General features: G+C 31.7%; 4 protein-coding genes across 8 annotated transcripts; 2 read left to right on the top strand and 2 right to left on the bottom strand.

The window, feature by feature from the left end:
• Nucleotides 1–3,246: 3,246 nt before the first annotated feature.
• Nucleotides 3,247–10,287, top strand: LOC120090481 (uncharacterized protein At4g17910). 5 transcript variants are annotated; one of them, XM_039048180.1, is made up of 17 exons: nucleotides 3,247–3,407; nucleotides 3,579–3,636; nucleotides 3,715–3,778; nucleotides 3,874–3,943; nucleotides 4,748–4,881; nucleotides 5,254–5,327; nucleotides 5,487–5,565; nucleotides 5,670–5,759; nucleotides 6,865–6,938; nucleotides 7,720–7,807; nucleotides 8,227–8,353; nucleotides 8,537–8,641; nucleotides 8,751–8,880; nucleotides 8,981–9,032; nucleotides 9,113–9,157; nucleotides 9,848–9,946; nucleotides 10,033–10,287. In XM_039048180.1, the coding sequence occupies exons 2-17, from the start codon at nucleotides 3,581–3,583 to the stop codon at nucleotides 10,183–10,185; spliced, it is 1,440 nt and encodes a 479-aa protein (XP_038904108.1). In that variant the 5' UTR covers nucleotides 3,247–3,407; nucleotides 3,579–3,580; the 3' UTR covers nucleotides 10,186–10,287. The 5 variants fall into 5 exon arrangements, with proteins under 5 accessions (XP_038904108.1, XP_038904110.1, XP_038904113.1 ...); XM_039048182.1 differs by having other exon boundaries at nucleotides 3,874–3,919; XM_039048185.1 differs by lacking the exon at nucleotides 8,227–8,353 and having other exon boundaries at nucleotides 7,720–7,730.
• Nucleotides 10,288–10,301: 14 nt separating this feature from the next.
• Nucleotides 10,302–13,775, bottom strand: LOC120090482 (33 kDa ribonucleoprotein, chloroplastic). Its single transcript, XM_039048186.1, has 4 exons — nucleotides 13,344–13,775; nucleotides 12,752–12,850; nucleotides 11,609–11,899; nucleotides 10,302–10,619 (listed from the first exon to the last, which is right to left on the bottom strand). The coding sequence occupies exons 1-4, from the start codon at nucleotides 13,707–13,709 to the stop codon at nucleotides 10,515–10,517; spliced, it is 861 nt and encodes a 286-aa protein (XP_038904114.1). The 5' UTR covers nucleotides 13,710–13,775; the 3' UTR covers nucleotides 10,302–10,514.
• Nucleotides 13,776–15,358: 1,583 nt separating this feature from the next.
• LOC120091549 (protein TORNADO 2) lies at nucleotides 15,359–17,558 on the top strand. The gene is made up of 2 exons (XM_039049637.1): nucleotides 15,359–16,000; nucleotides 17,027–17,558. The coding sequence occupies exons 1-2, from the start codon at nucleotides 15,503–15,505 to the stop codon at nucleotides 17,336–17,338; spliced, it is 810 nt and encodes a 269-aa protein (XP_038905565.1). The 5' UTR covers nucleotides 15,359–15,502; the 3' UTR covers nucleotides 17,339–17,558.
• Nucleotides 17,559–36,455: 18,897 nt separating this feature from the next.
• LOC120091418 lies at nucleotides 36,456–39,116 on the bottom strand. The gene is made up of 4 exons (XM_039049437.1): nucleotides 38,847–39,116; nucleotides 37,899–38,087; nucleotides 37,596–37,811; nucleotides 36,456–37,141 (listed from the first exon to the last, which is right to left on the bottom strand). The coding sequence occupies exons 1-4, from the start codon at nucleotides 38,847–38,849 to the stop codon at nucleotides 36,893–36,895; spliced, it is 657 nt and encodes a 218-aa protein (XP_038905365.1). The 5' UTR covers nucleotides 38,850–39,116; the 3' UTR covers nucleotides 36,456–36,892.
• Between the last annotated feature and the right edge of the window lie 32,973 nt (nucleotides 39,117–72,089).

A 72,089-nucleotide genomic window follows, 5' to 3' on the forward strand; every position in this document is an offset into this window, starting at 1 on the left:
AAGTGTGAACCTTATGACCTTGATTAAACCTCTTTCAATCAACACCTAACTTAGGGGGTGAGTAACTTTTATGCCTCGACCATTCTTGTGAAGTGGATTGACTTTCAACTTTCCTCTTCTTCATATCTGGCTCGCCTGTCCTAGGCTCATCATGAAATATATGCCTCCTATCTCTCTATACTCTCGGACTCGACATATCTCAATAAATTTTCCCATAACACTCCTATATAGGATCTAAGATGGTAGAGAAGGAATCAAAAGAATCAAACAAATTAGATTTAGTTTAACTATGGATTTGAATTGAGACCACACACTTGAATAACAATATGGAATAATCAGGTATATAGTAGTGATTACACTATCATTTGGAAAAATAACAAAAGATGGAGTACTTTTTAATTATAGCAAAATGCATGGATATCATGTGAGTCAAACTTTTTGAAATTCTAAAATGTCCTTATCCTCTCATTTAATTGTAGTGTAATTAATTTGACATCTGTATTAATGAGACTGTAATTAATTGCTTAACTATATATCCCAACAGGCTTTCAACGCCAACTAACATCATTATTTTTCCATAAATCTTGTGATTGCGGATAATTTTCCATAAATCTCGTTATTTAACGGTTGTTTTGAATTTCTGTATCAAATTTAATAGTTAGTTTGAATATTCAATCTTCTACAACAACTAATTTTCAAATCTTGGTTTGAAATTTAAAATATCATGTTATCTTATTTTTAAATTGTTTTTATGATATCTTATTTTGGATTTTTAAATCTTATATTATATTAGTTTTCCTAACTAACTTTTTATATTTATAGTAGATTTTCTCTTAATCATAATTAAATCATACGTTCTTTAATTTTAAATTATTTTTATGATTATCTTTATCAAAAATTTGTTTTAAACGTGAGATATAAAAAAAATATTTCATCTTAATTAATTAGTCTTTTTTTAATCATATTATTTTTTTGTTTTAAAGATTCTATTGGGAAGAATAGCAAAACAAAATTTTCATCAAATATATAGCAAATACAGTCTCAAACGTGTTCCCATTTTTCTTTAACCCTACAATGTCTTCATCTGGATTTTAGTTACACTGCAACTAATTCTGCTATTGCAGATTTTTTTAAGCATAAATCTTAATTTTCTCTTACATTATCTCCCTACACTTTTTGAATTTTAAAGATCGAATGTAATCTTTTTAAAAATCAAATGTAATTTTTTTTTTTCCAATGATCATATTTGATTTAACTTCAATTTCAAAGTTTGTTTTATTTAATTTTCAATTTTCATCTTTTTCTTACTGATTTTATTTTTTGTTCTCAATCGACGACAAGTCTACTTTGGAGACTTGACTTAATTGATCAAATCCACTAGCATAGGATGAAAGGCTCGAATTAATCGACCATGACCAATAGTTCAAGTCGCAGTGTCTTTTCTTTCCAAAGTGATTCCTATCAAGTCATTGTGAAAAGTAGGTTAAACATATAAACGATGTTAGTATTAACTTGTTTGCCTTGGGGTCTTATACCCACCTTGATTGATTCAATAAGGAAGGATGTACCATCGTCGAAGATTGTTTGTTTCTCTTCTATTCATGAGATCTCCACAATTGTCATCAATGCCACATCATGAGTGGTTAGTAATTTCAATTGATGATTTTTAATTGGAATTTTCATACTCTAATCTAAATCAGTTTCTTTCTTCATGAATGCAATTGTTTTTATCAATACAGCCCTCACTTTTTAAACTAATATTTTGGTCTTGAACAAAGAAAAAGTATTGTTACAGAATTTTGGATAAGTTCAAAAACGATGTAGATGATTTGGTTAAGTGGTTTTCAATTGTAATATATTTGTTTTTAAGATTATTGTATTTATTGACCATAACTTGGAAACTAATTGTACTGTATTTGTATGTCACATAAAGTATTGCAAAAAACTTTCAAAAAATCTCTGATGACTACAAAACCTTACTAAGTGTAATTTTTTTCTTTAACCCTAAAATGCTCCATCTGGATTTTTAGTTACACTGCAACTAATTCTGCTAGCATAAATCCTAATTTTCTTCTAAATTATCTCTCTACATTTTCGAATTTTAAAAATTGAATTTTTTTATATATATATTTATTTATTTATTTTAAATATCATGTTTGATCTTATCTTTAATTTCAAATTTTTTATTTTATCTAATTTTTCAGTTTTCATTTGTTTCTTACAGATTTTATTTTTTGTTCTTAATTGACGACCAATCTAATTTAGAGACTTGACTTAACCAATCAAATTCATTGGTACATAGATGAAAAACTCGACTTAATCGACTGTCGACCAAGAGTTCAAGTCTATTCTTTCCAAAGTGATTCCTATTGAGCCATTGTGAAAAGGTATGCTAAGCATATGGAAGGTGTTGGCATTAAACGATTTGCCTTGGAGGATTCTATTCATGACCGCACCATTGTTGGCAGAGGAGTCGATTTCGGAGAGGAAAATGACGACAACTTGGTTGGAAAAGAGGTCGGTGCAGTGGTAGAATCTGGCCAACCGATAGTCTGTAGATGTTTGTTTTAATTACAATGTAATTACGAATATTTCTTTATAAGTCATTTACAATTTCATTTGTATGGTTGGGGATAGTTTAGACTTTTATAAATTCGTTTATATTTTATTTTTAATTTATTTTGCTATTTTTATGAATGAAATATTGATTTGCTATTTTTACAAACGAAAAGTTAAAACCTGCTATTCTTCTCGTTAACCCTAACAATATCTATTTCAAATTATATTATGGATCTAAAGGCATCAAAATTAGTGATGAAACAGAAGAACAAAGTCTACTTTAAGATTATTAGACTCAAATATGTTAGGCTACATTTACACCATGAAAAGGTAATAAATCAATAGTAATGTAAAAAGTGGATCTCATTTGATTACCTTTGGTGTTGTTTACTTGTGTTATGCATATGTACCGACACATGAGACTCAATTCCAAAACTATAAAAAAGAAAAAAAAAACTGATTGACAAACATAGCATGCTCAATCTAATTGTGTTTAAAAATTATTATCTCATCATTACCCTTACTAGTACGGTCCCATAGAAAAAATTATGAATTTTGATACTTCTGTTATTATTATTACTGTTATCGTTACTATTTGCGATAAAAAACAATTCAATTATATTTGCGATTTAGGCTTATTACAATTGATTAACCAATAAAATTCTATTACAATTTGGTAAAGGTGACATTAGTTATGTTTTTTCTTGTTCGGTTTAGGTGAACCGTACCGAAGAAGGGCGATACGATACCTGAAGCTGAAACCCAACCGAAGGGCCGGTGAGCCGAATTGAGATCTAACGCCGGAGAAACGCCACCGTCTGGCCGGAAGTAGACTGCGCCGATCAAAGGTCGTGGCTTCAGTTTCGAAAATGCTACGGCTAGGGTTTTTATTACAGGAAACTATGTGGAGTTTCTTGATTGATCGAATGAATATGGAATTTCTATTGGGAAAAAGGGGTTTAATGGATGGATAGAAAGAATTGGGAGAATTTAATATTTTGATTCTTTTCTCTCTTCAGCTATGGATACTACTACTCTGCGCAATTCTCTCAATCCCATTAAACGTCTCAAAGAAGAGTAATGCTGTTTTCCTTCATGTTTCTCACCTTCAATTTTGTTTTTCAATCTTGTTTTACTCATTCTTTTCATCTTCAGATTCGTCAGCAACTTGACTGGATCTTCCATGATCGAAATCGCAGCGCTTTCCACAATTATACCTGTAATTTCCTTCTATTTTCTTTCAATCTCATTTTTATGTGATGTTCTTCTCTCACTTTTCGGATTACTTTTGGCTTCTTCTCTCTGAGTTTGCAGATTCTGGTACTTCTTCGCCACTCATTCAACTCCAGCAATGTGATTGGTATGTCTCTCAGAGCTGTTCTTGGTAATGTTTTTCCCCCCCTATTCCAATTCACTTGAATTTTGAAGTGGCGTTTGGGGAGTTTAACTTTCTAACTCTGGACTCCTGAGCTAATTCGGGCTCATGCTTTTGCTCTAGTATCAAAATTTGATACGGAGTTCAAATTTTAGCTTTCATTTTTTTTTTCTTTTTTCAAGAATCAGCCATGAGTGTCTTCTACTTTGGGTCTTGTTACTTCGCTTTAGATTTTTGTTTCATTGGAACACTTACGATGGAAGACGGTTGAATTGACTCCCTCCACCCATTTCCAGGGTCGGTTTGTGATGCAAGTTTTGAAATGGCAACCAAAATTTTGAAACTCCTATTGTCAATCATTCGTCAGATTTATAGACTGGGACCATGAAATGGGTTGGGGAAGTAAGGGGATAACTGAGTTACTGATAGGAAAGGAAAGGAAGTAATTAGTGGCTATATAACCAGTTACTAAGATACAACCTCCTCTACAACGATAAGCCTTTAATTTTACAAAGGTAATATACGTGGAAGGAATATTCAACTATAGAAATACGACAAACTGGAAGTTGGTAAATCAGGTTTGATCCATTCTTATTCTTTGAACTATATAATTTTTATCTTTATGGTGACTCTGTGATCAAAACGTTGGGCCTGGCCTGAGTGCATCATCTGATATTGTTGCTTTCTTATCGCTCTTGTTTGTAAAGGCTCCAATAGGTTGATAGAGCCTCTAGTAATAGAATAAAATGAATGTATGGAACTTTTGTTTCCATTCTTCATCACGTGGTTAATCTTAAATCTCATTCTTTGCAGATCATACTGCTGCAAATGCTTCACTGAAGAAAAGTGATGGTCTAGTTATTCGCTCAAAGAGCTTGAAGCGATATTTAGCTGCAATTGCTGTAGATTTTCTTATTATTGTGATTCCCACTCTCTTGTTTTTCACTGTAAGTAACTTGAAATGGGAGATTAAATCTAGTATAATAGGGATTTTTTGTTTCGTTTATTGGTCATAACTTAAATGCTTTATGATTCATCATCATGATTACTATTTCTTCTTTTCTGCACTGGCCTGAGGATTTCTTTAGGCAGATGCGTTCTGCAACTTCATGTTTCCCGACTCTGAGTATTCTGCTTATAGACTCAAATGGGGTTTGAGGGATATGTTCATATGAGAGAGATGCTTTATTTCACTTTTATGATTTCCCATGAATGTCTCGTTTGGTTATTTATTTTCATTTGAGACCAACATAATTTGCTCATTTGGTATTCTGGACTTATTAATCGGTGGTTTTGTTTCCTAATTATTCATGTGACAGGTTCTAGCAGATTGGTCATGTTTATGTGCGATTTTATTGGTCTTGCTATTATTGTTATTGATTGCAGCCAAAGGGTAAGACATTTTCTGTTCATATTAAATTTTGTACTTTTTCCCGGGGAACAATCCTTATTGTACATTCATAGTATATAAAATGTTGCATGAGCTGCTGCTGGGCAAACAGGTATCTTCTGCATCACGCACTGACAAAAAGCCATTGTACTCCCAACACAGAATGCTCAATCATTCTCCAACACGGGAATCAGGAAACCAAAGTCTAAGGGCAAATATTTCATCTTTTAGGGTTGTTGTGGTATGCTTCTTAAATCATTTTTTATCTGTCACATCTTTTGTTCAAATGCTGTCTTTATCCTCATATCATCTAATGTATTCCTTTGGTTAACAATGTCACTGCAGATGATCACAACATGCTTGTGTATATTAGCTGTTGATTTCAGAATATTTCCTAGAAGATATGCTAAGACAGAGACTTACGGTACAAGTCTGGTAAGAACTTTAATGATATCTACAACGTACAACCTTTATTTTATTTTTATTATTTTTAAATATTCATATTTATTCAACTTTTTGTGTATGAAATCCTAATAATTATTTATCTTTCAAGTTTGTTAGACAGCCTTGTTAATACTTTTGTTATAATAATTATTTATCACCCAAGTATAGGCCTTAGTTCAATTAGTTTTGAGCTGGTGGTTCCCTCCATTTCTATCTTCTTCTTCTTCTTCTTATTCTTTTTTTCATGTTTAAAATAGGAAGTTCTATTTGACAATTTGGAGAATTTGATGAGAGACTCATTGTGGGAGGGGATGGGTGTGGGGGATGGCTTGCATTTGGTTAAACGGGGTTGATTTCTAGAGCTTGTGAAAGCGGGAAGTGGAATGAAAATTTAAGTTTAACCTTGAAGAATGAATCTCTTTTGGATAAGTGGTTGTGGCTTCTACTCTCTCCATATACAATTCTCTTAGAAGTTCTGAAAGATTTAGAATGCGGGAGACTTTTAGTCTTTTCCTTCATCAATGCCAGCTTGATGTGTCTCAAATGTCAATGGCGTTGGATGATGTCATATGCAGTTGGCATGATAGAGAAATCTCTAACAGGAAAAATATTGGAAATTTGGTTTTGATTTGTCGAGACACAATTGTGCATTCTGCTGGAACATGACTACCTTCTTTCTTTTGTTCCCTGATCTCTCGAGATATGGAATGCTAACCTGTGAGGATAAGTGAAGTAGCTGAAGACCTTAACATATACATGGGATCTCAAGTGGCCACTCCATGATGTTTTCTAGTTGTGTGGATTTGCTGATCTTTGCGGAGAGATTTTATATCACTGTTACAAACTAATTGCTAGAGCATTGAAGAGTATGGTTACTTGATCTAATCGCCACATTATTCTTTCACGCCCCTACCCAGTTAATCTTATTTTTGCTCTTGTTCTTGTTACTTTCACTCTTCCACTTATTATTTAATGTGTGTCTTCCTACCTCTTTCAGTAAAGAATACTTATTCTATTAAGTCATGGTAGTAGTAGTACTTATAATATATAGATATACTCATTTAATTGATGATATTCATAAACATGAGTATTACAGATGGATCTTGGTGTCGGTTCATTTGTGCTGGCAAATTCCTTAGTTTCTCGGCAGGCACGTAATGTCTCATCCACGTGAGTAATTAATTGCTTACCATCTTATATGTGTACATATGCATCTTCATTTCATGATGGGTATTTAGTTTTATTCATGGGGACATCACTCTCGAAAGAAAGAGCTTTATGAGTTCTCTATGCAGTTATATGCTTGAAACTTACCCCTGTATTCTTATTGATGAGAACGTAGACCTCTTACCTTAGAGTGACTGTACTAACTAAAAAGAAAACCATAAAAATATATTAGCAAAACTTTGAAATGTTTAGTATGAGCCGATCTCCAAAAAATTGACATGCAATGGATGGATATAATGAAATGCTGACTGTTGGCCTACGGATTTTAACAGGCAAAAAAATGCTCAATGTACTGGCAGTAAATATGGTTTCCTAGTTAAAAACACCGATAGGAAAAATATAAATTTCTCAAATATTAAACGTCAAACATGAATCCTTTTATAATGCTAAGACATGCATGTACAAAGAAAAGAAAGAATCCTCGATTACTTTTTGACTGAATCACTGGATTCAAGGTATTCATTATTGATTAATTTTGGATGCAAGACAAAGTGAATTAGAACTTGAAAGAACGGCCATACGAAGAAGCTTCCTAGTATTTTTCAATGTCCACTAAATATATTATCTAAGTTCCCATGTCTGACCGATTTAGATGTTCTTTATAACACGTATCATATTTTGCTTCTTTGATTCATATTAAATTATTGTGGTAAATTGTTTAGCAATATGCGGAATTCAGCTGCAAAACCATTTCACAATTTGTTGTTTTTCTTTCTTTTTTCAGAAATCGGAAAGGTGCATTAAAATCTGTTTTTCCTCTTCTCATTCTAGGATTTATTCGTCTGATAACTACTTCTGGTGTAGATTATCAAGTAAGTTTGTTTGTTGGTTTCTCGGTGACATTAATGTATAAATGCCAAATGTATCTGGAGTTTTTGAGATGTATTGAAGCTTATGCTTCTATATCTTGAAACGATGAAAACTTTCAAAATAATAACTAGAAAACCATGATATGCTCGATTCAACATCATTGGAGCACTGATATAGGCTAATATTGTGCAATTGGCCATCCTATTTGGCTAATTTATTCACTTTCACTATGACTTTTTCTTTCACGTTCACCATGCGATTGAAATAAAGGGGTCACAAAATATGTTAGCTATGAAATTTATTGCTCTGTAAACAAACTTTCTGTTGACATATGAGGCGCATAATCTTTAATTTATTCATATTTTATCTTTAAACTTGAATTGTTTGCACGTGAAACATATCTCTAGTTGTCTTCTTGTAGGTCCATGTGGGAGAATATGGAGTTCACTGGAATTTCTTTTTCACACTTTCTGCTGTATCAATTCTTAGCACTGTCATTAATATTCCTCCACAATATTCTGGAATTTTTGGTTCAACAATTCTAGTCGGTATAGTTCAATTAATTTATGGCGCTTGTTTGGATTGACTTTCGAATTGTTTTAAATGATATTCTTATGTGCAAATAAGATATTTTTAAACACTTAGTGAATCTAAACAGGCTCTATATATTCATGTTAGCACATAAAATCTCACAATCTGTGCTAAATTTCACGAGGCATTTTATTCTACAGGGTACCAGTATTGGTTGATATATGGTCTAAATACTTATCTTCTTTCAAATCAGAGGGGATCAGATATAATCAGCCAAAACAAGGAAGGACTTTTTAGCATATTTGGTGAGTACCGAGTAAATTTGAGTGTATCTTTTCTTCCTTCCCGGAATAGGACAAACTTTTAATCCTTTGCTGCCACACAATACTCAGTAATTGATCATTCCATTTGCAGGGTACTGGAGTATTTATCTTATTGGTGTGCAATTAGGGAACTCTCTATTCTTTGGAAAAAATTCATCTGCTACACTAGGGAGCAAGAGAAGAGCAAGGATAATAGTTTGGATTCTTGCTCTTTTCTTTTGGTATTACTCAATACCTTGAGCTCTGCCTGATTTTTCTTTTTGAGAAAGAATGCCTGATCAGAAGATAAACTTATAAAACTTATCTTAACGCGTCTGTCAGGATGACAACCTTGCTTCTGGATTCCTATGTTGAGCGAGTTTCTCGTAGAATGGTAATGATATTTCTCTGTTAAGCCATCCGTTTACATGCATGATGGTGTTTATAAACCTATAATCAAATTTCTTTTTGCAGTGCAACCTGGCATATGTCACTCTGGTATTGGCACAAAATTTACAGGTAACTGATTTTTATTTTTCTTACCCACAGAAAAACTTTATATTCTGAGACAAAGTTGGGACACGTTATCCCCTAATGAAGGACACTGCTGCTATATGTCATTCTGGTATTGATGTGGGACGATATATTAGATAATTAGTATAGCTGAGTTGTTAGTTTTGGTTTAATTAAGGTGTTATTGGTAGTTTGAATTTAATTAGTTATTTCATATTTTCTTGTTATTTGTAAGGGAGTCTTTTTTTTTAATCATTTTGAATATTGAATTTTGTTCTAGAGAGTTTTCTCTCAACTTAAGGATAAATTTCTCATGTTTGGCCATAGATTTCGCTAATCTCAAATCCGCTTTATTAGCTATGGTATAGGAAAGGATTCATTTGGTCTTGGCGCTACTTTAATTACCCAAAAGAGACAAATTTATTGTTGCATGTTCATTGATTTTCTTTACTAGCCAATTTTTGTTAGGCTAAATGACAGGTAGGCCCTCAAGTTACCTTTCCTCTTCTTCTTCATTACCTTTTAGCTTCTAGGCTATATAGAAACTTGTGTGTAAGAACCAAGGGAAAAAGAAACTTTCGAAAATTTATTGCAATAGGGTTGTCAGTTGTTACCCTCAAAATTTTTGTTTGTGATTGCAAAATGGACTCTTCGCACACATAGGAAAAGGATACTTATAGCAATATTATTTTACAGGTTTTGGCAATATTAATGCTTTCTGGTTATGTTGCTGGGAATGAAACTTCAGTTCTTGAAGAAGCATTAAACAGCAATTTACTGGCAGCATTTCTTTTGGTAACGTCACTTCTAGTATTTTCATCTTAGTCTTGCAAATACATCTCATTTCCTTCCAATTCTTATTGCTCCTTTTCTCCTTTCAGGCAAACTTGCTCACTGGACTAGTTAACTTATCAGTCGATACCCTGTCCACGTCATCCATCACGGCTTTACTTATTTTGCTTGTTTATGCATTTATTTTATCCATTGCAATGGGATTGGCCAATTTCAATGGCATTAGGTTGAAGTTTTGGTAGGTAAAACAAAATGAATTTGATTGTGATAATGACACGTTCCTTCTATGTAACTTTAAAACAACAAAATATCATCAGACAAATTTTGTTAACTACTTTATGCTACACCAAGAGAAGAATTTTTTTGAGATCAAAAGAGTCCATAAGGACTTGATTCAGAAATTTTAGATGACAGATAATGTTACGATACTACAAGTATACTACAAAAACAGCTGTAAGATGTACAGATCACACCAGCCAGCAAATCTCATAAGGGTAGTTGGAATCTCAAACAAAATCTTGGTTCTGAGTTTTCTACCAAGTGATGAATTTGATGTTGAATCTGAGTGGATCTATGATTCTTCAGGTTGGCTTTCAACATTGTCTTCTTTTGGGGTTTCTGATTCGTTGACATTTCTTTCACTGAATTTCAGGCGAAGGGGTCTCCCCATCAATTCCTGTGGAGGGAGAGAGTACAGCATTTCAAATATGCAAGGAAGGAATGAAATAGAACATTCCACTTGCATTAGAGGCTAAAATGTATCATGGTACTGAGTTATTTTTCAGGTTTTCAACAAATGATACCTAAAAAAAGCAGTAATTCAGGTTTTCGTTTTTCGTGAGTGTTGATTCAAACGTGAATAATTCGTGCATCTAACACTCAAGGTCTGCTTAGAATAACTTTTCAAGTACTTAAAAAAAGGCGCTTTTAAGCATTTGAAAATTCATTCCAAACAAGTTCTTAGTTGCACAAAACTTCGTCAATTAACAAGTTCTATAGAACCTGAATATATTAAAAGATAAACGATAACGAATTACAAGATTAATCAGGTGTTCAAAGCACTTATTGGAACATTCTAGGCGAAGGATTCATAATCTGAATTAAAACCAAATAGTCTCAATATTTCCTTGTATCCCCCACGATCTCACAACGTCATCCTTGGTTGTCTTGAACTGCTTCTAAGAGTAAAGACTATGCTCACAAATCAACAGAGATCCTTTCGACATGCTTTTTTCTCACTCACATGTTTCCTAAGAAAATTTTCAGGAGGTTACCTAACATAGGATTGCTTTAAGCTAAGCGTGTTTAACTTTGAAGTTCACATCATTGAACCACCAAAAAGGAAGATGCACATTATTGGTATACATAGTAACTTTCAATTCTTTTAAGTTTTTCTTAACCATACTTTCAAATCCCTAGGATCCTTCTCATTCAGATGTGATCTTGGTTAATTCATGTGTCCCTCCTAAATTCAGGTGTTACACTTCCACGCTCTCAATCTTGAGAATACTCTCATGCTGTGATTCATACTCTAAAATATTGCCTCCTTTACTCATTCTCCTAATCTCTATTTATAGCCAAATTCTATAACGAACTCTCCTAACTAATTACTAATATATTTATATTTCTAGTAACATTCTTGTCAGATCTCAGGAAATAAATTACCTTTCCCTCCAAGGAAGAAAGTGCAGTTTCTGCTTCCTCTCGAGTAGCAAAAGAAACAAAACCATATCCAGCAGATCTTCCAGAGGGGCTATCGAAGACAACCCTGGCTGCAACTGGATTAAAGTTTTCAGAAAAGAACTCTCTGAGATTGCTGGATCTCACTTTCCATGCAAGATTTGATACATAAAGTTTATTCACTGTCTCTACAGGAGGGGGACCTGGAGGCTTTGGAGGTGGAGGTTTCTTCAATCTCTTTGCAAACTCTACTTTTATAACTCTTCCTGATATTTCCTGCACAAATATATGTTTTCATGGAACATATTAGCATGTTATAGTTACCATGAACAAGACCTAGATATGTCTGTCACAATAGTCAACAGGCAGTAGTTATGTTACGTATGTTTAGAACCAATATAAAGCAAAATGACTGAAATGTATGTCATAGTAGGAAGTAGTTATAATACCTTGGGCTTTTAAGAAATAACCATATGAGTCTAGTTTTTTCTTCTCTCTCTTGGATGACCCAAATTTAGTTGCACTGCCACTAATGTCAAGTGACTCAGATTCTAATGATAATGAAAATTAATCATTTGCTTAGGTCATAAAACACCAATTGATATTAAATTCTCCTTAAAGCCCATTTGCGACCGCGAATTTGCATCCATCTCGAATTGATGAGATCCTAAGTGCGATTTCAAGTTACATTCGATTTTTGTAAAGATATAAATTCACGCCTATTATTAAAATTTTGCAATTTCATAACTTTTTCCGAACGTGGATTTGTGATAAGTGAGACCTATGCTCATGAATGGACATTTTAACAAATTGTGATGCACTTTCAACCACTCTAAGTTGGTCGAGTGGCATGCAAACATGTAAGAAAAAAAAAGTAAAAGGAATGAGTTCAAACTCTAGTTTCTTCAATCCCAACCCCGAAACTTAAAAATATCCAAAAAGGAAAAACTCTTGAGGATTCTCAAAGTGGTTATATACATACCAAAGTGATATTGAAATTGTGCATTTCAATTTCAGAACCAAACCAATCAAATAATTGGTAGAATAACAGTAAAAAAAAAGAATAAGAATTCATTGGGGCAAATAAGCAAACAGAAAGTGAACAGAAATAGGTTGAAGAAAACCTACTTGAGAGTCAAATTTCTGAATAGCAGCTTGAGCTTCATCTGGTGAAGCCATAGTCACAAAGGCAAATCCCCTGCTCCTTCCATTTTTCTGCTTTATAATCTAACACATTCCAACACAAATTCATCAGGTACATAAACATAAAAAATACCAATTTATATCCATAAATTTTAGGAGTTGTATCCATTTAAATTCTCAACCTTTGTTAATGTATCAATTTTTACCTTCCATTATGTTCTGTTGGGAAAAGTCTCATGTAAAATTTATATTTGTATTAATTAAACTCTTAAACTTTCGTAAATGAATTAATTTAGACTTTTAGATAAAAATTCTTTTTGAAAACCGTATGTGCATTTACTTTAATAAAGCATATATGATGTTTAAAGATAATCAGAATGAAGGGTCTCTTACTTAATACTTTGTTTGAACAAAATCTGAAAGAGGGTGTATACAATTAGTTTTAGATTTTTATCTTTTTGAGTATACAATTCGAAGAATGGACTTTGTGATTCCAACATATTTCTATGTCAATTGAGTTATCCTCGACCCTAAACATTATTAGGGAACAAAAAAGAAAGAAAAGAATAAGACGAACCTCAACATCAGTGACAGTTCCGCATTGTCCAAAGAGCTCCTTAATATCAACGACAGAGAAAGACCAAGGTAAATTGAAGATATATAACTTTTTCTTCTGATTCACATCCTCATTTTGCTCTGAAGCTTCCTCCAAACTTACCTCTTGCACTGCAGAACATAGTCGGCTGCCGCCGCCGCCGCCGTGATTTCGCGATAGATGGAGGGAGAGAGGGGAAATGGCGGTTGTGGGATTGAGGGGACGGAGAGGGGAGGAGAAGGAAATTCGAAGCTTAATGGCAGAGGGAAGTTTATTTAAGCGCAATTTCGAGGAAGAAGAAGAAATGTACTGAGAGATTATTGGAATTGCAGATTCGAGCGTCGCCATTGTTGCGATTTCGTAGGGCGGAAGAATGTGGATAAGGCGATGGATATTTTGTATTCCATTTTTCCTTTAATTCATATGTTCATTTTTGTGTCTTTTTTTTTTTTTTTTTTATTTACAAAAATAGTGCATAGCATAAATGCTATTCTTCGGATTTTAAAACTCATAGCATATTATGTCAATTGAGTTACGTTTATTTTAATTTAATAATTTTTTACATTGTTTTTAATTTCTACATTGACATAAAGTAAAAAAAAACATTTTCATTATGTCATAAAAAAAAATTAAAGAATATCACATGAAACAACAAAATCAGATAAAATAGAGCGGAAATCTTTGACGACGATTTCAATTTGTGCCTTTTACTTTAAAAAATATGTCTACTATCCGTCATTTTCTACCAACGTACTATTTTTGCCATTAACTTAAAATTTCAAAACATTTAAAAAGTAAAGAAAACAAAACAGGGAAATACATAGAACCGAACTTTTTTTCTTTTTTCTAATTCAAAAATTAGCTTAAATTTACAATTATCTTTGTATTTTATTCCACCTCCAATACCCCTAAGTTAATCTATGATGGTTTGTATTTTATTCCTAATTTCTTCACTATAGTTCATTATGCCTGTTATTTCATGCTTTGTAATCACAACACTTCAAATACTAAAGGGAAAATTACATTTTTAGTCCCCAAATTTTGAAGAATATGTACATTTAGTCCATGAATTTTAAAAATGTAACTTTTTATTCCTCAAGTCTATAAAAATAGGTCTATTTAGTCCCTGAATTTTTAAAATGTACATTTTTAGTCCCTAAATTTATAAAAATAGGTTTAAAAGGTCTTTGAAGTATTTTTTTGTTAGATTTTTTTAAAAATAATTAATTGATATTTAAAATTGGAAAAAAATAGTTTTAGAAAGGGTGTGGTTTTTAAAATTTATTCTTCTAATTTAAAATGTCATATAATTATTTAAAATAATAGTATAAAATCATTTGAGAGACTTTTTAAACCTATTTCTAAAAACTAAGGGACTAAAAAGATATATTTTAAAAACTCAGGGACCAAATGGGTCTACTCTCATATACCTAGAGAATAAAAAGGTACATTTTTAAAATTAAGGGACTAAACACACATATTCTTCAAAACTTGAGGACCAAAAGGGTAATTTTTCCAATATTAAAAGTATTAGTATTAAGTATCTTTTGTCATCATTGCCAAAATGTTGATTAATTGATTATTAAATATAGTTAATTTTTTGTGATATTTTTTTTAAAGAAAGAAACTACAAACAATTACTAAATGTATTTCATCTCTCAAAGCAACTACAACAAATTAAGAGATAAAAACATTGTTCTAACAAAGATGATTAAAGCAAAGAAAAAGGAAGAAGCTTGACACATTCAAACATGGAAATTAGATTCTAATGGGACAAGATGCAAACTTTATTACATAAAAGAGAAATTCAAGTGGAAGCATCAAGCTTCATTAACCCTTTTGCCAAAGCTTTTACACATGTTGTTTATTCTCTTTACAATTAACAAATGCTCCAATAACAACTTTTCCCATTCAATATTCTTTCCCCTTCCATATGGACAAGTTTCTCCTTTTCTTTTTTCTTTTAATAATAATAAATTAGTGCTTAGAAAATTGTGATTGCTTGCTTTCTTTGGCTTTCATTTCCACATGAAAACCCTAAAAAAAACTTCCTTCAAAACAAGGCAAATAAGACCCCACAAAACTTCCCATCACAAAACCTAGAAAAACTAATTCACCACCAACAAAACCACCTCTTAACAATGGCATTGAGCAACAATGTCATTGCAGCCATAAACTTCATTGCTTTGCTTCTCTCGATCCCCGTCATCGGTGCTGGGATCTGGCTCGCAACCGAAGCCGACAATGCCTGTGTGCAGGTTTTGCAATGGCCGGTCATCATTCTCGGCATCGTCATCTTTCTAGTGGCTTTGGCAGGTTTCATTGGAGCATTTTGGAGAATTTCATGGCTTCTAATGTTCTACCTCGTCGCCATGCTTGTTCTCATAATTCTACTCGGTAGCTTGGTTATCTTTGTCTTCTCCGTCACGATGAGAGGATCAGGCCACGCCGAACCGAGCCGAGCTTACTTGGAATATCACCTTGATGAATTCTCCCTTTGGCTCCAAAGAAGGGTCAGAAGCTCTCATAAATGGGAAAGAATTAGAAGTTGCCTTAGTTCCTCTACTACATGTGCTGAGTTGAACCAAAACTACAGATTTGCTCAAGATTTCTTCAATGCCCATATCACCCCTTTCCAGGTAAAATTCTTCTCACTTAATATATACATATATATAATTCCAAAACTTTGATTTATTAGGAAAAAGTAGAGAAAATTTCTGATTTGATCGCTAAATTTTGAAGTTTACATTGTTAACTTTCTATTGGAGTTTTCAAAATTAAAAGAAAAGTAATTTTTTCTTTCAAATTTTGACTAAAAATTTAAATGTTTCTTTGATTTTAGATTTTATTTGTTAACTAATTATTTTTTGAATTTTGGTTTTTGAAAATTAAACCTATAAAATACTTTTTTCATCGTTCTACTATTTTCAACGACAAAAATAAGTTTTTCAAAAAAAAAAAAAAAAAAAAAAAAAAAAAGTGGATTTTTTTAGAAAAGAAACTGAAAAAAAAAAAAGAGAGAGAGTAATTTTTGCTTTTAGATTTAAGTTTTTAAATGTTTCTTTAATAAAAATAAAAACCATTGCAAAAAAAAATTGAAAAAAAACAAACATAGATCTTAAAAAAATTGAAAATTAAAAACGGAAGAGTTACCAAAATGAGCATTTTAATTTCTTGTATTGAAATTTAAATCTATGACAAAAATTAGGTGTAATAGTTTCCTCTCTTCTATATCACTCAATAAAATATTTAAAGCATCTAGATATGATCAAAAGTTCCAAAGCATATTTAGGATTGAGTTTGAAATGATTAGAACCAATTTTTCTTTTTAATTTTCAAAATCATTCTAAAACATGTTTTTAATCGTTTAAAAATCAATTTTTTATGATATAAAAATTACATTTAAAAGTGTAAAATTAAACATCAAATTTACTTTGCGCATGATCACTAAAAGTATGATTTTGAATCTGAAAAAAAAAATGATTTTAACAATTTGAAAATCACTTTCATACATACACTTAAACTTTCAACTTTTTAACAACTTAAAAAGGATTTTTTTTTTTTTTTTTTTTACTTTATGAAGTATTTAAAGTCATTTCAAACGGGTTCTAAGTCGATAGAGATTCTAATATATATTTATCCTTTTATGCATATTCTTTCGCTAGTCGGGGTGTTGCAAGCCACCAACAGATTGTGGTTTCACGTTCGTAAACCCGACGTATTGGATTAGTCCAATTAGCAATGGGGCGAGTATGGATTGCTCGAAATGGAGCAACGAGCAAACCGAACTCTGCTATGGATGTGATTCATGTAAAGCAGGGCTACTAGCAAACATCAAAGAAGAATGGAGAAATGCAAACATAATTCTATTGATTGCACTTGTGGGACTAATTTTTGTGTATTTGATGGCTTTTTTTGCTTTGAGAAATGCCAAATCTGAGGACCTTTTCCGCAGGCACACGCAAGGCTATACCTAACACCAAAATATCAACATAAACATAACCTTTCATTTTATTTACTACTTTCATTGATTTTCTTTTTCATGAAGTAGTTTGGTTTCTTTCTCGGGTTCATCGAAAAATACTGATGTTGAACCCTTTGATTTTTAGAAATAGTGATAGGTTTTGCTAATATTGACTTATTGATGTTGAATCGTTTGATTTGTGGAAATTTGATAAACATTTTTATATGTGTTTATGGAGATGTATTATTTCTTGATTAAAATAGGTTTAATTTCATTTTTCTTAGTGTTAATAAGTGTGAGAATGAGAATCGAATCATTAATTTGAGATAGAGTAGTCAATGCCTTATCTGTTGAGTTAAGTTTGGACAGGGATTAATTTTGGAGTTATATGGATGTTTCTATATTGGATATGGATTTTTCTTTTTCTTTTTGAGGAACCAAACGACGAAAAAGACACTAAAGAATTGCATCAAACGATGCAAGAAAAACAAACCACCCAATATAGGGAAAGTAAAGAATAAATGATAAAATTTATTTTAGTCATTGTTATATAATGAATTAACTAAACTTTAAATTTGTTTTAGAATCATATCGGTACCAAATCTTTAACATCTAGAAAAATATTTAGGGGTGTTTGGAGTCAAATTTTATGTGGGTGGAGTGGGCTATAATAGCCCTAGCCCACCCATGTTTGTGACTCCATTTATAATAATTGTTTTCGTTTAACTTATGGTTAATTACAATATTACTATTTCAAATCTTTTTTGTTACTGTGTGTAATATTTCATACTCAACATCTCTTTCCCTCTCTGTTCCACACTAAAATACAGACTATTATAACTAACAGATAATAATAATTAATTCAATCCTTCCAACACTCCCTTACTCAAAAGAGGTAAGTGAAAAAAAAATATATGTTACCACGACAAGTTTTCATAAAATACTTAAAAAATTATGACAAATTACAAGTTTTTAGTCTCTATGTTTTGATGAAATCGTTCTCAAGGTCCCTATCATTGTTAAAGAGTAATAAGAATATATGATACAACGCATTATATTTGTGAATGTGACAAATGAACTATGTGATGCACCGTTAATAATTCAGATTTAATGATGCAAGGATCTAACTAATCACATTAATTGAGAAAGATAAATTTATTGAAATGTTTATTCTTTATTTTAATTGGAAAAGAAAGAAATGAAAACTCTAAAAATTAGAGTGTAACTATTTTATTTTATTTTTAAAATTAAACCTATATCATCCATATTTTTTACCATAATTTATATCTTTATTAAGTACAATAGTTGAATTCTCAACCAAATTCTAAAACAAAAACAATTTTTTGAAAGTTACTTTTTTAAATTCTTAAAATTTGACTTGCTTTTTTAAATCATTGGTGAATAGTAGATAACAAAAAACAAAAAAGAAGAAATTTAGAGATAGAAGTAGTGTCCATAAGCTTAATCTTCAAAAACAAAAACAAAAACAAAAAATAAAATGGTTACCTCTCAAGGCTTAGATATATTCAAAGTTATGGATTCCATTATTATAGGAAGTCACCACTCACTAAGTGCAAACTCACCTTCTAATAGGAGTGTTCACGGTTTGGATACTGTTCGACTCGATTTTTAAGTCCAAAACTGAACTAAATCGAAAATTTTAATTTCATTATATTTCTAAATTGAACCGAACCGAACTGAAACTTCGATTAGGTTTAGTTTTAATGTTGGTCGTATCTACTGATTTATGCAGTTTTTGTCTTTCTTTAGGAAAAGTGAGCCCAACTTAGTCCATAAACATGTAAGATTTGGGGTTAGGGATAACTAAGAATTTTGAATTGGGCTCAAATTCAGTCTTCAGAGTTCGGCCCAATTTTAGAATTACTAAAATTTCCAAAAATACCTTATCAATATCAATGTCGTCATATTATTTTTGTCATTTGTTTCAACATGTAGAGTTGAAGGTTTAAAATTTTAACCATTTGGCCGAAAATATAATGCCTTAATCAATTGACTTATACATAGGTTGACAAGGCATATTATTTAACTGAAATTTCCTATATTTGCTTTATAGATTTAATAAACAAATAAATATAAAGTAACAAATGCAAGTCAATTCGTAACCTATCAGAAAATAGCTTAGTGAAAAGGTATCTATTATCATCCTATGAATAGTTTGATCCTCCTTACCCACATTGGTTCACCTCAATAGAAGAAAAATGGTAGGTTAACTTAACGAGTTTGAAGTATAGTCTTGCCATTAGATGTATCGATAACTAATTTTCTTTTTAGCTGAGAATCGATTTTCCAATGTATGACATAAAGGGAGTAAAGAAAAGAATTTTATATTTTTGAAGGGCACATTTGAATTTGTGACATAGGTACTAAAATAGGGCATATATGCAAAAGAGAAAATTTATATGACTTATGAGGGAACTTTGTATGTAGGTTTCTGCTAAAAATTCTATTTAAAAAAAAAAAAAATTACACACATTAGAAATATTGAAAATAATGTAAAAAAAAAAAAAAGGAAAAAAGAATATTTATCCAAATCCATCATTATTGGGCCCCACAAAAAGTAGATTGTCGGACTGGGCCAAAGCCCATATGGCCCATGGAATGTGTCTCTTTTCTTGGATGTCCGACCACTTGTCAATGGGAATGTAAAAATCCAACATTTCATCACAACTTTTGAATTATGTTTTATTCTTTCACGCTAAAATGATAATAATTCACTTTTCCGGAGAATGTTAAGATGAACACAATTCAATTGATATAAAATTTATATATTGATTCGAGGTTAACGAAAAATTATATATGTAGTTCAAATCTCCTTATTCCTATTGTATTAAGGGTTGGTTTGGATCGATTTGGGAAAAATTGTTTTTCAAAACATTCATTTTTATTTATTTATTTAATAAAAATTGATTAAAATACACTTGAAAAGCTATTTTAAGTGATTACCAAATACTTGAATTTCTTTCAAATGACTTATTGTTTAAATTAAATACATGAACATATATTTCACACCCACCTTAAATTGCATTTAGTATCATTCTTCATCTCTCCATCAATTTTTCCGTTAATTAAGCTAATGTAACACCTATTTTTTTTATTTTAAAAAATTATTCATTTTAAAATTAATAAATAAAACATTTAGTTTCTCTCCTATCTTCTTTTTTCCATCTCAAATGGTTTTTTAATTTAATAATTAAAACTTTGAAGTATTTTTTAAAATAAAAAATAGCCGTCACATCAGAGCTCTCTCAATAGTTAATAGAAAAATTAACAAAGAGACCAAGAATACTATTAAATGCAAAACTCAGGGTTAAAATGATTGAGTTTTAAAGTTTAAAGATCCAAATTTAACCTATACTAAATTTTAGGGACTAAAAATATAATATTCCCAGTTTTTTATATCTAAAAAAACATTAAAAGGAAAACTATACTAAAAACACATCATAATTATTAAACGTGTTTTCAGAAAATTAATTTTGCAAAATTTATTCCGAACAAACCATTAATAAATTTAGAAGAAGGGCTTTTTAATCAAAATATTAAAATTGAGAAGAATTTAACAAATTTCACGAAAAAGATGCAAGTAATTCAAATAGAAATCAAGTACTCAATCGAAAAATTTTATTATTACCAACACGAGTGTAACTCAATTGGCACTGTACTTATACTATCAATCTCGAGGTCAGAGGTTCGATCTCGTACCTCTTGTTTAATATAGTATCTTTGCAAAAAAAATAATAATAATTATAAAAATATTATTATTTTTTAAATTACTTAGTTTAGTGAGAGATAAAACATCAAACCACTTAGTGAAAGATAAATTATAATTAATGGAAAAGACTTAAATCAATGTTTAAATTCATAACATCTTTATTTCAATCTTAAAAAGAAGATATATATAGAGGAAAATAAATATTAGTCTTTCATAAAAAGAAAAAAAAAATAGCAATGATTTATTAACTTTGGGCTCCTTTTGTTGCTTTTTCTTTTCTCTCCACCATACTTAATTACTTGAGTAATCTCATATCTTCACATTTCCTTTCCCTAAATCAAATAGATTAGGTGTATGTGTGTAGTGTAGCTTTTCAAATTATGGCAATGACACAAGAGAAAGATGTATTTTTTCTTGACTACATATAAAGAAAGAGGAATTTAAAATGGAATTATAGCTCAATCTTTAGCAAATTAAAGTAGTGATTTAACCCAATGTGCTAATCACCAAAAAATATAACTAAGCTAGCTATAGCTATAGGGATAATATTAAGTTGAGATTTATTTATTTATTTTTTTTTATTTGTGATGGCTGCAAAGTCCAGTTGGTTTGAAGTTTTCATCTAAAAGGTTCGAATCTCTTAATCTTCTTCATAAATGAAAAAAAATTACTATAAATATCATTTTGGTCTCTATATTTATCTGACTTTTGATTTATTTATTTGATCTCTATACTTTTAAAATGTTTATTTTGGTCTCTGTACTTTTAACTTTCGATTTTTTTTTTTTTTTTTTTTTTGTTAATTCTCTGTCTTTTTGAATGGTACATTTTAATTTTTATGCTTTTAAAATGGATCATTTTGGTTCCTTAAAAATGCAATAAACATAAAAATAAAGAGATGATAATAGCCTATTTAAGACTAACCTTTGATCATGTTATTCATCAATTAAGAAATAATATTTTTCACATTTGTTTTGACTATCTTATCTTAAGACAAACGCGTGGTCAATATGAGGAGAATTCAAGTACCATGAATTTGTAATATCAACTTCGAGATATGAAGTTCGATTTCACATCTCATATATTCTAAAAATAAAAAAAAAAGACAAAATACGTGTTTATATAGGTATATGGATTCAAAATCCTTCCTCAATATAAATAGATTTCTCAAGAAGGAAGAATAAAATTCATTTAATATCTCGAGTTCAATAACGACAAATGATGAGAACCAAATCATCGACTTTTAGAATGGTAATTTATGTTTTATGCACAATGCTATTCTGGATTTGACTTCCTTGAAACATTTATATGCACGATACTCGTCTTAATATCATAAAAAAGTATTATTATACTATTGTTCTTAGGAAACATTAATTAAATGATATACAATATGTTAAAATGTAAATATTATTTTATTGTTTATACTTTTAGCTTGGGTTCTTTTTAGCTTCTATATTCTCATTATATTTATTTTGGTTTTTATACTTCCAACCCTTATTTATTTAGTCGGACTTTCAAAACCCTTATTTTTTGTCTTTATACTTTTAAAAAGTGAACATTTTAAGCCCCGTTTGATAACTATTTCGTTTTTTTGTTTGTTTTTGAAAATTAACCGTATTTCTTTCTTGTTTCTTACAATGATTTACATCTTTGTTAAATACAATTGTTGAATCTTTAGCCAAATTTCAAAAATAAAAACAAGTTTTTAAAATCTATTTTTTTTAGTTTTCAAATTTTGGTTTGATTTTAATCATTAGTAAAAAATAGATAACAAAAGAAAAAAATTGGAGGTGAAAATAGTGTGTATAGACTTAATTTTTAAAAATAAAAACAAAATAAAAAATAAAATAGTTACTAAACAGAACCTAAGTTTCTTTATTTTCATTTTTTATCTCATATCTTTCAACCAAAATCATCACAGGCCATTTTTCTTTTTTTAAAAAAAAAGTAACATGATAATTTGTTCAATTTTTCTTTTAAATTGTAGTATAACTAAATTCGTTGACAAGAATTTCTATTATGCATAAATTTTGAAATTCTATCCGAATAAGGATCAATAAGGTCGTTTTTAATAATATAAAGACTCAAATAATGAATGTTTTGAAAGTACCGATACTAAAATTATCAATAAGTTGAAAATATAAAAAAACAAAGATGAACGTTTTAAAATATATAGACCAAAATAAACTAAACTAGATGGTACAAGGACACAAATAATATTTAAACCTACATTTAATCCAAACAAACATATTCTCATATATATATAATATATTTTATAAAATATATTATATATATTATGTAGAAAAGGAAAAGAAATAAAAGGCATATGCAATAAAATTGTTTCATCTTTCAAATTGGGGTTTGGAAACATAATTGGAAAGCAAATGGTCTTCCAGGCCCAAGATGGGACCCACATTCCATTTTAGAGTGACAACCCAATTTAGTGTTTTAATTATTAAATTTAGCCAAAAGTGCTTTTTAAATGAAGGGTTGGAACAAAATACATGTAAGAAAATGGGTTTGAAAAGAAAGGCCTTAGTAAGAATATAATATTTTTTTATTTTTTTTATTTTTTGGATAATTGGGGTTAGAGAGAGAAAAAAAACAACAAATTCAAGACCTTCTCAAAAAAAAAAACACTGGTAGTGGATCTCTCTCTCTCTCTCTCTCTAAAAGGTTTTTTTTTTGTGTGTGTGTGTTCCTACAAAGCTACCACCAAAAAAGAATATGCATAAAAAACTTAACTTCATTCTATTAGTTACAAAAATAAAGCAACTAATCTATCTTTGATAAAATTCATTCAACCACTTCAGTCATATAATAAAAATTATTAAAAGAATGTTTTTAGTTTTCATGTTCATCTATTGATCTAACTAATTTTTAGAATTTGTTTGATTGCTAAAAGATTAATAGAAAATATTAAAGATATAATAATCTTTTAGTATGTTTGAGTGTAATTTAAGTAATCATCTATCTAAGTAATATTTAATTAAGTATATAATTATATGAAATTAAAATAAAGAAAAAAGCATGACAAATCCATTTGTTTTTCTTGGCGTTTAAAATTATTTAATTTATTTATTGATAAAATGACATGCAATATATAAAGACAATGAAGTCTACATCAATATATAGATGACTTTGGGTAAATTAAACTAGTTGGGTACAAAGCTGAATGAAGTGTACAAGTATGTGGAATTATGTTATATGGTGGAAAATGACATTAAATATATATATATATATATATTTGATAATTTTAGGTCTTATTCTTCTTCCAAATGCAACCTACCTAACATCTTTTTTCTTTAAACATCTTATACGGAAAGTGCTTATTTTCATGCCACTCATCCCAAAAAACCATGCTTTTTATTATTTTAGGGAAGTTTTAAAGATTTACATGTAGCTTATCAGAACAATTTTTTAGGGTTTACTTTTCATTCTTATGTTATTAGCCTTGATTATTTATAGTTCAATGGACAAATATATATATATATATAGCGATTTTCAAAAATTATTATGGGATTGAGTTTTCAAAATTTTTAAAAATGGTTTTTTTTTTCATTAAGTCTTAAAAATTTGCTAAAGTGAATTTAACTCAACGGTAATTGACATGACCTTTAACCTTATAAGTTGGAGGTTTAATCATCTATCCCTACAATTATTGTACTACATAAAAGTCTTAATAACTAAGAAAAGCAAGAAAATAGTTTAAGCAATATTTTGATTATTAAAATTTGGTCATATAAATTTAAAAGAGATATTTACAATGTTAAAAGAAAGGGGATTTCTAAAAATAAAAAAACAAGGAAAATATTTATAAATAGTATATTTTAATTATAATTATGATAGATAATGCTATCAATGTCTATCAAAGATAAATGTTGATAGAAGTCTATCAGCGTCTATTAGTGATAGAAACCGATACAAGCCTATCAAAGATAAACGCTAATAAAAGTCTATCAACGTCTATCAGTGATAAAAATTAATACAAGTCTATCACTGATAGACATTGATATAAGTTTATTATTGTCTATCAGTGATGGAAACTGATAGAAGTCTTTCATTGATACTATCAGTGATAGAAACTGATACAAGTGTGTCATTGATAGAGTTTAATAAAAGTCTATCCGTGTCTATCAGTATTTTTTTTTTGCTATTTCTGTAAATAGTTTGACGTTTTTCTTATCTATGAAAATTTCTCTTAAAAAAATTGTGAGTATTAACAAACTTTTGTTCGGTTAACCAGAGAATTGTTGTGGACGACCAATTTTATGATAGATATTTGGTTAAAATACCATTTTAATGCATGTACTTTGAAGTTTATTCAATTTTAGTCTATGTACTTTTAGTAAATCTTTAGTTCTTCAAAATTATTTTTTTACGAAAAAATCGGTTAAAGTAAGAGTGAAAATTTGTATGCAAGAAAATACTATATATGAATATATTTAAAAAATTATGGTAAAAATGCAAATGAGTAACATTTTTTTTTTAGAAAAATCAATAATAAATTAGTAATGAAAACTAAATTTAGATTTATTGATAAATACATAGATTAAACTTGAACAACTGGAAGTATAGTATTTTAACCTAGATATTTTCAAATAGATTATAGTTTGGAAATTTTAAGAATGTAGTCCACTAATTGAAGATATTTTCTTTTGATCAGTTTGCACTTAAAATAAATCTGATGGTAGATTTTTTTTTTTCTTTTAAAAAAGTGAGATATTAGATTTAAAAGGAGAGCGAGAAATGTTAGACGCTATATTAATTTGTATTTATTTCTAAAAATGGTTGAATATTAAGATTATGTATAGAGATAACTAGATAGTTTGATAATTAATATTATTTTGTTTATATTAGGAGTTTTTTTTAATGATTATAAAAACTAAACAAAAATAATTTTGGAAACTAGATCTCTACCTCGTCTAGTGAATATTCCATACATTTCATACTCTTTATGAGTTAAGCCGACTTTGAGATTAGTAGTATCAACTGAGAAGATAAGACAAATTTTCTATTTTTCTTTTGGATGAAATATAACTAAAACATTTTAATTCAATTAAAATAGTATAAGTTATTTAATAATTATTATACACAAATGACTTTATTGTTATTATTATTTCTTTTTTTAGTAAACATGACCTTTTATGTAGAAATTGTAACATCAAATGTATATTCATATGGAAATTAATTAGAATTTTAAAAAGATATGGAAATTAATTAGGACCTTTGTGACACAGTATGGCCAGCCAACCAACCAATAATCGACTTTAAACTGTCACAAAAACAGTTTATATAATATATATATATATATTAATATAATATTAAAAAATGCTGCCAAGTGCAAATATTAGATGAATGAATATTGGCAAGAAACTTAGCAAATGTGCCAAATGCATGTACACACCAACTTAATTACAATAGGTTGGAAAAAAAATTTTAAAGCAAGCTTGATATAAGTTGGTGTTAGATAGAGAGTATTAGTTAGAGAATCCATTTAAATATATATGTTCGTGTTACCATTCTGTTTTAAAATCATTCCTACATATTTTTCACATTTCAAAATGAGAAATAGTTCATTTATTGAGATGTATGTAATTATTCTCTTAAAGTTTGATGTTCAAATCTTTCTACTTATTGTACCAAATCAATACGAGTCATTTCACGTGCATCCTAGAATAATTCTCAAGAGGTCACCTAACATAGGATTGTTTCATGCTAAGTATGTTTAACTTCGAAGTTTCTATGATTGAGCCACTGAAAATGAATGTGCACATTGTTGGTATATGTAATAACTTTATGTTCTTTTAAGTCTTTCTTACTCATACTTCCATATCCTCAAGATCCGTCTCATTTGAGATGTGATCTTGATTCACTCATGTCCCTTCCTAAACTCGGGGTGTTACATACTCACCGACTTTTGTTTGGTTCGTCCTCGAACCACATTTTGCTGGAAAATGTTCTGCTCTGATACCATTTGTAACTCCTCAGGTCTAGAATTCATAATCCAAATTCAACATCTAAACTCGGGAAGTTACATTATCAATATTAATTGAGAATGTTGGGACAATTAGGTATCAAATTATGGGCTTCGAGGCGTTACATCATCAATATTAATTGAATAATAAATAACATTTACAAATATTTTGATTTGAACACATAACTCACCGCTTTAAGGTCATGTTAAATATCATCTATAAATCTAAAATTTTAAATTACAGAGGTATGAAAAAAATATATAAAAAAGATATAAAGTGGAAGATTCAGTTTTCTTTTGGTGAAAATGTGATTTAATTAAGCCTAAAAAAAAAAAAAAAAAAAGATAATCATCATTATCTTTGTCATAAACTTCCAAGTTGTAGCTTGTGACACCCAAATCACGTGGATTTTTAAATATCTCGATGCAATAATTAAATTTTTTTCTCTCTCTCTTTGTGGGGATGCCGACCTGGAAATGACACGTGGCAAAAGACCACTGGTTGTTGCTTTATTTATAAATCTAGTCCACTAGAAGGGGCTTTTGAGTGGTCTCTATGATTTCATACTTATCAAAGCCAAGATGTGACATTTTTATTATTTTTCTTTCTTTCCTTATCTAATCTTGAATTCAAAATTATAAAAATAGAGTTTGAAGTTGGAAGGGCACCAATTTAAAATTAGAAGAAAAATATTTGATGCATTTACAGTTTGTATCTATTTTTTATGTAGATAACTTAAATATTCAGTAACACACACACACACATATATATATATATTTATTTATTTATTTATTGTTATGTGAAATTCTTTTCCTTTTAAATAGATGCTTTAATTTTTTTTCTTTATTATTAAAGAGGTTTATTAAGATAAAAATAATATGACTTGCATCTAAGTATTTTTAAGAGTGTGTATATATATAACAAACATATTAAAATATAAGAAAATTTCAACTCAAATTGTATCTTAGTATTATTATTATTATTATTATTATTATTTAAGTACAATATCTGTCCCATTATTCATAGACATTGAAATTTTCTTACGATTTTAATCCAACACAACATTAATTTTCATTTGGGTTTGAATTTAGAAGAGAGACAAAATCAAAACCTTTTAGTAAGGTGCAAGTGGGATAAAAGGTCTAATTTAAACTATATATTATTACTATATTATATATTAATAGAAAAAACCTAAAAATCTACGTGCACATTCATATTATGAAGATTTTCAAAAATAGAAAAATAAAGGAAACTATTTACATAAAATACCAAAATTTAATCTTCTTTGATAAAGGTTGATAGAAATCTATCGATGTCTATCAGTGATAGAAATTGGTAGAATTCTATCATTGATACTATGTGATAGGCGCTAATAGTTTATTCATGTTTTTTTTTTTGTTATTTCTATAAATAGTTTGGCATTTTTTCTTTTTGTGAAAATTTTCCCTCATATTATGTGTGTAAATTGATGCCAAATTTTGGATAAAAAAACACATGTGATCTTATGTGACAATAGTTGTAAATTTCTAATTTGGGGAAGAGAGGACTCGCAAAACCAAAAAAGTGGATTCTGATGTCAATATCAGAGATAGAGTGTTGTAGAGTAGAGAATAAATCATAAGTTCAAGTTCCAGATAAAGTAACCTTATATGGAGCTATAATAATGTATTTATAAGGAGAATTGTGAAACCTCGAACCTAATCTAAGTAACTTGGGCTAAAGCTTGATTAGTTAAGTAACTTATAGGAAAATCAAAGAAGAGGAAAATGCCTTAAGTATCAAAAGTAAACCTTAAGGACTAAACTTGAAGCTTGAGTTAAGTAAAAAGTGGTAAGTAATAAAATTTGATTAAGTGTTGGAGCTTATAAACACCTTGCGTGGTGTGAGGGATGCGATCAAAGGACAAGTATGGAGCATGCGGCCAACCATTGAGATTAACCAAAGCCAAGTGGGACGCATCAGAAATGGTTAGGCGGACATAAGGGTATGTTGGACGATTGATGTAGTTGGCCAAGCTTGTAAAGGTTATAAAGGGTTAAGTGTTGAAGCCAAGGACAACCATACGTTAAGCTTGTAAGGTAAGGACGCATGCGTTGAGATGGCAAAAGAGGCTGCGTGAGCAAGTAGCAAGGAAGGTCATCGAGAGACGAGGATGGGCCAGATGCAAGAAATAATGCGTTCGGTTGTGCGTGAGCGTGGGCGCTGTGCGTTGGACCATGCGCGCGGACGATCGCATAGTTTCTTACAATACTAAACGATGAACTAAGCAATACGCTAGACAATGGTGCTACATGATAAGTGTGAGCGCTAAACGATGGACGAAGCACTAGGCGATAGGCAAAGCGCTAGATGATAACGCTACACGATGGGCATTGCATTAGACGATGGACGTGGACGCTACATGATGAGCGACAACGAGATCACTAGACGATGAACTATGCGATAGGGCGATAGATGATCAGCTATGCGATGGTGTATACAATGAGCTTGGCCAAGGGACTTATGCGCCAATGGGGTATGCGACGAAGTGGGGTGTGTTATGGACTTGAAATTGTATGGGCATATAAGAGGGATGCGGTGGCCAGGCTATATGACCAAGGTAAGTGGTGTATGCGTAAGAGAACTTGGAGAGTAAGTTGGAAGTACCAGCTTGTCCAGACATGTGGCGAACTAGGGAAGTCTAGGATCTCATGAAGATTGAGGTGGACGGCCGAGGAGACATGCAAGGGAAGGCCTGTGCATTGGCTAAGGGAAAGGAAGACACATCAGTGTCAATGAAGCAAAGAGTTGTATTGGCAACATGAAAAGAGAACATCTGATCATACAACCAAGTAGGAAGTGTTAAGCTTGAAGGGGACTTTAAACGCCTATAAATAGGAGGCTTGAGACGAAGGACTCTCACAAATCACTCAGTTCATTTGAGTGAAATCGGAGTTAAAATACTTAGAAAAGAGGGTAGTAAGAGGTATCGGGCTACCATTGTGTTTAGAGTTCTGTAGAAGAAGGAATTTGCGTCGATAGCAAGGTGGTTCAATTGAACACATAGGTTATCGCCTAGCAGCCTTGTCGCGTGTTCTTGCCAGCCCAAGCGCGTGCACCTTACGCACGTCCGAATAGACGCACGCCAGCACTCGCGGATGCATCTCAGATACGCCTACTTGCACGTGATCAGCCAGGCGCACGCCCAGACGTCCAACACTGCTTGTGTGGGAGCTACCGCCCATCAGCATGTCCCCTTGCCCACCTGCCCATATAGACGCGTCCATCTGCTATCCAGCGCCTCCCAACTTGTCAAAATAACCTCCAAAAAGCTGTTTTAGAGAAGCTCAGCATATTTTTCGTTGTTTTAAAGAAGAATCCAAGGAAACGGGGCAATGAGCTACCTAAGAGAATTCCTAAGGAAAGAGCATGAGGAACTATGAGTGGTTATTCTACTGTTTGTATGATTGATTTCTATGTATATACGTGATTATATATATAGGTTATATTGAATTATTGGCATGATCAAGAAATGTATTTTGTCTGAACTTGATTGTTGTTGTGTTGTTATCATAATGCGTGTGTAATTGCATTTGGAATCTAGATTTATACCCGAGATTTTGTTAGCATGTTTTTTGGACGTTTGGCTGGGATTGTCAGGGTATCTGGCTGGGATTGTCAAGTTCAACTCCACGAAACGAGTTTCTTTGGAAGCCTCGTGTGAATACTAATCCTCCAAGAAGATCATCAAGCCCAAAGATCGATCATCTAAAAAGATCAACAAGCCCAAAGGTCGTTCATCCAATAAGATCATCAAGTCCAAAGGCTGATCATCCAAGAAGATCAACAAGCCCAAAGGCCGACCATCTAAGAAGATCAACAAACTCAAAAGTCGATCATCTAAGAAGGTCAACAAATCCAAAGGCCGATCATCCAAGAAAATTAACCTGTTTAAATGTTAAAGGTTATTGTGTTAGAGATCGTACTTGATATACTGAAATTGATACAAATGCAAAAGTTCAAATCCACGAAATAAATTTCTTAGGAAATCTCGTGCAAACAAATATACTTTCAATAAAGTTGAAATTTAGTCTCATTTGTTAGTTTATTGTTATTTTTTTTTTTTAAAAAAAGTTATCTATTAGCATTTTTACTATAAATTTTGAGAACACATTCACATATGGTAATTTTTTTGCATGAAAATTATCATTATATTTAATCAATTTTGAAAAGAATTAACTTTGAAGGACTAAATTTACGACTTATTGTAAGTATATAAGGACTAAAATTGGACAATGTTTATATATTACAATCTATTCTCATAAACATTTTTAAAATCTTGCATCTGAGTTGTATCTCATCTCTAAAGAACACCAATTTTAAAGAATTGACTTTTTTTTTTTTTTTTATAATTTTCAAAACTTAGCTATGGTTTTTTTTAATATAAGTAAAAAATGAATAAAAAACCATATAGAAAGATATGAGTAAAAGTAATATTTATAAATTCTACGTTTTAAAAAAAAATCAAAATGGTTATCAAACATAGTCTAAATTTTATATTAAAACATGGACGGAGTCAGTAGGGGTTGGGCACATGCCCCTCTAAATTTATCCATCTTTTATATTTTTAATATAATTAAGTAATATATATGAGTTCAAATTGAATAACAAGAACAACATTAGCTTGTTGGCATGTAGTGTTGTTTGATTGGCAATGGATAGGGATGTGGCTCCTATAGCTTGCAACATTTTATTTTAGATTTTGTATGAGTTTTTATCCATATTTTTCATCTCTAACGAGTTTTTAAAGCCCAACATATGTAAAGAATAATAAAGGAAAATAGGTCAAACAATGTGACATTTAGAATATAATAATGTGTCGTTTTTTAATAAATAATTAAATAATATTTTTTTTTATTAACAACAGGACTAGGTAGTTTATAAACTTTTTTCATTTATTTCGAAATTCACTTTTCAATTTCGAGAACATTCAATTAAAGACGTATTGTTCATTTTTTGCACATAATTTTTATATTCACATTACATTTGATATATTTTTGTTTGTTTACATGTTATTTTTACGTTCACATTACTTGTATAGATTTTTAAAGTTAATTTCAGATTTCAAGCAAGTGGATTATTTGACTCTCACTCGTTTGGATATAAGAACTCGACAATTAAGTTTTAAAATCTCTTAGACTTTAAGTTTTTATTCCTTTAAATCTATATAATAGAATGTAATATTATATTCTTATTATTAATACTTTTGTAGAGTTAATTCAAAATTAATATGGAGAAATCTTATAAAAGAAAAACAACAATAGAGACGATAGAGGTATCATTTTTAAAGAAAAAAAATGTTTTGGATTATGATTGAAGAAGAAAAATGTTTTTGATTCTGATCAATCTTATACAGAAATCAATCTAGAAAAACTACCTGCAGATCTTGGTTTAAGAACTAAAATTTAGATTATAATTATAATATCCGAGATCAAATTTGTATAGCATATTTACTAAAAGGTTTTTTCAGCTACGAAATCATACTTTTTCACTTAAGAATTTTGGTACAAAGTCAAGATGATTTAATACAGTTTGGTTAAGTAAATATTCTAATTAATTAGTTAGAATATAACATTTCAAAGGATGTTGAATTTTATTTATATTGCTATCTATTCAAACTAGAAATAAGTGAAGAGTCAGAATTGATTTCAAAACATAAAAACTCATAGAGGACAATTGTAATGTAATAAATTAGTTAATATATGAAGTTATGAATATTTTTTTTACATTTATGTATAGATTTTTTTTATATAGTGCCTTTATATAAAATTTATGGCTCCGACACTACATTAAAGTAGGTTTAATTTCAATAATTATTGGAAGTTAGAAAGTCTACAATTTAGTTCCAACAACTCTAAAGAAAAGATTGACAAATGTAGTATTTTTAAGTTCAAATCCTACAAAGTTATTAAGAGCCAACGTAAACATAGTTCTTAAAGGTAATAATTAACCTGTACTTTTTCTCTCAAAAGGTTTAAATCTCAAAACATTCTATTTATTCTACTAAATAAACATGAAGTAATTGTCGATATTGATGCATTTGTATAAAATTAAAATCTCAATATATCGATAACCACATTAATATTTTACACTTTTGGTGAGTTAAGTTTTTTCTTTTTGGGCCGACCATTTATTTTAAACAAACTATTTATTTACATTGTTGCTAACATCTCATTTCTTTCTTTAAATTAAATTAACTTTTAATATGAGAATTAATTTGAAATTAAAAACAGCAGCAACTTTAAAATTTAGGACCAAATTAATGAACTATTTTGTCTTATTAATGTTTCTCCTTGTCTAAAACGAATTCTCCTTCAAAGACAGAAGAAGAATTAGTTCCAACAACTATATATAAACTTCAATAAAGTTTCTATAAATGCTAGATGTCTATGGTCAACTTTTTAGTAACTTTGCAAGAAAAATAAGTAAATAAATATTAGTAGTTTAATTATAGTTCAACTAGTTAAGATATGTATTCTCACAAAAAAAAAAGTGAGACGTTCGAATCTCATATCTATAAATAGATTGTGTCAGTTTAATCATAGTTCAACTAGTTAAGATATGTATTCTCGGGAGAAAAAAAAAAGATGTTGGAATCTCTCATCTCTAAATATTGTATTAGAAATTTAAGACAAAAAAATTATACAACTTCGCTTATATAGCCATTGAATTTGAAGAACAATGCTCCTATTTTATGACATTATAAGTTAGGATCACCTTTAAAATCTAAGGTGAAGTTCACAAATATTATGAAAATATTTAAAAAGACAAAAATATAATTTAAGGGGGAGGGAAAAATTTTAAAAAATAGAAAAATAAGGAAAATTATTTATACAAAATAGTAAAATCTTATTATTGTTTTTTTTAATAAAGGATGATAGAGGCTGATAGAAGTCTATTGGTGTTTATCAATAATAGAAATTGATAGACGCTAATAAATCTATCCATACTCATTAGTATATATATATATATATATGTTATTTATGTAAATAATTTGACATTTTTTCTATCTGTGAAAATTTTCTAATTATATAATACTACAAAACAATAGTTATATAATTTTTTTTAATATAAAATATATTCATAAATAAATTAATAATAGTTTATTGTCAACTAATATTTAATTGATAATTACAACTAGTCTTATCATTTATATATATAGAATCAAACATATTTAAAATAATCAATAAATTAGAATAATTCGGAATATATTATCAAACACATTTATAAAAACATGAAACTCCTTAATATTTGTTTTTATAATTTAGTGAAAAGAAAAAGAAGAAAAAAAAAATTGCAAGTGGGGGAAATGGAAAAGAAAATAAAAAAGGGAATATGAAAGGAATGGAAGAAGTATGAATCCGATCATCATCCATCCGTAGGTTGAAAGCGGGGGAGGGACCCACGTGAGAAGCACACGGAAGCACTCAGAAATTGTGGGACCCACTTAAGAAAGAGCCCCGTTCCCCCGTGTCATCCAATGTGGACATAACACGTTTCAGTCAGACATTCACCACACGTGCGGACACCTCTCTCCCACTTGCCACTTGGGATGTTGGTAGTCAAAACCCTTCCATAAACGGAAATTAGTTTTCAATTTCAACCCTTCACTTTTCTCTTTTTACAAACTTCAAACCTTCATTTTTTTTCTTTCAATTTTTTCATTCCTCGTAAATTACAAGGGTATTTCCTTTTTTTTTTTTTTTTTTTACACATTTACATTTGAAATTTGTGTTTAACGAAAATTAAACTTTTGACTTTATATCTAATAGATTTACAAATAAGTAAAAGGACCTAAATACAAAATTCAAATTTTAAAAATCTATTAGTAAAAAAAATTACGACCCCGTTCGTTAATCATTTTGTTTTCTGTTTTAAATTTTTTAAAATTAAATTTATAGACATCACTTCTACTTCCCAATTTTTCATGTGTTATCTTATTTTTCTCAATTATTTAAAAACAAAGCGATATTTTTTTAAAAAAATAAAAAAAATAAAAACTTGTTTTTGTTATTAAAATTTAGCTAAGAATTCATCAATTGTACTTAAAAAAAATACAAATTATCATAAAAAAAAAAGAGAATAATATAAGCTTAATTTTAAGAATCTATTAGACATACTTTAAAGTTAAGGAACATGAAGTTATAGACACAAAGTTGAAATATTAGAGAAGTAAGAAATATTTTTTAAAAGTTTAGAGACTGAATAAATATGTAAAAGTTTAAGGACTAAACTTATGATTTAACTTTATTTATTTCTTGAACTTCTAAATTGGACCATCATTTTGAGTTATACTTATTTTTAGTTTTTAACCTTCATACGACTTTATTATATACATGAGTGATTTTGACTTATAAATACCATTTACATCTATAAATTCCTTTGTTAAGCTCAACTTAATTACTTTTTATTTTTATTTGGATTGGATGCAATATTTTCTTTTCAATTTTATGTTATGTACGTGTTATATATTTTATTCAAGGTTTTATTTTACATTGGATAATTAGATCATTTTGTTTTATTCGAATTTCGAGAAATGACATTCTTTTTGTGACCTAATATGTTTTTATGGATATTGTCTTTAGAAAACAGAAAATTATAGGTTTGGATCTTCTATCATTTTAAATATATATTTTATTTTTTGAATGTATAAGAAACAACAATTTTGGTCTTTGTATATATTGGCAAACTAACATGATAATTTACTATCAATACAAATATAATTCAACTAGTATTGACGATCAAGAAGTTTGCTGGATAAATGACCATATACTGACTTAATTTGAATATTAAGTGATGTAGTTAATGTAAAATTTTAAAACTCAAAGAACCCATATGTGATTCAAACCAAAACTATCAAACAACTACTTTCATTTTCAACCTTGAGAAACTTTCATCCATTTCAAACTTTGATCTAGTGGCCCTTAATGAGTAAATAACCTCTTAATTATATGACATTACACAATCTTTTGCTTTTTGAACTAGAAGTATTATAAAGATTTCAATTAAATACCATATCAAGCTTTAGTGACAATGATCAAAGTGAATATGTGTGAAATCTTAATTATAGTTATGTAAGAAGACAATGTTACATGAATAAAATATCTAAGTATTTCAATCACAAAAATAGAAGATTAAATTACAAATTTAATCTTTATAGTTTAAAGAAAGTTAGAAGTTCGTCAATCGTTCTTATAGACTTAAAAGTTAGATTTTAGTCTTTATAGTTTGATAAAATACTCAAATAATCTATAATTATAAATCATAACTAAATTCTAATATTATTGAACTAAGTTTATCATTGAACTAAAATAGGATTGTCGTGATACAATTTTTTACCAAAGGATAACAAATAAAAAAAAAAAAATTATAAGCATAATCAATAGAGCATATACATAAATATATTATTCATTTCACATATAAACACCAATCTCCAAATTCCATTATTCCAAGGAGTACATTGTATCTTCATCACCACTTCTAAGAAGCATAAAGAAGAGAAAATTCCCACCCACTATTTACAACTTCGACCCAAAACTTAGTATAATTCACTATAACCCCAACCTATTTATATAATTATTCAAACCTACCAAACTTATTTTTCTTTTTAGTCCTCTAAGGTTTCAACATTTTCACATTTGCCTTATTATTATTATTATTTTTCTTACCCCACATCTATGCTTCTTCTATGTACAAAGCTAAAAGTAAGACCCTCCAACACCGGCCTCTTTTACAAAGCTCGAGGCATTGGAGGGAAGAGCAGCGTGGAAATTACATTACATTTCAAGGGTCTTATGATAATTAGGTGAAAATGCAGGGACTAATATTCTAAAACTAGACCTCCCATCGGAGCTCGATGAGGTATCCCCTTCCTCCGCTTCGCCGTCCTGTAATTAACCGACGTCGGGGGTGGCGTCGAAGGACTAAAACTTTGAACTTTATTGCTATTGTTATTGCTGTTGTTGCTCTTGCTTCGTCTATGGTTGCTGCTGCTGCTATAAGAATCCTCCGAGTCGGAGGCTGCCATTGCGGCCCTCTTCTTCTGGAAACTCCTTGAGGTTCCGACGATCTGTGAAATTGAAATCGATCCATCTAAAATTAGTTCACAGTTAGAAAAAACGGTTGAGGATTGACAAATGGGAACGCGGGAGAAAAGATCAGGCGTTCTTTTTTCTTTTTCCTCTGTTTTCCTCAGTTTTTTCTGACTTGTTTGGTTTCCGAGAAAGTTGAGCAAAAGGAAAAAGAAAATTCAGTCTTTATTATTAATGGGAACAATCCACGAACCCACTCTATGAAAAGCAAGTGGAAGAAAAAGTCCAATTCCACTGGTTTGAAATTCAACCAACCAAACACATTGTTGACACGAATTCCCATTTGGAATTTTCTTTCATTTTCCCACCCATTTTCTCAGCAACCAAACAGAGTAAAACAGAATTTCAAATGGGGGTTTTCCTAAATTTTCCCATTGGTTTTCCGGGAAACCAAACAGAGTAAAAGAAAGAAAGAAGAGAAGGAAATTTTACCTTGCAACCAAGGGAGCAAAATCGGAAGGAATCAAGGAGGCTGCGTTCACAGACTTCACAAGTATTTGTAACGCCTTTGCCAGGCCGAGGCTGAGGCCTTTCATTCAAGAACACGACTCTAGCACTGTTGATTATGTAAGTTTGAACACCAGAAATGTCCAAAACTTTTTGAATCTCAGAAACTCTGATCACATCATGGTAAGAAGACCTGCGAATCTGTGAGGAACAAAAGGAATTTTTTTTATTAGAAGATGAATTTAGATGAAGAAAAATGAAATGGGAAAGGGATTTTTTTTTAAAGACCTGAATGGCGCGATGATCTTTGTGAAAGTTGAGGCAAAGAGAACAGAGAGCGCCGTTCATACAATCTAAACAGTACATATTGCATTCGCTTTTGTGAGAATCTATGTGGTGTTTGCATTGGACGAAGAAGCTTTCTCTTAGTAGAGGTTTCAGCCATGGCGGCCATCGGTTGTCTTCATCGTCAGGACCCTATTGAAACAGAATCCATCAAGAACAATGTCAAGAACAGAAACGAAACCAATCGAAAACCCAGACGAGACAATCAATAAATTGAAAATCAAAATAAACAAATTCTGTTAAGAAACACAAAAGAAAATCAATATCAAAAGGCATACTTAGATGAGAAAACCAGAAGGAAAAACAGAATGTGGGAAAGTCAAAGGGGGAAAATCGAAATACAGATAATAAAATAAAAAGAACAGCAATACCCAATTGAAAAATTAGAGAATCGAGCAAAACCCAGATGAGAAAACAGAAGAAAATCAATACCCTGATGGGACAACCGAACTTAAATCCAAACCCAGATGAGGAAACAGAGAAACAGTAAAAGGAAAACAGAATGCTGGAAAGTCAAATCAGAAAAACCGAAACCCAGATGAGAAAATCGCAAAATAATCAATACCCAAGTGAAAAATCAGAAGAATAAGCAAAACCCAGATAAGAAAACAGAAGAAAATCAATACCTTGATGGGAAAATCAAGCTTATAAGCAAACCCAGTTGAGAAAAACAGAGAAACAGTTAAGGAAAAACAGAATGCGGGAAAATGAACTAAAAAAAAAATTCAAAACCCATATGAGAAAATCGAGAAATAAGCAATACCCAAACGGAAAAATGGAAAAAGAAGCAAAACCCAGAGGATAAAACGTAGAAAAATCAGTACCCCAATGGAAAAAACAGAATGCGGGAAAGAGAAACAGTAAAAGAAAATTACTAAAAAAGCGTAATACCATGATTCTTCTGCTCTTGGGCTTGATTTCACGAACAGTAGTATCGTGGTTTTCGATCGCCAGTTTGAAATTTTATCAAAAAAACAAATGAAAAACACAGTCTAATCACAGCAATCCAAAACTAAAAACAGAGAGATTTTGACTGGTTCTAGAGAGAGAAAAAGAGGAGAGCTTAATCTTTCAGAATGGGAGAGAGAGATTAATCTTTCAGAAGAGTGGAGGCGGTGAGGGAGAGAATGGGTTCTTGTAGAGAGTGGTAGATGGCGTTAGAGAGAGAAACAAGAGAGAGAAGGGGGGTCGTTCTTATCCGCACAATGTCGACATACGAACCTAGCTCCGAAGCAAATTTCCGAAGCAAACTCCGAAGCCGAACCTGAGATTTGATGCGTTGGGTTCAAGGAACCTCACGCCTTTGCTTTCGTTTTCAAGGTCTTCGGTCTTCCTTCCCCTTTGCTTTGGTTTGATCGTAATTTCACTTTTATTTTATTTTATTTTATTATAAAAATAAATTAAATATCCCCTTCTTTTGTCATCCTTTTAAATTAATGGTGATTACCATAATATTTTATTCCAGTAAATCTTTTTTCCCCTTTTTCACACATTGTTTTTGGGCATTGGCACACCATTTTCCCTATCAAGCTTTATTTAAATATATAATTGGAGAATATTTTATTTTAAAAATCATCATCCATATTTTATTTTAAAAATCATCATCCATATTTTATTTTAAAAATCATCATCCTTGGTAATTAAGAAAATAGAGATTGCAAACAAAATTTCAATGCAATTTAAGTGTGGTGTTTATTTTAATTAGGGTTTGACAATTAGATTAGAAGGCAATGACAAATGAGATGACAGCAAAAAAAATAAAATAAATTGGATTGAAATAACGTTTTAATTCTTATATTTTGAAGTTGGTTCAATTTTAGTCTCTGTATCGTATCAATAAAATTCTTTTTTTTTTTTCAAGTGATTTAGAATTGAATAGATTATCAAACCATTAAAAAATCTATTATAAATTTATCCATAAAACCATTTCAATTCAAAATATTATAAGATTGGATTGGAGTTAAATCCTCCCGTTAATTAGATTTTTTTGAATTAAATAAATTTACAACTCAAACATTTAAGTTTGGTTTGAAATATTATTTCCGAACCCATAAATATTTTTACTTAAAAAACGTCTAAACTATAACTTAGGGTATTTGGACAACTAATTTCTTTTAATAAGAAAATGTTGAATGAATATAAAACAAATTTCATTAATATTTAAAAAAAAAAAAATAGACCATCAACTTAAATATATACATAATTTAAAAATGACAACTTTACTTGTGCTACCTAATTGAACCAAATACATAACAAATGTTGTAGGCTAAAGGCTTGGGCAAATTTATATAAAGTTGGTGCAAATTTATCATATCATGTTTGGATTTAGTTTATTTTAGCAAATGCCTAATGGAAGAATAATAATATTTTTTAAAAATCCATTGACAAGCTAGCAAAAAAATTTCTCATTTCGATAATTGACCAACGGAGTTGATATGATATATAATTATATATACATATGTTAATAAGAATGTAACTCAACTGGTATGATACTTGTACTATTGACCTTAAGATCTGAGGTTTGATTTCTCAAATGGCATAATAATTTTGTTATTTCTGTAAATAGTTTGTGATTATTTCAATGGGTAAAAACTTTCCATTTGTTAAATATTATATTAATTAAAAATATAATATTTATTTATTGCTATTCAATGGAATACTTTTTTTTTTTAACTATTCATTTCATCTAAAAACAAATATAAGTTAAATAAATGGATAATTATTTTTAAATGATAAAATTGCTGAAAATATTTTTAAGTAGAAAAATGTCACTGGCTATTAATGAAAAACTGCACAAGACTTGTATCGTTCAATGATGAAAGTCTATTGTGGTCTATGACAGCCCATCATTAATAAGTAGTGACATTTTGCAATATTTATAAATAAGTTGGCTTGTTTTTCTTTATTTAAAAATAACACTTAATAAATATAATATGAAATAATATGTAATTAACATATACAAGTTAACATAATTTAACTAATCAAAACGGTAATAAGCCTTTTTAAAAATTGTATATTCAATATCTTATTCCATTTTTAAATTCTAAATCAATATAGAGAAATTTTAGCATAAAAGATTACTGTGTTGATTGTTAATATGCTATTGCTTTTAAATCAAAATTAAATCATAAAATATTAGTTTAATTTTGTGGTGGATCAATGAATATTTTGAAGACTATTATTTAGTGCTCAACCCTCTATTTATAACAAATTACAAAAATGAGTATTTTTTAGTCCACTTTTTATTGTGATTTGAATATAATAATTCCACTATTCTCACATTATTGGAATGTATTCCAAGTGGTATTGGGGGAGGAATCAAATTCTATCATCAATATGATTTCTGAAGAATAAAGTTCTTATACATCTTCTAGTAAGCTTTGATTATTATTATTATTAATAAATATATTGTAGTTAATCGAGATTATACTTTTTTTAAAAAAAAAAAATTTTAATTAAAAAAGTCTCATTTTATCTAAATTAAGTTTGTGAAAACAAATTATAGGTTAGTATGATTAAGGATTTCACTTTTTTTTTAATCAAATACATATAATAAAATATTTTTGGCTGATTTTTTTTTTTTTTTTTTTTTTTTTTTTTTTTTTTTTTTTTTTACATTTCTTTTCCTATACGTGAATCTATCGAGAATGTGATTGATAATAAATTATGAAAATAAATTTACTTTGGACTGTTTTTAAATATAGGAAAATGAATAAAAATATTTATAAATATAATAAAATTTCATTGTCTATCTGTGATAGATCGCGATAGACTACTCTTTGTATCTATCCGTGTCATGATAAATACAGATAGTAGTTTATCACGATCTATCACAGATAGACTATAATATTTTGCTATTATTTATAAATATTTTTAGCAATTTTATCATTAAAAAAACCTTGAAATGTTGCACTGTAGTCTATTTCTAATTTTCAAAATTATTATTTTAATTATTTCACTTTCGCATAAATACTAATTAATATATATTTTTAATTTGAAAAATTATTATTTTAAGTCTCGTTTAACCATTTGACTTTATTTTTAGTTTTTGAAAATTAAGTTCATAAACACTCATTCCATCTTCTAATTTTATTGTCTATTTTTGAATATAGTCAAAACTTTAAAATTTAAGAAAAATGATTTTTAAAAATTTATTTTTATTTTTAAATCTAACTAAGAATTAATGTACTAAAAAAAATGTAAATCATAAGAAAATGAAAGCCATACTTTTTTTAAAAAAAAAAATAAAATAGTAACCTGGTGAAGCTTTAGTTATTACACTTTTTGCTTAAAAAATTATTTAATATATATTTTGGTAGATTTTCAAACATTTCAATTCAACTTTTAAAATAGTAATAAATACTTTAATATACTAAACTATGTTAAGATAGGTAAAGAAGGGAGGGGGGAGGACATGAGAGAGTTTTTCCTAAGGTTATTGTGACTAAATTCAATGACAATCCCTAAAATAGGGAACAATAATTACACATTATTATATTGATATAAGGGAAAATCACTCATTAAGTTTTCCAAAATAGGAGGGAATAATTAGACATTGTTATATTAAACTAAGGGAAAACATAATTCCCTAATTAATATTTTATTATAATCAGATTTCAATTATTTCAATGCTCACCTTCTCTAATCTCCTGAATTTGTGACACAAGGAACCATATCTTTTCATATTTTAAAAAAAATCACTACAATACAAAACTTAATGTTTTTTTTCTTCTCTATTAAAAAATACATTAGGGATAAGCTTAAGAATGCATCATCCATTGTACTTCATTATTGAAGATTTATGAAATTTTTTAATTAATTTGTAAATTGAAATGAAAAACGAGATATATATTTGCATATTATATTAATCATAAATTTTATTGCCTTTCAAGTATTTACTCTTTCATATAATTGTTTTTGAAAAATGTTGGCATAAATCTCATTCCATCAGCTTGATATGTTAATTTATAAATTCATTTTAAATGAACGAAATATTTTAAAACTTATCAATATTCAAACGAGATTTAATTTTGTGTGAATTTTCTGTGTGATTTACAATATTGAGGTATCAATGAGGATTTCTACTTTATTAAGTATCATTGTAATGTTGTGACTCACGATTTGCATCTCATATCCGATGGCATCATTCTTCATTGACTTGGCTTGAAGATAATCTCCCATGGGGGACGTGGATTCCTTGTTAGTTGCTAATGTTCGCTTATTTTTTTTAGTATTAAAAAAATGATATATTGACATATTTATTTCTATTTTTAGTCATTATATTCTTGACATTAAATTTTTTTGTCACCATATCAAAATTTTTATAGTCATTTCTATGTTCTCATAAGTTCAATATTGATGTGAAAGATGAATTAAAATTTCTAATATATCATAAATAAATTTATGAAACATAAAAAATAAATAACAAAGTGTCGTGAATGGAAATATAATATAAATAATAATCATTTTAATTGGTTAAAAGAAAATACAAATACTTATTTCTATAATTTAAATACTTCCAAGAATGAGACTTTGACATTTTCATCGATCTCAATCATTTTAAATCTCAATTATATCTCACCTTATGCATGTAATTTCTTATCATTTCTTGTAGGGGGATTGGGGGAATAATTTCAAATTTGTATTGATATTTTACACCATGAACATAAATAATTATTTATTAACAAGGTTCATATAATTGAAACCATAAAATAATAAGGCAAGTTGTGCATTTAAAGAATCAAAGTAATGAGAGTGAATTGTTTATTAAAAATGAAAAATGTCACATTCTATAAAGTTTTTTGAAGGGTGGAGTTGACTAAACACACAAGAGATGAAACCCTGGTTTAGTATTTCACCCATTTTATGGTTTCAGGTGGGGAAGGCAATATTTATTTAAACAACCTCTCAATTATTATACCTAAATTATTTTTTTTTATAAATATTCTCCAAAAAAAAAAATGAAAAAGAAAAAAGAAACTATATAATGTATAAGAAGTCAATGCCTGTCTTTCTCTCTCTTTATCTTAACATTACAAGTATAGTAAAGGATAATATATAAACCACACATATAAAATATTAATTAGTTAATTTTAAAAATGGGATATTTAATGAGAAAAAGGGGAAAAAAAAAAAAGAAAAGAAAAAAAGAATATACCATAGTAATGTGGATGTTGAAATTCATCATCTATTGTATCTTTCAACTTGCAAAGACACTAAAATATCTAAGAAATTCAGTTAACACTCCACTCAAAGTGGATTTATGTTGAAATTAGTTGGTTGGATAGGAAAAGGAAAATGAAATTATTTAAAATAAGGTTTTTATTTGGGTAACTATATACCTACTTCCTATCAAACTTTATACTATGTTTACACTAGACTATATATATATATATATATGTAAGTATATGTCAATTTTTAGGGTCGATTTGGTAAGCAGTCTGAAAACAAAAATTTGAAAACAAGAAATTCAATGAAAACAGAGTTATATTTCATGTTTTCAGATATGTGTTGGGTAATCAATTAAAAAATTAAATAAATTTTCAAAATGCAATTGAGAATATATTTAGTTATTCACTAAATACTAGCGGAATATAAACCTTACTAATTAATTTCCAAAATTTTTTTATGTTAAAATTTTTGTATCATTATTATTTTGTAATATCATATAATATATATAATATATTATATATATTTTAAATTTAACCAAAATAATTGCGTTTATAACATGAAATAATATAATTGTTATTGTTTTTATCGTTTTTTAATAAATAATTATGTATTTTAAAATTATGAATTCAAATCTAGGTACACTAAAACTAAAAAAAAAAAAGTTGTTTTCAGAATTTCCATTGAATGGATCACATAATCTGGAAACAGTTTTCGGAAACAAAATCCAGACAACCAAACATATATTCGCTTAACTCGGTGAATCCGAAAACATAAAACAGAATCTAAGTTGTCTACCAAATAGAACCTTAGCAACCATTTCAAAAAAGAACAACTTAAAGATTATTTTTTTTAATAATTTGATATCTTTTGCTATCTACTTCTTAAAATTGTTTTAAACTGAAAAAAAAAAAAAAAAAATTTGGAAGAATTTTACCAAACTATTGAAATTAAATTCTAATTATAAAACATAGAAACTAAATTATCGTTTTCTCCAATTCATTGTAACTAAAATTTTAAATTAATCAAAATAAGTTTTGAAAACTTCATTTTGTTTAAAATTTTTTGGTAAGAACTCAAACGTGTTTTTAAGAAGTATAATGTAAAAACATATGAAATAAATGGTGAGAAAGCTAGCATAAGTTTTAGAAACAAAAACTAAAAGTGAAATAGTGACTAAATTTGATATTCTTTTGAGGAAATAATTAGGTAACTCTGTGGAAGAGTTCACTAAATGTAAGTGGAATGATCCTCGTTGTGCAATTTTGACCTAATGTGGTATTTTTATTGTCATATTTGGTCCATGGTACTTTTATTTCTCTTCAAAATTGAAATAATTTTTTTCGGGATATTTTTAAATATAAAAAAATAATTAAAAATATTTACACTTTATAGCAAAAACTTTCAAAAGTGTTTTATCCCTTTGAAATTTTTTATTATAAAGTGTATATATTTTTTTGATTTTTCTATTTATAAGAATTTTCCTTTTTTTTATAGCATGCTTTTTAATATAGATAGAAATAATTTATTTTTCACACACAAAATTAGAAAAAATATTTTTTTAATTGTGAAAACATGAGTTGACATTTAAGGCTTTTTAACTAAAAAGAAAAAAAAAATAGTAGTATCATCGATAGAATCAATCACAAATCGAAAAGAGTTGCTTATATTTGAAACAACATAGAAAATTTTGAATATGAATTCAAATAGGTAAATTATAGGAAAAAGAATATACTTGGTTGGTAGATTTTAGATTTAATTTTCATTTAGATTTCAAAATGTTACATTTTTAATTCTTAAGTTTTAAGTTTGATTTCATTTTAGTTTCAAAATTCAAATTGTTATAAATTTAACTTTTAGATTTGAGTTTTATTTGAATTTGGTTCTTAAGCTTAGAGATTTGCACTTTTAACTTTAATTTTTTTTATTAGTACTTATTTTCCATCTTTAGTATTAACGTCTATTAATTAGTTTTACAAAATTTAAAGGATGACTTAAGTTTTATTATTTCTTCACTATTAGAATTACATTTAAAATTTTACTTCATAATTATCTAAAATTAATTCATAAAGATTAATGCAAAATAGTAAAAAATCGAATTGAAACAAAACTCAAATCTCAAGGATAAATTGTAACATTTTGAAATCTAGAAATTCGATTGAAACCAAGTTCAAAACTCAAAGATTAACACATCAATATTCTAGAAACTACGAAGCAAATAAAAATTAGACTCAAATTTCGAAGACTAAAATATATATTTTTGATATTATATTATATTATATATGAATAAAAGAAAAAGGAAAGGGAAGGGAAATGAGTTAAAAGAATGAGTGAGTCAAAGGGTTGAAATGGTTTGAATTGAAAGGCAACGCCCATAGCACACCGGCCTTGACCTTTAACTCTCTATTTGTTTTTATTTTGTTCCATTTTCCAGTCTTTCCTTTTTTGGGGTCCACCACTTTCACCATTTTCCTTTTCCCTTTTTCTCCCATCCCTCATCTTTTTATAATTACAAAAATGTACCAAATCACTTTTTTTTTTCTTGGACAATAAAGATGAGAAGATTCGAACCACGTATCTCTTAGTCACTAGTACATACAACATGCCAGTTGATGTTGGCTTGACTAATACGAGCATTGTTATACCAATGGGTAAAGACATTATGCATAAAATAATCCAACTTCCACATGTCGTTGAACTTGGAAAAAAAAAGAATAATCTCTTGCTCTCGCCATCTTTAATTAAAAATTACAAAAATAAAAATAAATGTACGTTGTTGAGAAAAAATAAATATAAAATCTTGACATTAGTCTACTAAACTTTAGATACATTTAGTTATTGATGGGAAGACAACAAATTTAATTTAAAAACCATGTTATATTCATGTTTAGTACAAAAAAGTCTTTTTTAGTACACTAAAAAAAACTTTTTTGAGCCCATCAATTTCATGAAAAACATGTTTTATATAATATAATTATAACAATATTATGTATTAACTAACTTTTAAAGAAAAATTGATTGGAAGATAAAAAATTGGCCAACGCACTTTAAATATTTGAAACATTTCTCAAAGTCTACATATGAAATAATTGTTGCGTCTCTTGTTTTGGGTGGATTGGTTCTAAATTTTCTTATCTTGTCACACTATCTAAAGTTAAAATTCAAGTTGACAAGAAGTTCCAACCACATTCTACATTTCAAAAGTGAAGAAACTTTATTTATTTATTTTTCACTTTTTCAAGATTACAATCTTTTACATATCAAGTCCTCTTTGAACAAATCTTTAATCCAGATTGTTATTATGATATGATAATGAGTTAAGTCTAATATGTTCCATTCATGTTTTATTTCTAGAAAAAAAATATTTTCTTTATAATTATTATTGAAACAAAATTGATTTTAGAGTTATTTATAGATATTAATGAATTCATGATTGCAAATAATAATAATAATAATAATAATAATAAATGTTGAGATCATACTTTATAAGTTGAGATATAGCTTAACTAATATAAAGTAAGTTGTTTCTATTAGGTTTATGTAAAGTTTAGATCTTTGTGCTGTGACCTAATGTTGATATGCACAATGTTTTATTTTATTTGGTTTTATTTTTTGTAATTCCTTTATAGGATTCTTTCCTTCTATGTCAATATTTTCTTTATTTCATTAAGTTTAGAGTCTATTTAAATTAAGATTTTGTACCCTTGTAATATTAGTGAGAAATAATTCAATAATATTTCAGAAAATATTTTCATGGTATCACAACGTCAAACAAAAAAACACTAACCCTAATTTTAGTGTTGTCGTCGTACCCAATCAGTTCTGACTCCTTCAGCTTCAACTATCGTCGTTGCTACCGTCGTATCCACTTGTTTCCGTTGTCGTCGACTTGTGTGTGCTAGTTTTCTCATTCAAAATACATCGATTTCAACTGCTACCTTGAATTCGACGTGAGTGGATGTGTTTTTCTCTTGCAATTTCATCTCAAATTTGCTCGCCGACGCTACCAATCGTCTGCCCTATCTCTTCTACCATTGTTGATTGGTTTTCCAGCCACATCGTCTCAGATCTGGTCTTCTCATTTGCGAGCATCCTTGGGTGTTTTTTTTAGAGGCTACCAATTCAGTCATCTTTTTTGGTGAGGTTGTTGTCTTTGTGGGTTATTTTTGTTTTAGCTCCGTTTTTTGGTTAGTGGTGTTAAGATCCATATGTACACAATCATTAGCTCCAAAATTTAGCTTCCAAATGTCCAAATCCGCACAATACGACTTAATAGGGACAACTTTCTTCATTGCATACATTAAGCTTCCTACAGCTAAAGCATAGGGAATCCGTCTCATCTCCTCAACTTCTTAAGGTGTCTTAGGACATTGATCCTTAAACAAAGCGATTCCATGCCTGAAGGGTAACAAACCTCTCTTGGAATCCTGCATCCTGTACCTGATCCACAATTGATCAATGTACGATGCCTGAGACAGGGCTAACCGTTTGTTCTTATGATCCCGAATGATCTGGATCCCTATAACGTACTGTGCCTCACCCAAATTTTTCATTTGGAACTGGGCAGCTGGCCATTTCTTAATGTCAGTCAGATACTCTACATCATTCCCAATGAGTAGGATATCATCCACATACAGTACCAGGAAAGCTACTGAGCTGTTGATGATTTTCTTGTAAACACAAGGCTCATCAACGTTCTGATCAAAGCCAAACGACTTGACCACAGTGTGAAATCTGATATTCCAAGATCTGGATGCTTGTTTCAGCCAATAAATGGACCTATTAAGCTTGCAAACTCTTTGCTCTTGATCTGGAACTATGAACCCCTCTGGTTGAATCATATAGATGGTCTCCTCAAGATTACCATTAAGAAAGGCAATCTTGACGTCCATTTGCCATATTTCATAATCATAAAATGTGGCTATGGACAGGAGAATCCTGATAGACTGGAGCACAACAACAGGTGAGAAAGTTTCCTTATAGTCAACTCCCTCAACCTGGATATAACCCTTTGTCACGAGTCGAGCCTTAAAAGTTTGCACCTTTCCATCTACGCCTCTCTTTCGCTTAAAGATCCACTTACACCTAATAGGTCTTACCCCATCAGGTGGATCAACAAGCTCCTAGACGTTATTGAAGTACATAGACTCCATCTCCTGCTTCATGGCCTTAACCCGTTCATCTTTGTCAACATCCTCCATTGCTTTCTTAAAAGACAACAGATCCTCGACCCCATCATTCGAAATGATGTTTTGGGCTCCAGTCAAACCCATGTAGAGATCTGATAGGTTTATAACCCTCCTACTATGTCGAGGCAGTCTCAACTCTTCAGCTGGTTGACTAGATGTACCGACCTTAACAACTCTTGTCGATTTTTCGGTTTGTTCAATAACTCTTGTTGAATACTCAGCAGTTTTAGTCTCACTAGAGATCTCATGCAAAACGAGCTTACTTCGTGGCTTATGATCCCTCACGTGGTCTTCTTCCAAGAAGATAACATTTGTAGAAACAAACACTTAGTTCTCACTCGGATCATAGAAGTATCCACCTCTCGTTTCCTTAGGGTAGCCTACAAAGAGGCATTCCTTCGAATGTGGTTTTAACTTCTTTGGGTTAGTCACTAGCACGTATGCCAGATAGCCCTAAATTCTGAAGTGCTGAAGTGGCGTAAACTACCTTTACGACCTCTCCATAACTCAAAAGGTGTTTCATAAATACTTTTCGAGGGAACGTTGTTCAGGATATAACATATAGTATGCACTGAAAAACCCCAAAACGAGTCTGGAAGATGAGCATAACTCATCATAGACCGAACCATATCCAACAAGGTTCTGTTTCTTCTTTCAGATACACCATTCTGCTGAGGTGTATGATGGCGAGAATTAGAAGTCAATTTTTACTCGAGAACCAAAATCTCGTGGATGCGCTATGCGATGCATGTTCCTAAGATATGCGTTGATAGTCATGCATCGATGGTCCTGCGTTGAACTGATAATCCGTTAATGAATGTATGCGATGACCATGCGTCCTGCCACACGTTTTCCTACGCTGGAACCAAGTATAATTCCAACGCAAGTTTCTCGGGTAATCCGAGGTCGAACACAGGGACTTGTAGCTATATGTATGCAGTAATGTGCATGCCGCGGTTTGAATAAAAGAATGGAAGGGATGTTGCTAAGTTAATCCTACTCCTACTTCTATCTAACAGACAACGCAATGAGAATATGCATGAAAGGTAGAAATACGACAAACCTTGACATGAAATAAATGTGTGGGAAAATAGATAAAATGCGGAGATGATTTCATTGCAACCCTTAAGAGTGACTACAAGGGAAACCTTAGTCAACGCAAGCCAATGCGATCATGCAACACACACACAATAGTAAACCACCTCTCGGTGCGAATGCTACGGCTTCTAATGCTAGAACACATGCGATATATGCGATAAGTCTATAGGACCTATACATACGTCTCTATGCTCATTTATGCGATAATAGAGTGACACACACACAAATAAGGCGACCACATAATATCATACCTACTCATAGGGTGCATATGATGCAGTGTTGACAAACAGAGCTTATCTCTAAGTTCCCATCTCTTGCTTATGCCGATCTAATCTCGCTCTCTCGAGTCTAGATTCTAACCTAGCTCTCTTGAGTCATTAGGTTCTTTCTTTAGACTCTCTCTCGAGTAGCTCTAAAGGGGTGTTGGGCACAACATAAAACAAGACAAATGCATGAACTTGGTTGATGCAAGATTACTCCTATTTCTAGTGAACAATGCATGCATTGCTTAATGCGTCCAACCACTTACCCTCCCAGGCAGTTGATTGTTGCTGACTTTACTCATAGACAAGCAATGCATTAGCCTATAGACAGGCGTTGCAGTAGCTTCACACTAAGCAAATAAGATTACTCATACAATCACATAACGCACACCTCTCGGTGGGTTGCTACATGCTTCATATCCCTAATCCACATGACTAAGTATGCGATAACCAAGCAATCCCATTAAGTGTTGTAATGAAAGTAAAGATGCTAAGCAAAGAAGATGAAGATGGAGTCGAAGGAACAGAGAAATGCATTGGAAACAAATTGTATTAATTCCTTAATCACAAAATGTCATACAATACAATATAAGAAATAAAGGAAAAGAAAATGACTAGTTGGAAGCAAAGGCTTGCTCCCAGCGGATGTGCATCAAGGCTGCTGATGGTGCCATGGATGGACGGAGGAGCTGACTCTCTTGAGATCTAGCTCCGGTCGTCACTCGGAATGGATGAAGGAGGTGAAGAACTCTCAGCCATCTTCTCATGCGTTTGTCTAGATCACAAAGATCCGCCCTAGGCGAACCTCAGGCGAAAACCTTGGATTCCCTGAATTTCTACTCATCGGCTTCTATTTATAGAGCTTGGGTCGCCGACAACATTAATTGGACTGCTCTGAGTTTGACATTCGACGCGTTAATCCTTTTCTGAACATCAGCCACTAACGGCGTGGTAGGTGAAATGTCAGCATCATCTTTTGGTTTTTCTCGAGGTAGATGCTTGATGCGTCCATTCTACCAACCTTGCGTTGATCCCATTAGCATGCGTTGTCGCGTAGCCGCAATCATTCAATGACCGCATTCACTTTACCGCAACTCTACATGATGATTGCAATCACTTGATGAGCGCAACTTCCATGCGATGGATGCATACGACTGATTACTGCAACATCTATGCGTTGATCGATGCGTTTGCCTTTGCGTGGAGTGTTTCTCCGCATGCGGCCGTCCGGTTTCCGCGTTTGCATTCATTTCCTGCGTTAGCTACAAAAATAGAACACTGAACGCATAATAACACAAAATAACGGGTTAGCTGAGACTCAACATGCTGATCGATGCAAGCTCATTTTCTCGTGAATTCCTATCATGATTGCCGCATATTCTACCTAACAATCTTCATAATTCTAAGTAAAAGGCCTAAGATGATATGCAATTCTGCATGTCATCAGTGTACCAGGGGCTGAGAGTTGGGACACAATCCCATGTTCTATCATATAGTTCTGGAATTGGAGGTCCATATACTCTCCACAATGATCAAATTATAGTGTATTTATCTTCTTACCTAACAAGTTTTTAACTTCAGCCTTATACTCATTGAACTTGTCAAAAGCTTCAGACTTATGTTGCATTAGGTAGAGATACCCGTACCTTGAATAATCATCTATGAAAAAGATGAAATATTCATAACCACCCCAAGCTCTAACATTCATTGGACCACAGAGGTCTGAATGTATAAGCTCCAAGGCTTCCTTGGCTCTGTAACCTTTTCCAGTAAAAGGTCGTTTGGTCATCTTGCCTTCAAGGCATGATTCACATACCGGCAAGGAGTTTTCTTCTAAACTCTTTAGAAATCAACTTTTCACCAACTTCTCAATCCTATTGAGGTTGATGTGACCTAACCTGTGATGTCAAAGATGGGCGTTTTCGTTAGGAGAAACCTTTGATCTTTTAACTGTTGTTGCCGTACTGAAAATTTCATTGTTAAACAAGGTTTTTATAACTAACGACCTTAGTACATATAAGTTACTTTCCATTGAACCATAACCAATCTCTATTCCATTCTTGAAAATAAATACTTTATTCTCAGAAAAGGAGTTGGTATACCCTTGTTCAATGAGACAAGAAGTCGAGATTAAGTTTCTCTTAATATGAGGAACTACGAAAACATTATCCAGTAATAGATAACATTTCTTGTCAACAAATAACTTCAGCTTGCCTACAAAAACAACTAAAACAACCTCACCACTCGTAGAGTCATCTCTCCCGTTGGCAACGTTTGCCAGGAAATGAATCCTTGGTAAGAGAAATTGACATGATTGGTAGCACCTGAATCAAGGATTCAGGCAGAATAATCATTCTCTACCAAACACGTCTCCAAGACGAATAAATTAGATTTACTGTCTTGTTTCCTCTTTTGGAGAGTAGTGGGATCAATGTCAGAACAACTGACACTATTAGTTTCGTCATCCATCCCTTTATGCTCAAAAAGTAAGAACTGACGTTCAAACAAATCTTGCAACGAGTCCATGATCTAGCATGCAATGACCATGTTCTCAACCCTTTTGGCCAAAACATCAGTATGTTAGCCAAAACGTGAAGTTGGGCCGACGAATTAGCCTTCATCCATACCTCATATGCATTGCGAACACTTTGCGGTGCATCAAAGGTCGAAACTTGAGGACACTCCTCAACCATGACAAATACGAGGTCGTTTGCCACGAAATATGTTTCACACGATTCTTTCCACTGTATGTAGTCGGTCATATTAAAAGCGCTAACCGGAAATACTAATGAGTTGTTGAAAAGAAAAACACATTGACCTACATTAGGTTTTAAGAAAATACCCGTTGTAAAACAAAACAACATCCAATAAGGTTTTAGCAAAACTAATACGAACCCCATGTGACATCTAATTTCGTAATGACGCTTTAAAGGTTTAGGAAAAAAGCCACCGAAGGGAGGTCAATTATCCCTCCTCTGAATTGAGAAGTTCTCAACCAGTCATTAATACCAAAACAACTCTTGCTCCTATAACGACTAGCCATTATTGATTTGGCCAAGAGATCATTAACTTACTTAACAATCTCCCGTAAGTGTGACCCGCCATTTTAGGCCCTAGAGATCCGCCCCAAAAAGCCAATCTGAAGGGAAAAAATCTGATTGGGGCAAAACCTAAAGCGACCCTATCCATTTCTGGTGTCCACCTTGATGTTGACCAACTGCACAAAACTCATTCGAAGGGGGACGTTCCTAGGGCGCCACGAGGGAGTACAAAATGATCTCGCGGTGTGAACCAATGACAAAGACCATAGGATGTGTTGACACACACCCTTCACGCACTTACTATAAACACTCTCTCCGTCCACCTTGATATTGACTCATGCAAACATCATCCAAAGGGGGATGCTTCTAGGGCACCACGAGGCCAAGCATGAACCTCACAGTGTAAACATACATGGAGCAACGTGAGTGGAATCATAGACATATCAGATACATCTCTTCCTCTCACTGAGTATTTTATAACCTAAGGTTTAGCTTACTTAGAAAAAAACACGGCTAAGGATTTTAACTAAGTGACTTTTAGGTTTGCCCAAGAGTAACTTTTACCTTGGATAGTTAAACAACTTTTGATCATCATCCATTAAACTCTTTGACAGAGTCTTTGACCAAATCATCGCATGCTTGTTGAAAATCTATCTAATTCACTTTTCCAGGTAGGTTCCCAGGTAGGGGTGCTATGTTTCCGTCAACTTAAGAACCCCAGCCTAGCCAGAATTCGTCTTAGACAAAAGGTCCCTTATAGATAGATTTAAAACAAATTTAATCTTTTATACCAACCAATTTAATCCTATTAAACCGATTTTAAAAGATTAATCTAGGTTAGTAAACTCTTTAGAATCATTTGAACTTAGGTCTATCTCAATCCAATTTTAAAACCCTTTTAAAAAACTTGAGTTCACCGTAAGTTCGCATGCAACTCTTTCTTATTGATTGTAGTTCTAATTTCCTTTATAACACTTATAAACGAAAACAACCAAAACCACAATACTAAGCTAACACATGCAAGTCACTCATAACGATTATAAACTTCCTAAGTGTCATGCTCAATGCATTGTTCATTCATTGCTACTCCTTTTATATAACACTTATACAAAACAACAATGAAACAAGCAAAACATGCTTCCATTCACCCTTAGACTATAACACTTATAATAAAAGGATGATGCATGACAATGCTCACTACAAGAAAAATATAACTTTTATATTTCATGATGCATGTACATGCTTTCATGTAATTTCTTCATGCTAGATTATACCATTTATAATACATGATGCATAAATAATTGCATAACCTAAGGTGGGTTTTAAACTATATGTCAAACACTTTGCCATATAAGCACCACACATCACATATATAATAAATAAATGTTGATGAACTGGGTAAAATTTCCTTAAAATCACAAAATTAAAGCTAACTATTACAAAAGCAAGGAGTCCCTGGTTCAAACAGGCGAACCGGGTCTTGAACCGTCCGAGCGAAGTGAGTGTCTCCAACCATCGTGTACTAAACTCCCCGTGATCGTCTACACGATAAAACAAACGCTTTGTTCTATCGCTTACCAACGCTCCTAGAGTTAAATGATCGTTTAGCAAATACTACACGATCGTGTACCTTTTACTAAGCAATGAAGCCTGTGCTCCGCACAATGCACGCCTTACGCGATCATCTGACTACGATGCGACAAAGCACCATTGCCTAAATGATCGCTTAGCTTGTGCCTCCATATCGTATACCGTGCGATCGTGTAGAGAGTAACTCAGCGATGAGGCTTGCTAACTACATGATCGTCTACCGCGCGCCTTTTACTAAACGATGAGCATCATATGCTCCCACTACAATCGTTTACCTCTAGCGCCTATGCGATCAGGTAACCAACACTACGCGATAGAGTAAACGATTTACCCTATCGCTTATCATTAGCTTAACGATCGTTTAGTAAATACTACATGATCGTATAGAAAAAACTACACGATCGCTTAGATAAATCCCAACGATCGTTTACCTTGGGCTATACGATACGACCAACGCTTGGTTTTCTTCTTCGTTGAGATCCACATCTGCATGCCTCGAAACTTTATCACGAACGACTCCTCCTTGTATTACAAACTCGATTGCAAGTTAATTACACCCAAAACCACGGGGGCCCTTACAAATTAACACTTTGTAATTGAAGAAAGCTTTAACTAAAGGCAATTAAACCTAAAATATTCATCAACTCCATCCACAAATGCACTTAACAATTAAACACAAATGCAGAAACCCACCAAGACTGTAAAATGAAGTTCAAAACAGACTTGTAATTTGGAATATCAGAACAACCTGGCTCTGATACCAATTGAAGAAAATCGAACCCGAGGATTTTCATGAGCAGCGGAAAGATCATTCCAAATTACAATCATATATGAACTTTACAATTACAGTCATAAACAGAAACATACGGTTATGCATTCAATACAGAAATTATAGCATGATACTTCAAATGATCAAGGAGAAATGCTACACATATTTGTAGACTCATCGCCAAGCTTCTTGATCACGAATTCTCGAACATAGCAACACAACAACCTCGAACGTTTGTCCAATACGATTGCTACACTGCATGAACACTGCACACTCAAACTCAGCGATCTCCTCGGTCATGAACACCCCAACAGCACGAACAACCTCCACAAAACCTCGACGGTATCGAGTTGAGTATGACACCACCAAGAAGGCTACCTTGATATTCTCGGGTGTGAGAATCCAAAGGGTGGGCTCTGTGTGGACTTGTTTGAGGCAGAAGACGAAGGAAACAACAATCATGTAAACGATTGTGCAAGTGGGAGATGGCTTGAACCTATCGTATAGGTCAATGCTCAATCATTTGCAAAAGTTAAGTGATCGTCTAGCAAAAGCTATGCGATCATTTAACTCATCGCTAGCTAAGTGTCTGTCGCCTACAAACACTACACGATCGTTTACCTTATCCAAGTCGTCGCTTAGTAAATCCTATTTAATTGACAACTTCCATGAGATTCCGAGAGAGAAAAAAATCTCAAATTCAACAATTTTCAGCATCACTATAATTAGGAAAAAAATTTTCCTTTTATCTCACGGTTACCACGAAATCACCAATTACCTCCCACTCAATTGGTTATTAGAGAAAAAAGAATTAATTATCCAATAATTAATATTATTATAAATATAAATGATAATCAACTTATCATACTATATTTATAACTTATAGTTTTAATATTTCATCTCATGAAACATATAAATCATAGCTCTTTTTCTATTCCATGGCACTTAATGTAAATCTCATTTACATTAATCCTCCACTTGATATATCTCATACACATACTAATCATATCTTATATAATCGAATTACCTCTTATCAATTTCAAATTGCAAATCAACACCAAGAACTGATCCTCAACTGAATCCATTGAGCTACCAAGGGGACCTCATGGACCTGTAGCTTGAAGCTCCAATGATACGTGAATAACTGACTAAATTCTTTAGTCACGGGATGCACCATCCATTAACTGCCAGGCACTCACTAAAGACCGACAGCTGAACTCTCTTTACCACATATATATTATGTATCCATCTTAACCAATCAGCAGTGCGACAACCCTTCACAGATTGCTCGTAAGTACAGCTCGAGCAATGACCGTTATGCCCCTGTAGTTACATTCTAACTTCTTAAGTACCATTGATCCCTCTAATGAACATAAGTCATAGTCCTACTATGACTGAGTCCTCTCTTCCAAAGAGAAGTTGTGGCCATTATGTTCAAGACTCGGAATCAGCCCTTAAGGGAGCAATCTCTCTACTTGTCCCTGCTTCGGGAAAGGAGTGAATTCCATCTTGTGGATTAAGTTTCCAGCTCTCAAATCAGAAAAATCTCCAAAAAGGTAGGCATGTTGAGTTAGCAATCTGGCCACTCTCACCCATACTAATCAAAGGACCGCCCTTAAAGGCAGGAGTTCCCAAAACAACCAGGATTGAGGTCGTGTCACTTATGGTCATTTAGGTGAGATGTAAGTCTTTAGTATCAACGACGTTATCTATAGAGTTTGGTCATCTCGTGGTTCGGTCTTATACAAACTCCTTGTATAGGAGACCTCCGCTTGAACGTCTCCACATGAATGATCGAGATCTACCATCTATAGTAGTTTACAACACTTGCAAACCTCTACGAAGAGGGCCGTATCTATAGTATCACCAGGATCAAGTATCCCACCTTAATCCTTATACTACAGACCTATTTAGGTTATCACTTAAGTCATGATCCACTTGTATATCACATATACATGCTTAAGTTTACATAACATAACCATGGAGCTTTGTTTATTGGATATGAGTAAATGTCATAATGAAATAACAATTATTTTATTCATCAAACAATGTGTATTATTACAAACAACGAGACTCCGGGAGAATTAGGACACTAATCCCAACAATTCTAAAGCATTAAGATGTATATTCATGGACAAGGGAAAATTGGATATCTTACTGGTGACAAAAAGGCACCTACTAAGACGGATATGTGGTTTGCTACTTAGGATGCTGAAAATTCCATGGACATGACTGGTTGGTCAATTCCATGACTGAGGAAATATGTTCCAACTACATGTGTTATTCGACCACAAAGGACTTATGGGACAATGTCAATCAAATGTATTTAGACCTTGACAATCAATCACGAGAACTAGAGTTGAATCTCAAGCTAGGTAATATCCGACAAGGACAAGATATAATTACACAATATTTTCACACGTTGACAAGAATTTGGCAAGACTTGGATCTTTTTGAAAGTTATGAATGAGAATCGACTAAGGATCAAGCACACTACAAGAAGGTGGTAAAGGATGACCGTGTTTACAAATTATCACTAGCCTCAATGATGAATTCAATGAGGTTAGAAGTAGGGTTACTAGTAGAAAACCTCTCCCCTCCATCAATGAAGCTTCAACTGAGGCTCGTAGTGAGGAAAGTCGTTGAAGTGTTATGTTGGGCAAGAAAAGTACAGATTCCGTTGAGACATCTACTATGATGATTGAAGCCACTGCCAATAAGGTTTTCCTGCCACCAAACATATCCCGAGTGTGGTGTGATCATTGTAACAAACTTTGCCATACTCATGAGACCTATTGGAAAATCCATTGGAAGTTTGCAAACTGGAAGAACAACAAGTCAGGTGACAAAGGTAACAATCAGTTTGCACTTCCAATTACTAATAGTGTTGACTACAATCCATTTAGTTTAAGGCTTAATAGTGTTGACTCGGGAAAGATGATTGGACATGCTAGTCTGCTTGATGGTCTTTAATATTTTGATGACTCTCTAAGTAATGATAAAAAAAAAAAATTCAAGACTTAAATTGTGTTAGTTCTCCATCTGTTTAAGAATCAATCATGTTATGGCATTTTAGGATATGATATCCCAGTTTTTTCTATTTGAAGATTTTTTTCCCAAACTTATTTAAAGAAATTGAGTGTTCGATTTTTCAATGTGAAAGTTGCATCTTTGCTAAGAATCATCGAGCCACATATTTACCAAAACCTCACAAGGCCTCCAAACTGTTTTACTTAATCCATAGTGATGCCTGGAGTCCATAAAAAATTTTGACACATAGTGGAAAACGTCGGTTTGTAACATTTATTGATGATCACACTCGAATAACGTGGGTTTACTTGTTTATAAAAAAAAAAATTATGAGGTCAAAGATATCTTTGTTTGCTTTTATAATATAGTTAAAAAATAATTTCAAACTAAACTAACATTCTACACTTTGATAGTAGAACTGAATACTTCAATGAATTTTTGGTTGTTTACTTTAAGGAAAATAACATTTCTCATCAATCCACCTGTCGTGATATTCTCTAACAAAACGACATTGCTGAAAGGAAAAATAGGCATTTACTTGATATTGCTCGTGCTATTATGTTCTATATGCATGTTCATTAGTATTTTTGGAATGATGCAGTTCTCACAGCTGCCTACCTTACAAATCGAATGCTTTCTAAAATTGGATTTTAAAACACCTTTAAATCAATTTAAGATTTTTTTTCCTACCGTTTGTTTGTGCTTTGATTTACTGCTTAAAGTCTTTGGGTTCACTGCTTACGTCTATATCCCTAATTCTTCTCGGTTTAAACTACACCCTAGAACTCTTAAATGTATTTTCCTCAAATATTCCTCTAATAAAAAGGGATATGGGTGTTTTGACCACCTTACTAGAAAATATATTGAAAGTATGGATGTGGTGTTTTTATTGACAAAAAAAAAAAAAAAAAAAAAAAAATCTTCAAGGAGAGATATCTAACTTAGAAGATAATTTTTGGGATACACCTCCTCTTCCTTCTATCATCTATCCCAAAACTAGTAGTCTTATAATGCCAAACATGGGAAATTTAACTTCAGAGGAAGAAACACTGTGAACTCACTGATCGACATCCTAAACTTTAGGTTTATACTAGAAGGGTATTCAATCAAAATAATCAAGATCGAAGAGGCGACGTGCCACGAACCCAATCAGATGCCTTGATGAATGATGTTGAAAATTCAGGTAATCCTCCTACTATTCTCATTTCCCCATTTTCTCAAAATCTCTTGTCTGATTTTAACATTCTGATAGCATTGTCAATGTACTAAACACTATTACAAACTACCTCTCTTACCATAGATCGTTTGATGATATAGGGCTTTCACCTCTAGGATAACAAATCTATTTGTGCCAGGGAATATACAAAAAATCTTGAATGATTCGAATTGGAAATTAGTAGTTATGGAAGAGATGAATGCTCTAAAAGAAAATGGCACATGGAAAGTTGTTGAGCTTCCGAAAGATAAGAAAATAGTGGGATGTAAATGGGTGTTCACTAGAAAGTATAAAGTTAATGGGAGAGTTGAAAGATACAAAGTGAGGCTGGTTGCTAAAGGCTTTACACAAACCTAAGGAATTGATTATCAAGAAATATTTGTGCTTGTTGCAAAAATCAATTCCATTAGAGTCTTGTTATCTATCGCAGTTAATTTTGATTGGCCACTTTATCAACGCGATGTAAAAAAATGTATTTCTTAATGGTAAGCTTGAAGATAAGGTATTTACGAACTTACCACTAGGCTTTGAAGCCAATCTTGGAACCAACAAAATGTCAAGTTAAAGAAATCCCTCTATGGCCTTAAGAAATCTCCTAGAGCATGGTTTGAATGTTTTGGGAAAGTAGTGACAAGTTATGGATTATGTCAGAGTCAAGCAGATCACACCATTTTTTACAAACATACTAGTCATGATAAGATGGTTGTTTTTAAATGTATATTGATGATATTATTCTCATAGGTAACGATGAAGTTGAGATGAACAATTTGAAGGGTAAACTAGCTAATGAATTTCAAATACCTGAGAACCTTGAAATACTTCTTAGGGATGGAATTTGATAGGTTGAAACTGTAGGGGTGAAAGCTCTAACGCAGCGGATGAATACAGACCATTACTCGTTATTAATTTTAGGTATTATGAAATACTAGTACATTGGAAAAAAAACTATATATACTACAGAGAAAAAAACAAAATAGCCTACTGTAAAATTATCCTAGGTTAAGCATGCAATTAATTTTTCTACAGAAGGGGAAGAAAACCTTACCTTTGTAGAACAAAAAGAAAATCCAATTCCCCAATTGATTTTACAAACACCACCAAAAGAGTTACCTCTCTATCCTCTGAGAATTCTCGAGGTAAAATTGGTTTATGGGAACAAAAATTGAATATGGGAAGAGAAAGGGAGAATTTTTTCTTCTGGAGAGAATTAGGTTTCATAGAACCTTTCAGTATTTTTTTCAAAAGGAACAATAAGCAACTCACCTGCAAAACTTACATTTTGTAGGTCTCTTAACCAACAAAAGAGAGAATGTAAGAGTTATATTTNCAATTAAATTAATTAAAATTAATAATTAACTAAATTTTATTTAATTAATTATTTCATTTAAATGAAACATCTCTTACATAACCTATGATTTTAATTAAAGTAATTTAATAAATTAAATTAAATTAAATTAAATAATTATTTATTCTCCAATTAAATAATTATCAAATTAAAAGTGCATCAAATACACATCAATTTTAACCTATATTTTAATATGAATCCAATTCACATTAAATTAATATTTGAACTCCTTCAAATATATAATTCTCCCATAAATTAATTAATAATCATATCCAAAATGACATTTAATTATAAAGTTTAAATAAAATATAAATTTTATATTATAATGTATCATTATACATTATATTATTTCCCTAAGTAAATTTGAACCTTTCAAACTCAATTCAAGACATAGTTACCTCAATTCCCTTTATGAGCTAAAAAAGAGACCTTATAGATCTACAGATCAGAAGCTCCAACGATATGAGATTAATTGACTAAATTCATTAACTAAATTAATTAATATTCGTTGACTATGGATACACTCCACTAATGACCCACAACTGCACTCTTCTCATTGCAGATATATCTCTGTATCCATGAATATAGATCAATGACAACAAGTTAGTCCTTCACGAGTGTTCGTAAAATCACCTGGGTCAAATTACCATTTTACCTTTGGGTTACCTCTATTTCCTTAAGTACCAGTGCTCCTCTAATGAACAACCTATTTATGGTCTAACCATTAAACAGAAACCCCTCTCAGGCCAGTGAGAGGGTATGGCCCTTGTTCAAGTCCCGGAGATACCACTTAAGAGAACACTCATTTACTTACCCTAAAGTCGGGAATGAGTGAAATTCATCTTGTATTATTATGTTTCCAGGTTTCCACCCGGTCTTGTCCTCAAAATGGTAGGCTTATTGAGTCGGTGGCCTGACCATTCTCACCCATAAAATTAAAGGTGAATAGGATAAATAGGAGTTCATAATACAATCAGGATTAAGACTAAGTTACCTAGGTCATCCTATTGGAAAAAAAAACCTAACTAGTCAACATTGTTACATCTAATGGTTACTATTTTGCGGTCAATCTTGTGCAAACTCATTGTATAGGATAACCCCACTCGCATGTCACCTACATGAATACATTGGATCATTGCGTTTGTATCAAATACAAAGTGGGTCGTATCCATAGTGTTACTAGGATAAGGTACCCAACCTTATTCCTATACCATAGACCCTTTAGGCTGTATCTTGAACATTCGTCCCTGTATGTCTCCACATACAGTTCAAGACTCATAAGACAACCTAGGATGTTAGTTTATTAGATTTCAGGTTATTAAGACAAAATATAAAATACAATACAATCAATAATACTTATTGAAATAACATTGATAACTCTTTATTAATGACGGCCAATTATTTACATATACTATCTACGAGTTTTATGACATAAAACTTAACAAACTTCCACTTAAACTAAAACTCTAGTAAGTGGGATGTACATAATATCAAAATCCAAAACAACGGGAATAGTAAATAAATAAAATGAACTAGGGCATCTATATACCCATTACATCTTCCACTTGCCCTAGATTATACAATCTATATGTCTCACAGATCTAGATTCATTAGATGACTCTCGAACACTTTATCTGAGAGAGCTTCGTAAATGGATCAGGAATGTTGTGCTCCAAATCGATCTTTGTGATGATCACATCTCCTTTACACAATCTCCCGTATCAAGTGATACTTCCTCTCAATATGTTGTCCTAGTTTGTGGTTGCGAGGCTCTTTAGAGTTGGCTATTGTCCAATTTTTCTCACACTATAAGGTGATAGGTTTGGAACCACCTCCAAATCACTTAAGAACTTCCTAAAATAAACTGCTTCCTTTGTTGCTTCACAAGAAGCTAAATATTCAACCTCTATAGTGGAGTCTGCAATGCATCCTTGCTTGATGCTACGTGATACTACAGCTCCTTTGTTCAGGGTAAACACTGATGCTGATGTGGATTTCTTAGAATCCTTGTCAGTTTAGAAAACAAAGTCGGTGTATCCCGTAAAGATCAAATCCTTAGCTTCATATACCATCTTGTAGTCCCTCATCCTCTTAAGATACTTGGAGATGTTCTTAATCGCAATCTACTTGTCTAATCCTGTATTGGATTGGCACATACTGACTATTCTGACTACATAACAAATGTCTGTCATAGTGCAGAGCATAACATACATTAAGCTGCCCACAGCTAAGGCATAGAGAATACTTCTCATATCCTTAATTTCTTGAGGTGTTTTAGGACATTATTCCTTAGACAAGTGAACCTCATGCCTGAAAGGTAATAAACCCTTCTTAGAGTTTTGTATCGAATGTTGAGTTAACATTTTGTCAATATAAGTTGCTTGAGATAGAGCCAACGTTCTGTTCTTGCGATCCCTAATAATTTGGATCCTAGACACATACTGCACTGCTCCCAAATCTTTTATTTAGAATTGAGTTGCCAACCATTTGTTAATATAAGTAAAGTACCCTAGATCATTTCTAATGAGTAGGATATCGTCCACATAAATTACCAAGAAAGCTACTTTACCATTGATGATTTTATTGTAGACATAAGGTTCGTCAACATTTTAATCAAAACCAAAAGATTTGATCACAGTATCAAATCTAATGTTCTAAGGTCTGGATGCCTGCTTTAACCAATAAATGGATCGATTTAGCTTGCAAAATTTTTGCTCCTATCCTTAGGCTACAAACCCCTCAGGTTGAGACATAAAGATGTTATCTTCAAGATTGTCATTCAGAAAGGCAATCTTGACATCCATTTGTCATATCTTATAGTCACAATAAGAGAATTCTTGTAAACTTAAGCATAGCAACAGGGGAAAAAGTTTCCTCATAGTCAACCTCTTCCCTTTGGGTATAATCCTTTGCTACAAGTCTAGCTTTGAAGGTATGTACCTTTCTAGCTACATCTCTCTTTCTTTTATAGATCCATTTACACCCTATGGGTTTAACCACTTCAAGTAGATCTATAAGATCCCATACTAAATTGAAGTACATAGACTCTATTTCAAGGTCCATGGCTTTGACCCATTGGTCCTTATCTACGTCATTCATTGCTTGCTTATAGGACAATGGATCCTTAAAGCCATCATCTGGTATGACAACCCGAGTTTCAGTTAAACCCAAGTAACGGTTAAGTTGTGATATAATCCTGCCACTGCGTCGAGGCACTCTCAAAGATTAAAAAGAACGAGACTAACCTGAAGTGCTGGTTTCTTCATTAATTCTTGATGAAACAAAAGCTACATCAACAACCTTTGCTGATTCTTTAGTAGCATCATTTAATACTAGTTTGTTCCGTGGTTTATGATATCTCATGTGATCTTCCTCCAAAAACGTATCATTTGTCGATACAAACACCTTGTTTTCTTGAGGGTCATAGAGTAGACCACATCTCGTTTTCTTAGTGTAACCAACAAATTGGTATAACCTTGAATGAGGTTCCAATTTCTTAGGATTTGTCATTAGCACAAGTGCAAGACAAACCCAGATTCTCAAGTAATGTACACTAGGTTTAAGCCCCCTCCATAACTCAAAAGGTGTTTTAGAAACACTCTTCGAGGGAACATTATTCAAGATATAAATTTCAGTCTCTACTACATATCCTCAAAACAAACTACGTAATTGAGCATAGTTCATCATAGAACGAACCATGTCTAACAAGGTTCTATTTCTCCTTTTTGATGCACCGTTCTATTGAGGTTTACCAGGTGCTAAAAGTTAGGAATGGATTTCATGTTCCATCATATAGTCTTGGAATGCTAAATCCATGTACTCTCCATCTCAAACCGATCGAAGTGTTTTATCGTTTTACCTAGCAAGTTTTCAACTTCAGTCTTATATTCCTTGAATTTTTCAAGGGCTTCAGACTTATTTTTCATTAGGTATAAGTAACCATACCTCGAATAATCATCTGTGAAAGAGATGAAGTATTTGTACCCTCATCGAGCTTTTATATTCATTGGACCACAAAGATCTGAATGTCTGAGCTTTAAAGGCTTTTTCGCTATATAACCTTTTCCACTAAACGGTATTTTGGTCATTTTTCCTTTAAGACAAAATTCACATGGAGGTAATAAATCATCTTCTAAATAGCTTAGAAGTCCATTATTTACCAGTCTCTCGATCTTATCGAGATTTATGTGTCCTAATCTCAAATGTCAAAGATATGTATTATTATTACTTGGAGAAATTTTTTGCTTTTTTGTTTAAGTATTTGCAGTTTTAAACATCCAATGATTTAAAAGTGCTTTTGATTCAGTTGGTCTTAACACATATAAGTTGTTTTCTAGTTTAGCTGAACAAATAGTCACACCATTTTTCATTATGAATGCTTCATTGATGAAAAAGAAACTAAATAAAATTGTTCATTTAAACAAGAAATAGATACAAGGTTCCTCTTAATTTCGGAAACTATATACAAATTATCCAAAATTAAGTATCTATTTCTAAAGTAACTTAGCAGCTCCCACTGCACGAGTTGAAATGGCGTCTCACGTTCCAATCTCGAGCGTCATTTCACCATTCTCGAGCTGCTGAAAGGAACTAATTCCTTGTAAAGAAGAATAAGCGTGATTAGTGGCTCCCAAATCTAGTATCTAGGCATTATGATTATTTTCCACTAAACAAGTTTCTAAAACCAGTAAATTATATTTACATTCCTTCTCTTCCTTCTTCTTAGCGAGGTACTTGGGGAAATTGCGTTTCCAATGACCATCCATATTGCAGTGGATGTACTTACCCTTGTCGGCCACCTTGGCCTTGGCCTTGCCTTTCCCAACAGTGGGAGCTTTCCCCTTCACTTCTTTCTTTTTCTGGATCTTCTTAGAACCAGAAGAAGAGGAAATAGACTTAGTTCTAGAGGATGAACCATTGTGAAACTTCTTGGAATGGGCAACATTTGCCTCTCCTTTTATCGGTCCCTTATATTTCATAAGAGACTGATAAGTCTGTAACACATTAAGTAGGGTAGTCATGGTGTACTCTATTTTATTCATAGCCGCATTTCTATAGAATTGGAGGAAACTTTTCAGAAAAGATTCTAAAATAAAAAACACCTGACTCTGCTCGTCGATGACCCCGTCGTTCAACTCGGCGACATTGAAGTGAACCATTAGGTTGAGAACATGTTCTCTTACCGGCTGGCCTTCCTTCATGTGCACATTATAAATGTACTTGAGAGCCTCATGCCGGATCTGAGAGGATGGTTGTCCAAACATCTCCTAGAGGGACTCCATGATATGAAGTGCAGTGATCATGGCCTTATGTTTCTTAGTAAGAATGTCAGACAGACTTGTCAAGATATAGACTCGGGCCTTGTCATTAACCTTCTTCCAACAGTCATAAGCATCCCTTAATGCTTGGGGTGTGTTACGAGTGGGGATTGGAGAATATTCCTCCGTTAAGACGAACTGTAGGTCATCATAACTAGAATCTTATCCAAGTTAGATTTCCACGTCGCATAATTTGCACCGATTAGTATTTTGTTTTTAAGTAAGGAAATTATTGTGGAAGACATGCTGAAATGAATAACAAACAATTAATCGTATTAGTTATATTTGTCTTAACCCATTACAAAAAAAAATAATATATATATCCAATCAATTCAACAAAAACAAGAAATCACAGAATCCTAACTAAACTATTGATTTAGATTTTGCAACGATACTTCATAGGTTTAGAGCAACAACCACCAAAGAGTAATCAGCTACCCCTCCCTTGAATTGAGACAATTTCACTAATTACCAATACTAGATTAACTGTTATTTCTATAGTTCCTTCGGTCAAGGATTCATTAACTAGCTTAATTCATCCTGTAAGTGTGACCCTACCATTTTTGGATCCTAGAGGTACGCTTCAACAAGTTACCGTAAGGAAAGACAACTGTTGAAGATTAACCTAAGAAATCCTATCCATTACTGGAGTTTGCGTTGTTCCGAATCCTATGATCAGACCCTTTGAAGTGATGGTCACTCCAGAACGACAAGCATGCATAACATAGAAATCTGATGATGCAACCTAATGGAAGAGACTATAGGATACGTTGACACAATGTCCTTCTCCCACTTACTATGAACACTTTCACTATTCACCTTGGTATTGACCCATGCAGACACTTTTCGAAGGAAGGCCATGCCTAAGGCGACATAGAGCCAAGCATGAATCTCATGGTGTGAACTCTTAGAGACGTGAGAGTTAAAAATTTATATATTCCATATACCATTTTTCTCCCACTAAAGTATTATACTATTTTAGAGTTTTATTATACTTAGTTAAATTCCAGCTAATGAATCTATCTAAGTCTCTACCTATTAAAACTCTATGTTCTAGGTAAATTAAGTCATTTAATTAACCTAGTGACATTGCATGCTACCAGGATTAAAGTTAATTCAACTCAAGTTCCGGGTTAATTCCTAGGTAGGAGGTGTTCTGTAAACCGTCATCTTAAGAACCCCCACCTAGATAAAACTTCACCAGTGGAATTCCCTTATAACCTAAAGTCATGTTTGTCTTATTAGTCATATTTTAAATCTATCAAACCAAATAGGACGTAATTCTAATCTTATTAGAATTAATGTGATCTAAGGTATAGATTAATTTTAAGCATTTTAAAATCAAATCCAATTCCCTATGATCATAAGTTTGCATGCAACTATTTATTATAGGTTGACGGTTACTAAATATTAATTTTATAACTATTACAAAATTAATTATTAGTCCTATAATCATGCTTTCTATGGTTTACTTGATTAAAAATCAAATTCTAATTAACAAGAAAACCATAATACATGCATTTCATGACTTCAATATAACAATTATATTAAACTATGGATGTGTCGTGCTCAATGCAAATTGATTTTCAACTTTATTAATAGAACATTTATATTAAACAAATCATGAAAATCCACCAAGCATATACAAGACATTAATAAATATAACTCTTTATATTTACCTAAGTAATGTCATGCATCATGCTTTTCCAATTTTATATATTTAACATATCATAATATATTAAATAACTCATAAAATCATATCCATATCATACATTAAAACCCTACATTATTAAAGGAAATATAATATGAGGATTTCCATGAGCAGCGGAATGATCATTCCACTTTCCATTTGTATTTGAAGATACACAACTACAATTAACAAACGAAACTAACCGGTCATGTACAATACGAAATTGTATGCTTTTTAAGAACATCAAGGGAAAGAATAAACATACCTTTGAAGACTCATCTTCAAAATCCCTCGATCACGAACACTTGTTCAATCTCCAAAACTGTAACTCACGAATGCTCGAATACAGAGACCGTAACACAGCATGATTAATCAGCAACCTCGAACAAAATGATCTCCAAGATCACGAACACAGCGAACGACCTCCAAAAACCTTGAACTATGTCGAGTTGAGTACGACACCACCACAATGGCTACCTTGATATTCTCGATGTGAGAATCCAGAAGTGTGGGCTCTGTGTGGACTTGGTTAGAGGAAGAGATCGGAGGAATAATAATAATGTAAAAGATTGAGCAAGTGGGAGATGACAAACGTCTATCGTATAGACGATGCCCAATCGTTTAACAAATGCTATGCGATTGTTTAACAAAAGCTCCGCGATCGTTTAGTTAATGGCCAGCTGAGTGAACTATCATGTAATATCACTCCACGATCGTTTAGTCTCCCTTCAGTTATCGTTTAGTGAATCCAATTCACTTGTCAGCCTTTCCGTGAGAACTTCCCAAGAATAAAATATCTCAATTCAATAAACTACTAAAATCAGGAAGACATTTTTCCTTTTATCTCACGGTTACCATGAAAATCACCAAAAACTTCCCACTCAATTGGTTATTAGAGAAAAATATATAATTTTCCAATAATTAATATTATTATAATATATATGATAACCAACTTACCATATTATATTTATAACCTATAGTTTTAATATTTCATTTCATGAAACATATAAATCATAGTTCTTTTTCTATTTCATGGTACTTAATGTAAATCTCATTTACATTAATCCTCCACTCGATGTATCTCATACATCATACCGATCATATAATATATAATCGAATTTCCTCCTATCAATTTAAACATTTCAAATCAACACCAAGAACTGATTCTCAACTTGAATCTGTTGAGCTATCAAGGGGACCTTATGGACTTGTAGCTTGAAGCTCCAACGGTACGTGAATAACTGACTAAACTCTTTCGTCACGGGATCCACCATTCGTTAACTATCAGGCAGTCCACTAAAGACCGAAAACTGAACTCTCCTTACTACAGTTATATTATGTGTCCATATCAACCAATCAACAGTGCGATAACCTTTCACAGATCGCTCGTAAGTACAGCTTGGCCAATGACCATTATGCCTCTGTAGTTACATCTAACTCCTTAAGTACCATTGATTCCTCTAATGAACATAAGTCTTAGTCCTACTATGATTGAGTCCTCTCTTCTAAAGAGAAGTTGTGACCACTACGTTCAAGACTCGGAATCAACCCTTAAGGGAGCAATCTTTATACTTACCCCTACTTTGGAGACGAAGTGAATTCCATCTTTTGTAACTGAGTTTTTAGCTCCCAAATCAGACAAGTCTCCAAAAAGGTAGGCATGTTGAGTTGGCAATCTGGACACTCTCACCTATACTAATCAAAGGACCACCCTCAAAGGCAGAAGTTACCATCACACTAAGGATTGGGATCATGTCACCTATGGTCGTTTAGGTGAGATGTAAGCCTCTAGTATCAATGGTGTTATATATAGAGACGAATCATCTCGTGGTCCAGTCTTATACAAACTCTTTGTATAGGACACCCTCGCTCGCATGTCTCCACATGAATGGTCCGGATCTACCATTTGTAGTAGTTCACAACACTTGCAAACCTCTACAAAGCGGGCCGTATCCGTAGTGTCACCAGGATCAAGTATCCCTCCTTAATCCTTATACTATAGACCTATTTAGGTTATCATTTAAGGCATGATCCACTTGTATATCTCATATACAATCTTATGTTTTCATACAATATCCATGGAGCTTTGTTTATTGGATATGAGTAAATACCAAATAAAATAACTCTTATTACTTCATAACAATGTGTATAGATTACAAACTACAAGACTCCGGGAGAATTAGGACGCTGATAGTGGGCAGAAATGCACGAGATTACAGTGCTAAGTTATTAAACAATGCAGGTTTGCGTTGATAAAATATATAAGATTGCGTCAAAAAAGCATTAAGTTTATAACATTGCGGTTGCATGCGTCTATCGCATGAAAACAGTTAACTTTTGTATTTTTGTGCAGAACATGCGCTGAGCGTAAAATGCGATCACAAGAAAGCAACGGTCGAGCGAAGTGTTACCGCAAGGCTTTGCGGTGATTTGTGTTCACAAATATATGCTTAGAAGAATTGCCGCATAGAGTCGTCGCAACTTGGTGGGCGCATCTAGATGAAAAGCATAATAAATCACGATGGGACAGAAAGCTGATGACGGTCGAGTTCGAATTAAGTTGACAAGTCGCTAACGAACTACTGTAGCAAGTACACTCAACTTTTCGGTGACAAATATTCGGCGCATCAGACAAGAATTAATGTCACCCCATCAGTGCAATCATAAGAGAGAAGCAACCTTTCACCCTAAAGCTCTATAAATAACCAAGGCAACCTTCAGTAAAGAGGTTCAGATAGTTAGAGAATTTTTCCTCAAAAAGAATTAGCCTTGTTCATAGTTTCCTTTTTATTGAGAGGTAAAGCGAGAGAAGAGAAGTGACGCCGGAAGATCGCTCTGGTCAGCTCGAGAGAAAACTCAGAGGCGTGAAAAGCAGAGAGAGGGTCGACTCTCACGAGAGCGAGACTATCTTTTGAACAGAGTAGAAAAGACAGTGTAAAAGTCTTGGGAAGCAAGAGATTGCTACCAAGCTCTTTATTCTCATCTTGCATTGTTATTTATTATTTCAACTCTTATTCTATAAAATGGAACTTGTTATTCTACATCTGTTCACTCTCTTAAAAGCACGCATGAGTAGTTAACTTTATCGAATGGGTTGAAAAGAACTAAGCTAACATGATCTAGGACCTTCATCGCATGCGATTATTTTGTCTTATGCTACGCCCAACACCCCTTTAGAGCTACTCGAGAGGGAGTCTAAAGAAAGAACCTAAGACTTGAGAGAGCTAGGTTAGAATCTAGACTCAAGAGAGCAAGATTAGATCTGCATAAGCAAGAGATAGGGACTTAGAGATAAGCTCTGTTTGCCAATATGCATCGCATGCACCCTAGAGATAGGTTATAATATTATGTGGTCGCCTTGTTTGTGTGTGTGTCATTTGTCATCGCATAAACAAGAATAGAGGCTTATGTGAAGGT

The sequence above is a fragment of the Benincasa hispida genome, chromosome 11, assembly GCF_009727055.1.
Source record: "Benincasa hispida cultivar B227 chromosome 11, ASM972705v1, whole genome shotgun sequence".
NCBI classification, from domain to species: Eukaryota; Viridiplantae; Streptophyta; class Magnoliopsida; order Cucurbitales; family Cucurbitaceae; genus Benincasa; species Benincasa hispida.

Coding starts and splice junctions, on each gene's coding strand:
- LOC120090481 (XM_039048180.1), top strand. CDS start 3,581: ATGGATACTACTACTCTGCGCAATTCTCTCAATCCCATTAAACGTCTC. Junction 3,779..3,873: donor CGCTTTCCACAATTATACCT/GTAATTTCCTTC, acceptor CTGAGTTTGCAG/ATTCTGGTACTTCTTCGCCA. Junction 5,760..6,864: donor AGACTTACGGTACAAGTCTG/GTAAGAACTTTA, acceptor TGAGTATTACAG/ATGGATCTTGGTGTCGGTTC.
- LOC120090482 (XM_039048186.1), bottom strand. CDS start 13,709: ATGGCGACGCTCGAATCTGCAATTCCAATAATCTCTCAGTACATTTCT. Junction 11,900..12,751: donor TTCAGAAATTTGACTCTCAA/GTAGGTTTTCTT, acceptor ATATTTGTGCAG/GAAATATCAGGAAGAGTTAT. Junction 10,620..11,608: donor TTTCTTCCTTGGAGGGAAAG/GTAATTTATTTC, acceptor CTCCCTCCACAG/GAATTGATGGGGAGACCCCT.
- LOC120091549 (XM_039049637.1), top strand. CDS start 15,503: ATGGCATTGAGCAACAATGTCATTGCAGCCATAAACTTCATTGCTTTG. Junction 16,001..17,026: donor CCCATATCACCCCTTTCCAG/GTAAAATTCTTC, acceptor TTCTTTCGCTAG/TCGGGGTGTTGCAAGCCACC.
- LOC120091418 (XM_039049437.1), bottom strand. Junction 37,812..37,898: donor AAGATCATCGCGCCATTCAG/GTCTTTAAAAAA, acceptor TGTTCCTCACAG/ATTCGCAGGTCTTCTTACCA. Junction 37,142..37,595: donor TTTGCTCCCTTGGTTGCAAG/GTAAAATTTCCT, acceptor TCAATTTCACAG/ATCGTCGGAACCTCAAGGAG.